The 72,089-nt window shown below is 32.8% G+C and overlaps 4 protein-coding genes and 1 long non-coding RNA gene across 8 annotated transcripts; 3 read left to right on the top strand and 2 right to left on the bottom strand.

The window, feature by feature from the left end:
- The first annotated feature begins 21,246 nt into the window (after positions 1 to 21,246).
- LOC107942781 (12S seed storage protein CRD) lies at positions 21,247 to 24,553 on the top strand. 3 transcript variants are annotated; one of them, XM_016876501.2, is made up of 4 exons: positions 21,247 to 21,472; positions 21,766 to 21,989; positions 22,834 to 23,566; positions 24,258 to 24,553. In XM_016876501.2, the coding sequence occupies exons 2-4, from the start codon at positions 21,794 to 21,796 to the stop codon at positions 24,412 to 24,414; spliced, it is 1,086 nt and encodes a 361-aa protein (XP_016731990.1). In that variant the 5' UTR covers positions 21,247 to 21,472; positions 21,766 to 21,793; the 3' UTR covers positions 24,415 to 24,553. The 3 variants fall into 3 exon arrangements, with proteins under 3 accessions (XP_016731990.1, XP_040946910.1, XP_040946909.1); XM_041090976.1 differs by having other exon boundaries at positions 21,441 to 21,574; XM_041090975.1 differs by lacking the exon at positions 21,247 to 21,472 and having other exon boundaries at positions 21,605 to 21,989.
- Positions 24,554 to 39,112: 14,559 nt separating this feature from the next.
- On the top strand, positions 39,113 to 47,028 carry LOC107942785 (membralin-like protein At1g60995). 2 transcript variants are annotated; one of them, XM_041090974.1, is made up of 14 exons: positions 39,113 to 39,532; positions 40,173 to 40,235; positions 40,353 to 40,790; positions 40,865 to 40,946; positions 41,371 to 41,432; positions 41,533 to 41,627; positions 41,784 to 41,863; positions 42,809 to 42,892; positions 43,267 to 43,383; positions 43,744 to 43,829; positions 43,963 to 44,069; positions 44,577 to 44,668; positions 44,783 to 44,826; positions 46,320 to 47,028. In XM_041090974.1, the coding sequence occupies exons 5-14, from the start codon at positions 41,424 to 41,426 to the stop codon at positions 46,803 to 46,805; spliced, it is 1,200 nt and encodes a 399-aa protein (XP_040946908.1). In that variant the 5' UTR covers positions 39,113 to 39,532; positions 40,173 to 40,235; positions 40,353 to 40,790; positions 40,865 to 40,946; positions 41,371 to 41,423; the 3' UTR covers positions 46,806 to 47,028. The 2 variants fall into 2 exon arrangements, with proteins under 2 accessions (XP_040946908.1, XP_040946907.1); XM_041090973.1 differs by having other exon boundaries at positions 44,750 to 44,826.
- Positions 47,029 to 49,760: 2,732 nt separating this feature from the next.
- On the top strand, positions 49,761 to 65,248 carry LOC107942784 (UDP-glucose:glycoprotein glucosyltransferase). The gene is made up of 37 exons (XM_016876503.2): positions 49,761 to 50,096; positions 50,261 to 50,704; positions 50,822 to 50,975; positions 51,429 to 51,600; positions 52,188 to 52,261; positions 52,476 to 52,572; positions 52,653 to 52,765; positions 52,888 to 53,003; positions 53,585 to 53,642; positions 54,281 to 54,433; positions 54,542 to 54,640; positions 54,752 to 54,910; positions 55,093 to 55,161; positions 55,926 to 56,014; positions 56,142 to 56,304; positions 56,726 to 56,860; positions 56,957 to 57,062; positions 57,155 to 57,249; positions 57,367 to 57,479; positions 57,596 to 57,806; positions 58,012 to 58,080; positions 58,230 to 58,372; positions 58,709 to 58,810; positions 59,712 to 59,859; positions 61,248 to 61,304; positions 61,381 to 61,511; positions 61,649 to 61,737; positions 61,851 to 62,200; positions 62,293 to 62,385; positions 62,957 to 63,021; positions 63,512 to 63,614; positions 63,731 to 63,889; positions 63,986 to 64,126; positions 64,259 to 64,302; positions 64,393 to 64,507; positions 64,601 to 64,753; positions 64,843 to 65,248. The coding sequence occupies exons 1-37, from the start codon at positions 49,936 to 49,938 to the stop codon at positions 65,023 to 65,025; spliced, it is 4,926 nt and encodes a 1,641-aa protein (XP_016731992.1). The 5' UTR covers positions 49,761 to 49,935; the 3' UTR covers positions 65,026 to 65,248.
- On the bottom strand, positions 65,034 to 65,739 carry LOC121215978 (uncharacterized). The gene is made up of 2 exons (XR_005911945.1): positions 65,101 to 65,739; positions 65,034 to 65,070 (listed from the first exon to the last, which is right to left on the bottom strand). It is a non-coding gene; the product is annotated as an uncharacterized lncRNA (long non-coding RNA).
- A 2,047-nt stretch (positions 65,740 to 67,786) lies between these two features.
- LOC107942782 (serine hydroxymethyltransferase 7) lies at positions 67,787 to 70,825 on the bottom strand. Its single transcript, XM_016876502.2, has 4 exons — positions 69,384 to 70,825; positions 68,742 to 69,144; positions 68,494 to 68,596; positions 67,787 to 68,400 (listed from the first exon to the last, which is right to left on the bottom strand). Exons 1-3 carry the CDS (start codon positions 70,446 to 70,448, stop codon positions 68,586 to 68,588), a joined length of 1,479 nt encoding a protein of 492 aa, XP_016731991.2. The 5' UTR covers positions 70,449 to 70,825; the 3' UTR covers positions 67,787 to 68,400; positions 68,494 to 68,585.
- Positions 70,826 to 72,089: the final 1,264 nt, after the last annotated feature.

Below are 72,089 nucleotides of genomic sequence, written 5' to 3'. Positions count from 1 at the left end.
ATACCGAACGTACTCATCGATAATGGGTCAGCGATAAATGTTATGCCATTGGCTACACTTTCCAGAATACCGATGGATTTGTCCTACTTAAAGCCCTGTCATTCCATGGTAAGGGCATTCGACGGGACGAAGCGCGAAGTCATGGGAAAGATAGAAATCCCTTTGGAAGTGGGCCCCTACATCTATGAGGTCGAATTCCAAGTCATGGACATTACACCCTCTTATAACTGCCTTTTGGGAAGACCTTGGATTCATTCTGCTGGAGCAGTCCCATCATCCCTCCATCAAAAGGTGAAATTCATCATGGATGGCTGTTTGGTCACAGTCGAGGGCGAAGAAGACATCGTCGCATCTATCTCTGCTGATGCGCCATACCTGGAAGTAAGCAAGGACGCAGTGGAATGTTCCTTTCGATCCCTTGAATTCATCAATGCCACTTTCGTCGCTGAGGGAAATATAATTCCGACGCCAAAACTGTCGAGAAATACCAGAATGGGTGTCAAGTTGACCGTAGGAAGGGGAGCTCGTGCGAGAAGAGGTTTAGGGAGACATCTGCAAGGAATAGTGAGGGCTTTAAAGCCAGTGCACCACAAGGCCCGATATGGTTTGGGGTTCCAGCCTGACATGCGCCAAAGAAGAAGACAGTGGAAGAAGGATCAAGAGAGAAGAATTGTAAGAACTTTGGGCCGAGAACCAGAATGGGAACCAATAGAGTACCATCCTTTGTCAAAAACATTTACATCTGCGGGAATGATGTACCCTGGACAAGATGATCCACGAAACATGCTGGGATTAATTGAAAGGGATTTTCAGAATGTCAGTATAAATGTCATTGGCAAAGAAGCTGGTGCAAGTAAAGATGCCTCGAGGATACGCCCTTGCCCTCCTGGTTTCATGTTGAACAATTGGATTGCTGAGGAGCTTCTTGTAGTTTATAAGCCTTCAGAGTAATGCTAAACATCAACCTTCTATTGTGTCCTTAGATATAATAGAATTCTTTTGTAAGAGTTTGCATTCGCTCTTTATCGTTTAAATGAATATCAATGAAGATGCATTTTGTCACGATTTTTCGCATTATCACTAATTTCATAATCATGTTCCCATCCTTACATTTGCCTCATTACCATGACATAACATTTGTTTATTGTTTCCAATACTTGGATGTCCCCCTATAGCTTCCTTTTCCATTCAACTTTCAGGTGCTCAGATATTGACGACATGAATAAGCCCGTTACGAATCTTGAAATTGATTTTGAGAAGGCTGTTTGCTTAGGAGAATTTGAAGCCGAAGAAAATGCTGAAGATTATGTCTCGTCTCCTGAATTGTTAAGGATGGTGGAACAAGAGGATAAACAGGTTCTGCCTCATGAAGAATCTGTGGAAACAATAAATTTGGGCACTGAAGAGAGGAAACAAGAAGTGAAGATTGGGACTTCTATTTCAGAAAGTACCAGGCATAGTTTGATCACTTTACTCCGCGAATACAAAGATGTTTTCGCGTGGTCATACCAGGACATGCCAGGGCTAGATGAAGATTTAGTGGTCCATAAGCTCCCATTAAAGCCAGAATGCAAGCCCATCCAACAAAAATTAAGACGGATGAGGCCCGAAATGCTGTTGAAAATAAAAGAGGAAGTCAAGAAGCAATTTGACGCTGGCTTCCTACAAGCCTCCAAATATCCAGAATGGGTGGCTAACATAGTCCCGGTACCAAAGAAAGATGGAAAAGTACGAATGTGCGTGGATTACCGTGACCTGAATCGAGCAAGCCCAAAAGATAATTTTCCCTTGCCACATATTGACACGTTGGTGGACAACACAGCAAAACATTCATTGTTTTCTTTCATGGATGGATTCTCGGGGTATAATCAGATCAAGATGGCCCCTGAGGATATGGAGAAAACTACCTTCATAACAATGTGGGGAACGTTCTGCTACAAGGTGATGCCATTCGGGTTAAAGAATGCTGGGGCAACATATCAGAGGGCTATGGTGACATTATTCCATGACATGATGCATAAGGAAATAGAGGTCTACGTCGATGATATGATTGCTAAATCTCGAGGAGAAGGAGAGCATGTAATGAACCTCAAGAAGTTGTTCGAAAGGCTGAGAAAGTTTCAGCTAAAGCTTAATCCCGCCAAATGTACATTCGGGGCTACCTCGGGAAAGTTGCTAGGCTTCATTGTCAGTGAAAGAGGTATCGAAGTTGATCCAGATAAAATAAAAGCCATCCAAGAATTACCACCTCCGAGCACGCAAAAGGAAGTTAGAGGATTTTTAGGGAGATTAAATTACATCGCCCGATTTATCGCTCAACTTACCAACCAATGCGACCCAATTTTTTGACTCCTTCAAAAACATAACCCGGGAGAATGGAACGAGGAGTGCCAAGTGGCCTTCGATAAGATAAAACGATATCTGTCTAATCCTCCTGTGCTAGTACCACCGACCCCTGGAAAACCCTTAATTTTGTACCTGACCGTGTTTGAAAACTCAATGGGTTGCGTACTGGGGCAACATGATGAGTCAGGGAGAAAAGAAAAGGTGATCTACTACCTCAGCAAAAAGTTCACTGAATATGAGGCAAAATATTCGTCCATTGAGAAATATTGTTGCGCTCTGGTTTGGGTAGCTCGGAGACTCAGACAATATATGTTGTATCACACGACATGGCTAATTTCAAAGCTGGACCCAATAAAATACATGATGGAATCGCCGGCACTGTCAGGAAGAATGGCACGATGGCAGATCCTCCTTTCGGAATATGACATTGCCTATGTAAGTCAGAAGTCAATAAAAGGGAGCGCAATAGCTGACTTCTTAGCAACTCGAACGACAGAGGAATATGAGCCTTTAAGATTTGATTTCCCAGACGAAGACTTAATGTGCATCACAGAAATAGAATCCGAGTCATCAAAAGAGAAGTCATGGAAGATGTGCTTTGATGGTGCGTCAAATGCTTTAGGGCATGGAATTGGAGCAATCCTGGTATCACCAGACGGGAATCATTATCCGTTCACTGCAAGACTGAACTTCTTCTGTACCAATAATATCGCAGAATATGAGGCCTGTATCATGGGGCTTCGTGCAGCTATCGAACGAAACATCGAGATCTTGGAGGTGTACGGGGACTCAGCCCTAGTGATTTACCAAATCCGTGGAGAATGGGAAGTGAGGGACTCAAAATTGATTAAGTACAGCGATTTAGTGGCTGGATTGATCAAGGAATTCAAAGAAATAACTTTTCATTACTTCCCACGAGAAGAGAACCAACTGGCTGATGCCCTAGCCACTTTGGCTTCAATGTTCAAAGCAAGTAGAGAAGCAGAAATGATGCCCCTCAAAATGAGCATATACGAGGTCCCTGCACACTGTTGTAGCATTGAGAAAGAAGTAGACGGACGGCCTTGGTTCCATGATATCTTAGAATATATCAAGAATCAAAGGTATCCCGAACAAGCGAATGAGAACGATAAAAGAACAATTAGAAGAATGGCAGCGGGATTTGTTCTTGATGGGGATATCCTGTATAAAAGAGGAAAGGATCAGATGCTTTTGAGATGTGTGGATGATGTTGAAGCCAGAAAAATACTTGAAGAGGTCCATGAGGGAATTTGCGGAACGCATGCCAATGGTTTCAATATGGCCAGAAAGATCATGAGACTCGGTTATTATTGGCTGACAATGGAAAGTGACTGCATCAATTTTGCCAGAAAATGCCACAAATGTCAAATCTACGGCGATAAAATTCATGTAGCCCCTTCACCCCTTCATGTCATGACTTCTCCGTGGCCTTTTTCTATGTGGGGCATGGATGTCATAGGGCCAATTTCTCCAAAAGCTTCAAATGGACATCGATTCATTTTTATGGTTATCGATTACTTCACAAAATGGATTGAAGCCGCTTCGTTTGCCAACGTGACGAAGACTGCAGTGTGCAAGTTTTTGAAAAAGGAAATCATTTACCGATATGGTTTGCCTGAAAGAATCATCTCAGATAATGCCACGAATCTGAACAATAAGATGATGAAAGAAGTGTGCGAGCAGTTCCAAATAAAGCATCATAATTCCTCACCCTATCGCCCAAAGATGAACGGGGCTGTTGAAGCAGCTAACAAGAACATTAAGAGGATCATTGGAAAAATGACTGAAACATATAAAGATTGGCACGAGAAACTTCCATTTGCTTTGTTTGCATATCGTACATCTGTGCGAACATCTACGGGAGCAACTCCTTTCTCTCTAGTCTATGGAATGGAAGCTGTGCTACCTATCGAGGTTGAGATCCCCTCTCTGCGAGTATTGATGGAATCAAAGTTAGAAGAAGCAGAATGGTTTCGAGCTCGATATGATCAGTTGAACCTCATTGAAGAAAAACGTCTAAGGGCAATTTGTCATGGGCAAATGTACCAAAAGAGAATGATCACAGCCCATGACAAGAAGGTACGACCAAGAGAGTTCCATGAAGGAGAACTCGTTCTGAGAAAGATTCTCCTAATACAAAAAGACCTGCGAGGAAAATGGGCACCAAATTGGGAAGGACCATACGTTGTAAAAAATGCATTCTCGGGAGGAGCTTTAATCCTTACCGAGATGGACAGGAAGGAGTTACCGAATTCGGTGAATTCAGATGCGGTGAAGAAATATTATGCTTAAGATGAAAACCCGAAAATGGCATCTAAAAAAAAAGGGATCAGGGCGAAAACCCGAAAAGGGCGTCTTGATTAGTACAAAAAGATTAGGATGAAAACCTGAGAGGGCGTCCTAATGAAACAAACCTGGCAGTCGAACGATAGGTCAAGTAGTGAGACTACAGTATTTGAAGCATTTCTGAAAGCTCGAAATTTTCTACGCAAGAAGCCATGCTCGAAAAGATTATTGATTGAGGAACGTAGAAGAGTTCATGTGTTGAATATTTAGAGCATTTGTATCCGTTGAATACGACCTTTTCTTTCTTTTTTACATTTTTACTCTCATTGGTTAACTTTCTTTGTTTGCCACACTTGAAATAAAGGAATATGAGATATCCTTTGTGTCCCTACCTGACCATTTTCATGCATCTCATTATGTGTTTATTTAATGATAAATAGTGAAATGACATACTCTAAACAAAAGAAATATCAAGCATTACCCGGATAAGAATTTGATAAGTGCAAGATCTTCAAAGTAAGAACAAAGTTTAACCAAGGGCAAAAAGGGTGATATCTGAGAAACGTCGATTACTCGTAAAGCTCGAAGACAGGTATGAGGCCTGAAGAGAAGGTCGAGAATCAAAGCAATGAACGCAGATCCTCAACAATCATGGCGAAAATGACATACGACCAATATGCTTAAGGAACACTGCATAATCATGTAGGCATAAAGGCATTTAAGACAAACATGTGCATATCATGATGACATCATGCATGGCATATATAGGTAATCCAGAAAAGCAAGAAATCTTGAATGAGAGTCGCACTGAATCAAAGGAAAAGATACCCGAGTTCTACCAAAGGACTGGTTTTGGTATTTTGACGTTTTTAATTCATGCTTTCCAAGGAAAATTGACTCATATTGCGAGAGGTGAGTCAAGCCTCAGGTCACGCTGAGGTATTTTAATTCATGTTTTCAAAACTTAACTCATATTGTGAGAAATGAGTTGAGCCTCAGGTCACACGCTGAGGTATTTTTAGTTTATGTTTCAAAAATTGACTCATATTGCGAGAGGTGAGTCAAGCCTCAGGTCACGCTGAGGTATTTTAATTCCTTTTGTTTCAAAAATCAGCTCATATTGCGAGGGGTGAGTTGAGCCTCGGGGCACGCCGAGGTATTTTTAGTTTATGTTTTAAATTGACTCATATTGCGAGAAGTGAGTTAAGCCTTTTAATTTTTGTTTTTCAAAATCAACTCATATTGCTAGAGGTGAGTTGAGCCTCAGGACACGCTGAGGTAATTTCAATTTTTGTTTTCCAAATTTCAACTCATATTGCGAGAAATGAGTTGAGCCTCAGGACACGCTGAGGTAATTTCAATTTCTGTTGTCAAAAAAATCAACTCATATTGCGAGAGGTGAGTTGAGCCTCAAGACACATTGAGGTATTTTCAATTTCTGCTTTTCAAGAAAATCAACTCATATTGCGAGAGGTGAGTTGAGCCTCAAGACACGTTGAGGTATTTTCAATTCCTGTTCAATTTATGTTTTTCAAAAACCAACTCATACTGCGAGAGGTGAGTTGAGCCTCAGGACATGCTGAGGTATTTTCCATTTCTGTTTTTCAATTTATGTTTTCAAAATCAATTCATATTGCTAGAGGTGAATGGAGCCTCAGGACACACGCCGAGGTATTTTCAATTTTTGTGTTTTAATTTCAACTCATATTGCGAGAGGTGAGTTGAGCCTTAGGTCACACCGAGGTATTTTCCATTTCTGTTTTCATTATTATGTTTTTGAAAGAATCAACTCATATTGCGAGAAATGAGTTGAGCCTCAAGACACATTGAGGTAATTTCGATTTCTGTTTTCAAAAATTCAACTCATATTGCGAGAAATGAGTTGAGCCTCAAGACACGCTGAGGTAATTTCAATTTCTGTTGTCCAAACAATCAACTCATATTGCGAAAAGTGAGTTGAGCCTCAGTTCACATGTTGAGGTATCTTTAGTTTTTGTTTTTAAAGAGTCAATTCATATTGCGAGAAATGAGTTGGGCTCAAGATCACATGCCAAGTAAGAATAAAGAATTGAAGTTGATGAAAGACACCAGACTTGGTCTCCCTGAAGCTATAGTGGAACCGGTCAAAAATTGCAAGTCTTGTCTCCCTGAGGTCGCAGTGGAATTGATCGAGGATATCAAGTCTTGTCTCGCTAGAGTTACAAAAGAGAAGATCACGAATCTCATCTCACTGAAGTGATGAAAGAGCAGATTGAAGCTGCAGATCTTATCTTTATGAAGCTACATGGAAGCAGATCAAAGCCACAAATCACATATCTTTGAAGTTACATTGGAATAGATCGAAGCTACAAGGCATATGTCAGAGGATGTAGTGGATTGAATCTAAAGCTACAAGATGCAGTGGACCGGAAGAAGATTATCTGAACTAGAAGAGCACCAATGAAGTCAAGACCCAGCAAGACCAGGCAAAATTGGCCTTTCATTATGTCTTTGCTCCATTCCCGTTACACGACAATGAGCAAAGAGGGGCAGCTGTACAGGCCAATTTTGGGCCACCCCCAAAACCCAACTAACCTAGCCCAATACCCTAAACCAACCTAGCCCAATCCTAAAACTACCTGAGCCCAATTTACAAACCCTAACAACCCAAGCCCACTATCTAAAATTTTCAGCAGCAAACCCTAGCCACCAAAGTCTTTAGCCGCTCTCCCCTCTTCAGCCTCCTCTACTCCTCTGACACCAGCACCATCCCTGGTCACCCCATACCTAGCCATCGCCCATGCTTCTGCCCCATACACTGCTCCACTATAGCAGCCCATACCCCCACGCGTTTGACACCATCTGTCGCTGCATGCTCCTCCTCCACCACCAGCACCCCCATACCCTGCAAGATCAAGACAAAAAAACAGGACAGAATAATAGAAAAAGGATGTAAAAAGGGGTTATAAAACCCGAAATGAAGGACTGAAATAACGGGGGCTGGCCTTTCTTTCTCTTTACTGGGCAGTTTAAAATTCGAAAAATCTCAACAAAACCAGATTTCAACAACAAATATACAAAAGCAAAAGCATCATAAGTAGCCTAGATCAAACATCAAAAAGGAGAGATTTAAACACCCTAAAATCGGAAACGTTACTAGCAAAAAGGGAAAGAAGAAGAGAACAACAGCAAAGACAAATCAAGGTTTCTAATATTTTCTCATTTTTCTTTATTTTCAGATTTACATTCACCTATATATGCATATATATTAAAATACAAAAAAATAAAAAAGAAGAAAAAATTTTACCTAAGGCGATTTCCGGCCACCGTGTACGGTGGCCGGCGCGGTGGAGCTGCGACGGCTTGCGGTGGCTTTCCTGGCCGGTTTCTGGGCTTCCCCAGAGAGAAAAATCCCTTTCTCCTTTTTTTTTCTAAGACTCAGCTGAAATGAAAATAAGAAAGGAAACTTAGCTTTTATACTGTTAATAGAACGGCGTCGTTTTGCATAAATGACCCAGGGCATAAAACGACGTCGTTTTGCCCTGGGTCGGACCGACCCGACCTGACCCACGAGGGGATCCGCGCGTTTTTTAAGGGAGGGGCTATTTGCGCAGTTGGCCCCTCCGCTTTTTCAACGTTTTATAATCACGTTTTTTTATATTTTAAATTTGGCCCCGCTATTTTGCCCCGAATTCATTCTGGTCCCCCACGCTGCGCAGCGTTTTAATACCTGGGTTTATTCGCTTTTGACCCTCCAAGTTGCACGTGTGTTACAATTAAGTCCCTTTTCTTTGTTTTTATTTTAAATTGGCCCCATAACTTCGATTTTATTTTAATTTTAGTCCTTTTTCTTACCTTTTCTCATTTTTAATGTTATTGTGTTTATTATTACCTATTACTTTATTCTTATTTTATTTTATATCATTATATTTTATCTACTTTTATATTATTATTATATATATTTTAGTCTTACTTGTCATATTTTCTTTTACACTATTATATACATGTTTCTAATATTATATTATATATTCTTAATACTATTGTTTATATATCTATATATATATATGTGTGTATGTATTTGTGTAGTGTACAAAATAGTTTTATTATTATTATCATTTCTAAGGTAGGTACGTATTGTATATGTTCTATATATGTTATATATATTTTTAATATTACTAGTTATATATAGTTCTTATACATTTCCATGTACATATTTTTATATCATCTTATGTATATATTCATTGTTTCTATTTCGTGTTTAATTCTAGTATTGCGTTAAATGTCGTATAGATCTTTATCATTTTAATATTATTGTCACATTGGTTATTTGTTTCAATATATGCCTAGCCCTATCATTTATTTATTTTTATTTCATATCAATTTACTTTGCATTATTTCGAAAATCATATACTTGTTTTGCTAATTAATTTCAATAAACAAAGAAATATACCGATTTAACATTAAGTCATCGAGTTCATCGCTATGTTGGGTGAACGTCAATTGACTCGTGTTAAAACGGCATATCCTTCTCAAAAAACCGGAATAAACTAAAATCTCTCGTCCTCTTTTAATTGGATCACGACTAAATTTTAACATTGAACTCGTATTTTTAAAAGTCAAGACAACACGTGTTTAGGAGATACCAATTTTTGGGCGTCGCGAGGGTGCTAATACCTTCCTCGCGCGTAACCGACTCCCGAACCCTAATTTTTCTCTGACTTTTAACGTAGACCTTAACTCGGCCTTCTCCTCGTTTTTAAAGAAAAATCTAATAAGGTGTCCGATCACACCTAGAAAAAGGATCGGTGGCGACTCCCGGTTTATTTTAAAACCAAATTTCAATTTCCAATTTCCTAATAAATCGCCACAATTTAGCGACCCTAAACCAAAATTTTTACGTCGCTACAACATGCGTAGCGGAACTCTCACGATGGAATTTGACGGAAAGATCGTAAAGTTTAATGTTTACGAACCTATTAGCCACCCAAATGAAATCTTGAACGTAAATCGTGTCAACATAATTGACTCATTAGTAGAAGAAACTTTTGATTTGACTTATGAAGATAAACCTGAAATGATATTTGATGATTTTGAATCTGTTAATGAATTATTGTCTCCAACGAACACTAAACCTTTACCTTCTATTATGCAGGCTCCAGATTTGAAATTGAAACCGCTTCTCGAGCATCTTAAATATGCATTTCTAGGGAAAGATAATACCTTACTGATCATAGTCTCAAATAGACTCTCCAAGCTCAAAGAGGAAAGTTTGATACAGGTACTGAAAAACTATAAGGAGGCGTTTGGCTGGACCATTGCTGACTTAAAAGGGATAAGCCTTTTGACAGGCATACACAAGATTTATTTGGAGGAAAACATGAAACCAATTTGAAAGGCACAAAGACGGTTGAACCCGAATATAATGGATGTGGTAAAAAAGAAAATAATTAAGCTACTAGATGTTGACATAATCTACCCCATTTCTGACAGCATATGGGTAAGTCCGGTGCAAGTCGTACCCAAAAAAATAGGCTAATTACTATTAAAATTAAACTAAGCTAATTAATGATATTTTATTAAATTAAAACAATGAAAATTTCTAAATTTCTCTATTAATTTTAAAGACTTGTAACTCTAACTTCACCTAATCGAGTTAATCAACTATCACTCATTCCATTGTTAGTTGATGTAATTACTAATCCAAGATTCAACGGCAATAACAAGACCCTTTCAGTATCTAGATTTGGTTATACGTTATAGATGAATTGTTAAAAATATTAAAATTTTGTTGAAAATATTAGTATTCCCAAAATTGTTATTGTGTAAACGATAAGAAGAAATTGATACCCGATTAATATATTGATATTTACTCATAAATTTAGTTAAACGTGAGGAATTTGGCTATGTGAGAATTTCAGTGATTCCTGGGTAATGGGCAAAGACAGAAAATTTTTTTAAGGGGTCGAAATAAAATTTTAATTTTTAATAGTTTATATTTTTTAATTTTTAAAAAATTAAATCAAATTTTTATAATTTTAAAATAAACAAAAGTGTAATTTCAATTTTATTAATTTAAAATTTTAAAGATTTCTAAATAACTTAAATAATAATTTTGCAGGAAATAATTGCTTTCATAGCATTATTAATTCTTGAAATAGAAAGGCATTCTTAATCGAATAGACAAGAGATTGTGACATAACCGATTGACTAATCAAACAAAATTACTCTTGGAAATGATTTTTTGAAATCTGAGACAATTGAATTAAGCTCGAAACTTTATAAAAAGGGATTTAGGCATTGTCTTTATAAATGTTTTGAAACAGAGTCAAGGATAAGGTTGAATTTGAGGGACAGAGCTTTGCCACAAAAAATTACAATTTAATTTATTCAAAAATAATAAAATTATAAATTAATATACTCTGAAGTTACATTTTATCTTAAAAATATTTTTTTTAATTCTATAAAAAATTAAATAATAAAATTATATTTTAAACCTCATAAAAGTTTATAATTCAATTTTGTTCCACTCTAAAAAAATAGATTCTCCCTTGGTTAAGGATGATTTCATCTATAAATTTTTTTGTGTAAAGACAATTAATTCGTTAAGGAGGAAACAATAATCCCTGACCGATGGGAACATTTAGGTCTAAAGGATCAAAAACTCCTTGACAAATTGCATTGTCGAAATTTTCCAGTTTATCGGCGAACTATCTAGGAAACAAATCAGCTCCGCCATGCTGACGATCGGAACCCAATGATCCAGCTTGTCCTGACCGAAGATTGAAGGGGAAATTCTTGTTTGGGTGAGCCATTTCTACTCTGAAACTGAAGAAATCTGATGATCGGAAGTCTGTCCACGCTCACCACACCAATTGTTGAGTAATTTTATCTCGTATCTTATTAAGGAAAACATCCGAATATTTATATATACTATTACTGTTCATGACATGACCCTACTATTCATTGACTTACCTCACTATTCCTAGGACTGACATTCTGAGCGGACTTCAGGCATGCTGGACTTGTGTTTTACTCCAAGTTGCCTGCCAAACCACACGATCTCCCTTCTGCAAGCTTCTTGAATTTATGCGAACTGAGACTGCGACCTTCTCTTGGTTCGTGCACGCTCTTATTGCGAGCTAGGTCCACAAACTCCCCTCGTTGTCCTCTCATAATTTGCCTCACACTCAATCGTCTAGTGAGATCCACGATCTGAGTCCTACTTAGGATTTGAGCTGATAATCACTGATGTATAACAATGAGGTAAATGTTATTTTCAAGGGCTAATTTTGTATATTCATTATTATGTAAATGCTATTTTGTAGGGGTAACTTTGCATCTTTATTGTTACGTTACAGCGACACTATTTTTAATATTAGAAATTTAAAAATATATTTGCTCGTTAAATGGATTATATGGAATAGGGGACAACTTAAATGGACCTCAATGTTTCAAATCAGGTGATAAGAACCATGCACGACAAATATGCATCATATTGCATTAGATTTTTTTTGTTAGATGTTAGAATTGTGACATTATAATAGAAAATTGTGATAAGAACCCTGTATGTGGCAAGCATATTTGGTCCCAATTACACATATATAGCTTTCTCTATAATTAGTGACATTACCCCACTACAATAATCCACAAATCTTATCCATTTCATCCTTATTATTCTTTTAGGCTTTGACACAAGATAGAGAATAGATAGGAATAGTACATGACCTAGATCTAATTAGTGTAAGGATTCCCTTGTGACAATAACATAGACTTTTGGTGTACGTGAATTTGATAAATGCTAAAAGTAATATGTGTTAATCTCATTCTTAATTTTTTTTCCAGTGATTATTCAATGTTAATTGTGAATTTTATATTCTTAATCCTTTAAATTCATGTCTTAGTGTTTAATAAAGCACTTGGGAGCAAAAGAATGAAAAACGAGTGAAAACTAGAGCGTCGAAACAAGCTACAGAAGCCACACGGGCTAAACCATTCCACACAGCCAAACCACACGGCCGTGTGATCCACACAAGCGTGTAGTAAGCCATGTTGATTTCACGGAATTGCGCATCGGACTGTGAAAAATCATGATTTTTAGGTTTTTTGGGCATTCTAAAACGTATAGATGACAAAAATAAGAAGATAGGAGTGAGCCGCCATAGAATACTCAAGAAAACAACTCGAAAAATACCATTGAATCTGACTCTGAAGCAAATTTCCGTCAATATTTAATATTCCCAAATGATTTCTTAAGAACTTATCATGAGTTTCTTTATTTCTTTTAGTTATACTGTCTCTTGGATATTTTTATTTTTAAGTATAAATTAATCTTCTAAATACCTAGGGAGATGAACCCTATGATGAATTCTGTCGTTTGATTTTTATTTTACGCAATAAATACTCAATTCTTGTTCTCGGTTATGTGTGCTTAATTCTTGGTTTGCTATTTCTAGATTATTGATCCATGTTTGATGTGCTTAAATCTTAGATTGAATAGACCATGTTTAAGAGTAGATCTTGCGTAATTGATTGGAGTTGTATGCAATCCTAAAAATGGGATAACATAAATCTACTGAATTAGAGTCAAATCTAATAGGGGAATCCATAGCACGAATTAATACAATAATAGGGGTTTTAATTAGAAAGAAATTTCAATTAATCAACCCACATAATTTATGGATATCTACAAATCAAGATGCTAAGTAAAGAAACTACATAATTTAGATTAATAGTGACAGATGAAATTTAGACAGATTTTTTCCTATGTATTGTTTCGCTTCTTAGTTGTTAATCGGTTATTTTCATGATTTATTCTTTGTCATGTTTGTTATTTAATTAATTTAGTTAATTTTAGTTTTTAATCAATTACTCGAATTATTTGGTTAAATAATAGAAAGACGGTAATTACTAGTACTTTTAATCTTCATGGGAACGATATATTTATTTACCGTAACTATACTATTAATTGATAGGTGCACTTGACTTAGTTAAATTTTTAGTTAGTTTTGTAGACATCAGAATTTATCAGATCACTTACTCAAATTCTTTAAAGAATTTTTTTTAAGTCAAAATTTAATGAAAATATATATAAATAATAAAAATCCACCTCTTAAAATTTTTAAGTAAAAAATAAAATAAAAATAAAGACACATGGGACGTACGTGTAATTTTGTTTTGATATAATCTTATTTAATTATTTAACTATTAGCCAAAAAAACAATCTTAACTTAATAAATATATCTTAAAGGGGAGAAAAAATTGTATGAAACTATAATTTCACGTCATCTTTATCCCTTTTCAATGAGAGAATAACAAATCAGATTTTTCCTTCTAATTTTTAACTTTTTTCTCTTGAAAAAATTCAAATCAAACTAAAAATACTAAAAATTAGGAAGAAAAATTTGCATACAAATTATATTCCCTTAGAATGTTTGAAAGTTTCATAGTGCGAGTGTCAATTATGTTTATTATTATTCACACACTTCGAAGTCTCCTTTAGATAAATGGTATGAGTATGTATATTATGTGGAAGATTCCATGATAGAGAGCTATCACCACTCAATCATTGCCTACATAATCTCCTTTACATACCTACGTCGCTTAAAAATATCTTTAAAAAAATAATAAATCAAAATTTTTTTTTCTGATTTTCAACTTTTTCTTCTCGAAAAAATTTAAATTCAACTAAAAATGTTAAAAATCATGAGGAAAAATCTAATTTGTCATTCTCCTATTAAAATGGGATAGGGATAACGTGAAATTACAGTTTCATACAATCCATTCTCTAAATATTAATGAGTTGGATTGAATGAGACTAAGAGATTGGGATTTGGTAGGATGATATTGAAGAACCTAATTTAACGTATCAAATTACGACAAATCACTATCAAATTACGTCATCTTTATCCCTTCTTAATGAGAGGATGACAAATCAAATCTTTTCTCCTAAATTTTAGTACTTTTAGCTGGATTTGAATTTTTTTGGAGGAAAAAGCTGAAAATCAGAAAAGAAAATCTGATTTGTCATTCTCCCATTGAAAAGGATAAAGATAACGTAATTTGATAGTGGTTTGTCGTAACTTGATACGTTAAATTAGGTTTTTCAATATATTTAAGGAGCTTATTCTCTAGCACTTTAAGTGTGTTTTATATGTTTTTGTTAATTTTTAGTTTTAAGCATTAATAATTTTTTTTTTAGTTTTACACTCTTTTTGAGACTCAAATTGGCAAAACGTGTCATGAGAAACCAACAATGTGATTGAGTTGGTGTAGAAAGACGATAATGGCTCAAACTCAAGAACATCATTCAAAGTGAGTATCACAAAACCGATACCATGGAAGTCGTGATATCCCTGCAGGTGTTGAAGTGAAGAAATTGACTCCAAGTCTAGTGGTATCACGACACCGAGTGGGTATCGCGACACCAAGACCCCAATTTCGCTATTGTTTTGGGTATCACGATATCGAGGAGTGGGTAACACGACATCAAGACCCCCCAAGATCCCAATTTAGCTACTATTTTGGGTATTGCGACATTAAAGTCTAGGTGTTGTAACACCACTGCCTGACGGGGGAGAGAATTTACTACAATGGTAGTTTTTATCCAACACCAACCCCAATCAAAATATAGCGTCTAGGAGTATTTTGGTTCAAATTTTGGGTTGTAATAAGATGTTAAAAGCCACTTTTGGCTGAGAACAAGAGAAGACTATTAACTTTACTTTCATTTCATCTTTTTAGGTTTCTAATTTCCCATCATCCATTTTTCAATTAAAATTTGGAAATATAATATTAAATAATATTTTAATTTAATTTTTGTTCAATTTTGAAATATAAAAAATTAAAAAATGTTTTTAGTCCTTTATAACTCATTACTTAACTCGTATAAAAAATCTAGTTTAAAAATCAAATTCTGAATTTTTCTTGATCGAATGGATTATTTGATTTGCAATCAGAATTCCATCAAAGATTTGCCTCTCTTGTATAAATGCGCATCGAGTATCACTCACAATATCCCCCATAACTTCTCTGATTCTTCGGGACAGCACCTTGCCACCATTTTGTACACAGATCGGTCTAAAATCTGAAATATCATTCGAATTTTCGAAGAATTTATGCTTTTTTTGAGCTTCCCAGTTCTAAAGAATTCTATCATCATATTAAATAGGTCTTCTCTTACTAATTGCCAGCAACCTTTGAAAAAACACATGTTAAACCCATCCAGCCCAGTAGCTTTTGACTCATCATAATTCCATACTCCTTCCTTAATCTCCTCCAATGTGAAAGGTAACTCTAATTTCGATGTGGCTTCCTCGGATAACTTCTTGAAATTCAACTTCATATCCACATGTTAAACTGTTAAAATTTTAACAACATTGATGTGGTAACTTGTAACACCTCTATACTTGACCCGACCTTCAAAATCCGGTATCAGACTATTATATTTGATATCAAAGCACTTTTATCAATCGAGAAATGAATGAAAAATATATGTATCACAAGTAATTTATCAATTGAGAAGATTTTTTGAAAAACATTAATGTTAATGTTATCATTAATGATTTACATCTCGAAATGCTCGTAGAACTCCGTTTGTATAATTTTTAATGTTTTTATAATTGATGACATGAGAATAAATTGAATGAAAAATATATAATCTGATTTTTTGAATTGCAGAGCTGTGACGGGAGAAATGGGGTCTTGTCAAATTTGAAATAATTTGATGAGAAAATTGTATTGTTATGTGAAATATATTAAATTAATGAAATATTTTATATATTTATTATAACACGTGAATCTTGATAAACATTTTTTTTTAAAATTACAACTTTTAAAACCATATCATCAATAATTAGAATTATTTGAATCGAATCAAATGGATTAGTTAGATTAGTCGGATCATAAATTGATTTGTATATTAATTTTGATATAGGGTTGAACCAATTTCTAAGCGAACTATTTAAAACCAATAAAAAATTCAAAATCGAAAAAAAAATAAAGATTGAACCGATTTATAATTTTTAAATTTTTAAATTTTTAATTAATTAATTATTGAATCGTTAGTCAATCTGATTGAACTAAAAATAGATGGCCTAACCTATTTGACTACCAATCGAATTATTAAAACATGGGGAAAAATCCACTTATCCTGATGTAAAACTTAAGTGGTTTTACAACCTTCTGTAACTTTTTATACCATTAATATTTTAACAATTCAACCATTAAATTTATCAATATATTTGTATAACTTTTAAATCGATATGATATCTCTATCATATATATCTAAAATATTGTCTATATTGCTGATTGTATCTTAGCTCGATTGGCATGAGTATTGTTACCAATGCAGAAGGACTTGAGTTCAAGTGCGCTGAAATGCACATTATCCTCTTATTTATAGATTGAGAAAGGACTATGTATAATTTTAAATATTATGTCAAAAAAATAGATACGATCAAAATAAGATGATTTGACGATTGATCTAATTATTAAACATAATCATCACTAATCTATCTTTCCATCATTTAATAAATTGGACAAAATCTGTCAAAAATGTTGATTTCTTTCAACATATGTAGTGAGAAATATGTATTTTAATCCCCTGGATTTGACCCAACTATATAATTATTGCAATTATGGAAATTGGATAAGTGTAGTCAGTGTTTTACCAAGAAAATTATTTTTAGTTTTGATATTAGTTGTACTGATATCAATGTGTTTTGATGCATCAACGAATAAGATCCAAGTACAAAAGGAGGCTTATTTGTTCTCACTATTTGCACGACAGAGATTAGATTGGCGTGGCAACTTGGAAAACTTTTGTATGAATCTATCAAACATGAAATCTTTACAGCAAACATTCCAAATACACAACTAAAAATGAATGTGAAATCGGGATTTTGTATTAGAGATTGTGGATGGTGGTTTTTTTTTTTTGTTAGACCTTGGTGGGAATAACTACACATTTTGCCCACTACTTTTATTTTGTGTGTTAGTGGGGCTTGTGATGGGTGATTTTTTTATGGTGGACGATCACTATAAATGCCTCCTAAGCTTAAGATTCCTAGGAATAGGGGAATTTAGGGGGCGGGGATGAAAATTTATTATTTAAGTCTTTAAAAATTTTTAAAATTTTAAATCAGTAAAGGTAAATTTGTATTTTGGCTATCCTAAAATTATAAAAGTTTAATTTAATCATTTAAAAATTATAAAAATATAGACTATTAAAAATTAAAATTTCATTTCGACCCCTCCTAAAAAATATTTTTGGCTTCACCCCTGTCCCCATGCACCAAAAACATTTTCTGAAAACAATTACATCTAATGAGGTTTTTGAGTGCTTAGAAGGCTTTGGTAATTTTTGGTGTTTTCCAAATTTTATGTTTTCGTATAGCTAAATACAACGTCTTTGTCCGTTGTTTGACACGCTCAATAAGTGATGCTACAACGTCTCGATTTTGACATTTTAGTTTGGACAATTGCTGAAGATATTTCTGTTTGATTTTTTCGCTGCTTAAATTTTTGTTTAAACCGTGATTTTTGCTTACATGTTTTTGTTAGTGATTGTTGAATCAATAATAATTTCGAGAAATGTCATTCTTTGCATGAATACTTTTGGAGACAATTTTATAGCGTTAACAACTATTTCGGAATTAGGAACAACTATTTTTGCGAATAGCCTTAGAATGTTGCAGGATTTGTAGATTGTTTCACTTTTGATATGTCTTAAAAAGCATGAATTGTGCAATATTTATATTCATTATACAATCAATAATTATTTTATTTCAATATTTGATTGCTTGTGCATGACTTCATGGATATTTAATATATAGATAGATAGATAGATAAAGAATAGGTCTTTGTAGCTGCATTGTGCATGAAGTGCTTATTTTTAAATATGGCTTGCAAGTTATGTGCTACATATGAATGTTTTGAAATTGCATTATGTGTATGTCACAGATTGGGTCATATGGTAATATATGCATGTGTGTGGAGGTGTTGTGTTGTATTTCCATAGTGTTGTGATGTAAATTTTTAGTTTGTTAATTTCTGATTTCGTATTTGAATTTAATTTCTTATTATCATTGATGTATATTTGTTTATGCAAACATAAATTTTGAATGAAATTTATTGATAACTTTAAATGAAATGTTTTGAAATTGCATTATGTATGTTAGGGATCGACCCGATTAAGCAACAAACAAGTAAAAATAGAAGAAGAAATTGAGAAGATGAACACACAAATTTAACGTGGAAAAACCCCTCCAAAGAGGATAAAAAACCACGGACAAAGATAATTTTACTATAATGGCAAAAAAACGAAGAGTACAAAAGGTGGAGATAAAACTAAACCCCGAAAACCCGAAAAACAAAGAACCCTCAAAACGTAAACATTTTCTTCTGCTATTTTTACTTGTTTGTTGCTTAATCGGGCCGATCCCTAACAAGCAACAATGTATATGTCACAAATTGGGTCATATGACAATATATGTATGTGTGTGTGGAGGTGTTGTGTTGTATTTCCGTAGTGTTGTGATGTAAATTTCTAGTTTGTTTATTTGTGATCTCGTATTTGAGCTTAATTTCATGTTATCATTGATGTGTGTTTGTTCATATACGCATAAATTTTGAGTCGAAAGTTTACTTAAAATTTTGGAATAAAATTTATTGATAACTTTGAAAGAAAAGTTATAATCTTTGAAAATTTCTTGAATACAATCTTGGAAAATATGGACATCACATATATAATAATAGTAATTACATGTTATTATTTACCATTATAAAGATTAGTTCAAATTAAAAGTGATCTAATTTGGTTAAGATTTATTGGGCTTTAGTTATTAAATAAAGTATAAGCCAAATATGTGTAAATACTCTGGTAACTAATTTCTAATTGATGATGGGCTGGTTAAGAATTAGAGTTGCAAAAGCTTTATATTCGGGTTATGGTCCCCAAATTACACATACGTAAATATAAGTTTTAAATTTATTAATTAGGCATGTTCAAAAAATAGAATTATTAATTAAGTCTTATAATTTAATTTAATAACTATTTATTTAAAATTAAAATGGATAAGATAAATTTTTAAAATTAAGTTTAAAATACCAAAATTTTATACCAACCGGTACAAGTCGGTCTTAACCAAAATGGATTGAAATACATTGAAATAGCCGAAACGCACTATCAAAACAAAACATAGACTAGTTGATACAAGTTTAGGACCAAAACAATACATATTAACCGATACTGATACAATATCGACTATCATAATCACTAGAAGTTGTATTGTTATATCCTTGCTTGGTGTATCTCACATTTTTTTAAATAATTTTTTTGGCTGAAAAAATAAAGAAAACAATTTTTTAAATATTTTTAATTTATTCAAATCTCAATATATATTATTAACTAAATAGGACATTAAAAATGAGATTGAATTATTAAAATACAAGTCACATAAAAATTATAAGGATATGTTATTTTTAACAAAATATTAATATTAATGGGAACCATGAGCAATAATAATATAAAGACATAACACAGAATACAAACGGTAAATAAATCACTATAAATTAATATAAAAATAAACCAGAAATACATTAATTTGATCAAATCGCTAAAATTTACATTTCAACCTCGTCATCATCAAATTTATTTGACAATAAATATCGATTAACCAAAAAGAACGGTCAAAAACTCTAAAAAAATCCACTGCATCACCGACAACCTAAAGATAAAGATGTAGAAAAAATGAGGGGATAATGTTTTTATGCGAAAAGAAGAGAAAAGGAAAGGTATAAATCTTCTATTTTGTGATCGTAAATAGTAATATGATATCCGACACCCACACCGACCACATCCACAAAATTATCATCATGAGGTGACTGTCACATTCCCATCACGTTGTTCTTTGTTGTTCTCCATCATTGAGAATAGATTTGTTGACAGCTAATTAAATTGGTGTAAGAACTCCAAAAATGTTGTATAAAAATTTTAGATTAAAATACGTTATTAGTCCCTAAAGTTTAACAAAATTTGAGATTTAATCCATATATTTAAAAAGTTAAAAAATTAAATTCCCTAAAACTGTAAATTTTTTTCATCAATATTTATCAATTTGACATGTTAAATTAACAAATTTTAACTGAGACTACTAATAAAATTTAAAACAAACAATAAAATTTTAGTTTTAATTTTTTACTGAAAATTTACATCAAAATAAAACATTTCGATTGATTCAAGCGATATCGAGACCGATGTAACTACTATATTGACTCTCCGGATTGAGAAACAAATAGGTTGTCGGCCTATCCGCCACGGCCATTTCTATATATACCTAGAGGTGATCATGAGTCGGGCCGGGTTTGGGCCGAGCCCAGATAAAATTTTAGGCCCATTTTCCAGGTCCGAGCCCGGCCCAAAATATGGGCCTAACAATTTATCCAAGCCCGACCTGAAAGAAAATTGCTAAGCCCGATCCCGACCCTGCCCATATTAAATTTTACAACACCAAAAAAAATATATTTAATATATATATTTGATTAAAAAGTATATTTGATTAAAAATAAGAAATATATATTTAATATATAATTCGGGCCAGGTCGTGTCAAGCCTAGGCTAAAAAAGTTTTACTTGAGGCCCGGCCCGGCCTATTTTCTAAACGGGCCTCATTTTTTTCCCAAACTCATATTTCGGACCTATATTTTTATCCGAACTCTCACATTTTTTAGGCGGACTGTCGGGCCGAACCGGGTAACCCAACCCATGATCACCTCTATTAATATACCATATCAAGGAAGTTCTTGTTTTCATCAACAAAAATATTTCTTTCAACATTAATAGGTATTAATACAAATTGCTCTTTTTTATAATTATAATTACTACTTATAGCTACTACATGTACAGATTTTGAAGAAAGGAGTACTGCTTTTCTACGACAAATAGGTTAACGTGTTCTTCTCCAACGCTACTAACATCCATTTTTCAACTCCCATATGGTTATAAACAGTACACGTAGAGACGACTTTTTTGCAAACTTTTCACCGCATTGAAAACAGCTAAAGCTGCCTAACTTTTCTATATATGTATATATATATTGTGTTTGTAATATACATAGTAATACCATTTATTTGCAGGAGTAAGGAGAAGGTACAAGTCAAGAAAATGGATATGGACTTATCTCCCAAGTTTCCGGCGACGTTCGTGGAGACAGAAGATGGCGGATACTATAATTGGGCAGCTGCCGATTCTCCGGTGCTCCGCGAGGCCAAAGTTGCAGCTGGTAAGCTTGTGTTGAAGCCTCGAGGCTTTGCTCTTCCACACTATGCGGATTGCTCCAAAGTAGGTTATGTTCTTGAAGGTTAGTGATCTGCAAGAGTTTCTCTTTTTAACTTGGTATAATGCCAAATTTACTCATTGAAAATTGGGGAGGGAAATAAGGTTGTTGCTGAGATCTAACTCAAGTTTTAATGCCTACATCATCATGCTCGTCTGGGTTAGGAGGTTGCTAGCAAAACTTAAATATAATATTAATACATTTTATATTTTAAAAATATATTCTTATTATTTTTAATTTAATATTTAAAAATAAAATTTAATAGATAGTATTTTTAATTTTTCAATATTTACATTATAATATTATATATTATTAGAGATTTATTCTTTATGTCTTATAAATTATATAATATATCTATATATAAATAATATATTATATTATAAACATAGAACATATGTTTAATTTTTTGTCCAAGTCAATTTTTTAATCTTATATTTTTATCTAAATCTAATTTTTACCCGAATCCTCTCATATTTCGGGCAGGCCACCCGGCCCATGATCACCTCTACTTTGGACTAGGGCCAGCAGCCTAGCTCATGAAGAGTCTAGTGGCAACCCACGTGACCGTCTAATTGTACTTCACGATAACATGACTGTTAATTTTATATACTATATCAATAAATAATTTAAATTTTGTAAAAGTATTCAAAAAATTTTAAAAATTAATTAGCATGAAGTACATGTAAATTGTCCTGCAGGTTACTATGTTTAAAAAATTAATGTTTTAGTTTGTATTTCTATTAAAAAATAACAATTCGATTCTTTTTAAAATGTTGAGGGTAAAATTTAGTTAAAATAATAATAAAAGTTGAGTTGACAAAAGATATAAAACGTTGAGAGTTAAATTTGATATTATGCATTTCGTTAGGTAAATGTGGAGTTGGATTGACAACAACAGCTTCCAACACAAAAGAAAAAATGGCATTCATAGGTATTAAAAAAGGGGACATAATACCAGTCCCTTGTGCATCAGTTTCATGTTGGTACAATTATGGTGATTCAGACGTGGTCATAGTGTTCTTGGCCGATGCAACCAATGCCTATGTTGCTGGCGAAATCACCTATTTCTTGTTAACAGGACCTCTGGGTCATTTACATGCTTTCTCACTTGAATCCATTGCCAAAACTTACCAAATCTCTCCACAAAAAGCTCAAAAACTTACAAGTAACCAAAAGGGCCTTCTGCTCATCAAGCTTAACCAAGAACAAGCCGAAACCATCCCAAAACCTAACGAGGAGTTACTAAATATTTACACCCAAAACATCAATGGTTCATTACCTGATGTTGAAGTTAACAATGGTGGCAATTTTACTACTTTAAAACCCAGTAAATTTCCCTTTCTTGAACAAGTGGGGCTTAATGTTAGTCGCTTGGTACTTGAAACTAATGCCACTAGGGCACCATGGTATGCATCGGATCCACAAGTAGTGTATGTTGTGAAAGGAAGTGGTGAAGTACAAATTGTGGGTCTTCAAGGCAAGCTTGTGTTGAACACTAAAGTTGAGACCGGCCAATTGTTTGTGGTGCCAAAATTGTTCATGGTTGCCATTTCTGCTGATGAAAATGGCTTGGAACTGATCTCAATCGTAACATCTACTAGGTAACCAATTATTTAATTTCTTCACACATATATATATACATACATGGGTAAGTATATATTTTGGTACCTGAATTTAGTTTCAAGATTCAAATTGATACCTAACAGACGAGCCAAAGGGGACATTCGGCTAAATAAGTAAATTGCCTTTTAGGCTCTCTCAAAATTTAAAAAAAAAAATCAATTTTAGGTACATTTTAACTTTTGATTAAATGAAAAATTATATTAGCCTTTTTGAAAAATTGATAATTTAATTTAAGTATTTTTAATACAAAATTTTTAATCCTGCCCTCTCCTCAAATTTTATAATCTTATCTTGGTCCCCTAAATAAAATTTCTAACTTCACTCTAAGTACCTAATGTTTTTTGTCCGAGTAGATCCTAAACTTGGCCTCAAGTTTCAAGGTACGTCAACTTTTTTTGTTCAAATTAGTATACTTGAACTTGGATTCATAGCTCAAATTGGTTCAATCATTTACCGTAATTAAGTACTAATTTGGACAAAAAACCCAAAGTTCATGTACCAAATTAAACCTTAAATCCAAGTTCAAGTACCTAATTGGACCAAAACAAAAACCCTTAGATACCAATTTGAACTTTAAAATCAAATTCAAGTACCAAAATATATATTTACCCTATATATAACTAGCTGCATGTACGTGTATATATAATCTGCTTTTGAATTGAATTGCAGAGCTATAATGGGAGAAATGGGGAGTAAAAATTCGGTTTTCAATACAAGTCCTTCAATTCTGCAAGTGAGCCTTAATGTGAGCTCAGAGCTAAATCAACAATTCATTGAGATTATGGAAACTGGCACCATTATTGTTACCCCAGTGAACTTGTACTAGGTCCTATGATTGTGTCATTTTAGGGTTTCAATAAAAATGGACTGTATGTTCCATTACTATGGTTTATGAGTTGTCAAATTTGAATTATAAAAACTTTGGTTCGATTTGAATTATAAAAGTTGAAATTTTTATTGTGTTATGTAAAATATATTAAAATAATGAAATATTTTGAATCTTGATAAAGATTTTTTTTTTAAATTATATCAATAATTCGGATTAATTTAGTATTTTTTCTTTTCACTAAAAAAAATTATATCAATAATCACCGTTAGAATTATTTGAATCGAATCGAATCGAATCAGTCAATTTGACCGGTTGAATTGAAAACTGACTAGTATATTGATCTTGATACAAGGATTGAACTAACCTTTGAACAAATTATTTAGAATATGTAAAAAGAGATAAGGAAAAAAAAATAACGATTGAACTGATATTATAATTTTATAATTGCCATCAATCTGGTTAAACAAGAAATTGATGGCCTGATTGGTTCGGTCACTAATCCAATTATTAAAACATTAATCATCATAATCAATAGTTAAAAGCACTAAATCATATAATATTAAAAAATAAACAAAGCCTATATGGCACAGTTTATATGTTATCATGTGGTGTACTAATATGATCACAATTGTAGTGAATAGGTTTTATTAAAAAAATTATAAGTTACCATAAACACAGATTTCCATAATAAAATAGAAAGATTCAATCAAAGGTAATCAAAGATTATAAATTTTATTAAAATAAAAATTTTAAAACATTAAACCTAAGATAATCTAAAGTAATCAAAGATTTCACAGATTTCATATAGATTATAATTTTATTCTACAATGCTTACTGTACCTTCATTGAATAACTATTTCAGATTAAATTAACTCACCCACAAATTTATACGAAGAAAATTTGAGCGTGTTGAAGCATATTTATTGTAACACCCCTTAACCCCGAACCGTCGCCGGAACAGAATTACGAGGCATTACCGGACGTATCGAACGATTTACAACAATTCTTAAATAAATAACCAATATATTAAAATAATTCATAAAATTTATTAGTTTGTTTACCAAATGACTTCATTTTTTTTATAAAAATTTCGGCAGCATTTCTGCTTATTTTTACATAAAACCCCCTGCAAATTAAAACCATATAGTTCCCAAATATCACTAATTCAACCAATTCATTTCACATTCACATTTTCTATTCTAAATACTTCTAATCAAACTCAATCTACACAATATCAATTTAAAATTTAACAATGTACTAATTAGATAAAATAGATAGACTTCTTTCATTAAAATCCATAAACTTTTAATACTAACATTTTTAACCATTATATATTAAAACATAATAACCTTTATACACAATCTATGTACATGCCACCTTTACCAAAGGAAAATACATCACCAAGTTTTGCCGAAGCCGGGATTAATCTGGATGCTGAACCGGGACCTTTGACTTCTATCGACCTACGCACGGAAACAACCATACGCTGAGTAATTCATACTCAGTGGTATTACCATAATTCAAATTATAACAATAATGTACATGTAATGCATAAATCGTATATACAATTTAAATTCAATATTTCAACAATAGCAAATCATCAACCAATATCGTATATCCACAATTTGAGTTTGAATAAATCACGAACCTTAGGTTCATTTCTCAATCTCATTTCAACATTTCAATTCACAATTCAACTTTTTCATATCATTTCAATAGCTCGTTTGACCAACTCGTTCGGTTTATCATTTCATCATTTACCCTATTAACAAAACTCGGACTTTGACGGATACACGGATCCAACCAAACACACCAGAATGGCACCCAGTGCCTCATCGGATAGTTCAAAGCAATAGTTGACACCCAGTGTCTCATCGGCAAAGCCGAAGAAAGTTGGTACCCAGTACCTCATCGAATCTATCCGAAGAAATATAGTGACACCCAGTGTCTCATCGACTCGAGGTCGAAGTATCCTTGAACTCTTCCAATCCTATGGCATGCCAACTATATCCGACTCAGCCCGACTAGTTAATAGGGTATTTAAATCACATATATTCTCAATTCAATCACAATTTCTCACACTTTCAATTCAATCATTTTTCCACCTTCAATCAATAATTATTTCACAAATTCACACATTTTCACAACTCAATACATTTCCATACAATTTAATACCATTCACAATTCGATTCAAATTCATTTCCCGCTTTCAATCAACAAACAATTCAAATATTAATTCATATAAACTATTCAATTTAATTCCCACTCATAATAATAATAATAATACTAATAATAAATTAATACTAATTTTATACTTACCTCACATTTCATTTACTAGACACATAAATTAAAATTTAGCATTTAATAATAAATAACTTGAATTATAGTAATACAAACCGTTATTCTCCCGTTTTAGTCCTCGATAACTTTCTCCTTTCCTTTTGACGCCGATGCCTCGGGTTCTTTGTTAGCTACGAAAATAATAATTTGTAATATTAATTACAGCACTAATTATAATAAATAATTGAATTTCTATTCAATTTCTTCCTAATTCTCAATTTAATCCTAACTAAATTCACTTACTTTCCTAATTCAATTCACACTCTATTTCTATTCAAATTTCATCCAAACTAAAATTTAACTATCAAAATTTCAGCATATTTTGCTAATTTCGAATTTCCCTCAATTTAGTTCCTAAAACATAAAACTTATAGTTTCTTTTACAATTTAATCCCTTTTTCAATTCTAACTTAAAATTCCTTCAAGTTAATCCCTAATTCATCTCTTTTGTTCAACATAAACTATACTTGAAAACCTATGAACTTACAAAATATCAACTTAATTCCATCAAAATTTTGTTTTAAAACTTTTAAAACATTAGAATTAAGAGAAAAGGGCTAATTTAACTTACCAATCAAAGCTTTAAACCTTAAACCTTCAATTTTTCCTTTTTCTTTCTTTTTTCTTCTTTCTCCCCTGTTTCTTCTCTGTTTCGTCTTTGGCTATTCTGTTTCTTTCTTCTTTTGTTTCTTTTATTCTTTTATTTTAACTTACTTTACTTTATTTCCTTTATTTTATTTCTTTTGTTTTTTTATTTAATTACTTTAATATAATAATTAAAACAAATATCTATTTAGTAAGTAAATATAAGTATTACAAATGTATGTATTTTATTAATACACTTGTATCAAATATTACCATACATTTGTCTTTATTTAATTTATTTCATAATATAATATTTTTAATATAATTAATTTAATAATATCCTTTATAATTAATTTATATATTTATATAAATAAATAATATAAAAATCTAAGATTTTTACAATGTTATGCCGCCTCAACTTCCAAATGTGGCTTAATTGCCCATTTGGTCCCTCTTATTTTCTTTTGATCTATAATTAAACATTTACCCTTTATTCAATTTAATCCTTTTTCCTAATTATTCTTAATTAGATTAAATTCATCTATCTAAAACTTAATTAAACACACAACTAGTCTCGTAAATATTTCTAATAATTATTTTCGGACTCAATTTACTAAGACGGAGGCCCGATATTATACTTTTTCGATGCCCGTGAATTTTGGGTCATTACATTTATCCTCCTATTTAAGGGTTGAGAGAAATTTTAAATAGCTCAAAGTAGACCTGATCATGGGTCGGGCCACCCGCCTAGACCCGAAGGCCTGCCCAAAAAGTGGGAGTATTTAGGTAAAAATATAGGTTCGAAAAATGGGCTTGGACAAGAAATAATGCTCATTCTCTAAATAATTAAGGCCTCAGGAAAAAAATTTTACTCGAGGCCCAAATTGGCCCGAATTTGTCTAAAATTTTTTCACTACTACTTTGTTGTTGTTTGCTACTAGAGGTGTGCATGGGTCGGGCCGGGCCGGGCCCAAAAAAATTTTAGCCCGCTTACTAGGCCCGGGCCTGGCCCGGCCCGAAATATGGGCTTAATATGTTGCCCAAGCCCGGCCCGTGTAAAGAATATGAAGCCCGGGCCCGACCCGGCCCGGCCCGTTTATTTTATTATTATTATTTTTGCTTAAAACTATTATTAAAATTAATTGTTATTAAAATTATATCAAATATCAAAAAAAATTTTTGTATATAATGAAAAAAAATTAAAATAAGATTACTTATTTAAAGAACAAAATGCATAGCTTTCATGTTATCTATAAATTTTATGTTAGAATTGATGTAGTATTATATTCTAAGTTTTGATTCTTAATAAATAATGAACCTCATGTCCACTAGAGTTGTTTTAAAAATTACCAACTAATTGAATTTAAATGTTATTTATTTGTATATAATTACACATTTGTGACATTTAGGTAACAATCAATTCTTAAAAAAAGAGAATAAAAATAAAAATGATTATACAAGTAATTAGGACTAGCAACATATTATCATTGGGCAATAAGTAGCATATTATCTATGCATAATAACATAATTAAATTAAATATTCTGTTATTGCTTTTAAGCTGCAAAAAAGTTCAGAAATTGAATGGAGAAGCAAAGCATACAAATATTTGCTCAACAAACTTTTTTCTCTTTGCGAATTAGATAGCAAACTCAAAACTTTCCCTTCAAATCACATATACATATAGATAGCACATCCATAAGCATATTAAATCATATTAAATCAATTTGAGCTTTATCATTCACTAATTCTAGTCATTATATAAATCCCAATCTCTAATTTTGCTTCAAACTATCTTTGAGATAAGAACATAAGTTAAACCCCACAAGTACACATACCTCCAAAGTCCAAAATGACTTTGGAAAATTAAGCAACAAACCATAATAATATTCATACATTAATCCACCAACATATTTAGATTCATAACAAAATATAAATTGTAAGCTAAATTAAATTTTAAACATTTAGAAAGAAAGTATCTTAAAAAACTACCGAAGAAACATCATCATCCTCATCGTCGTCATCATCCTTTTTGCAACCAATTTCTAACATTAAATAAGAATAAATAATTAGATAATCAAATTGATGAAAAAATAATATAAAATTCGAACAATAAAATGAGAATAATAATTACCTGCTGAAAATCCCTTAGCTCGCATCCAATCATCCAAGCAAACAACGACTTGAACCGTTTTTGGCTTAAGTGAACTCCTCAAAGGTGTGATAACTTTCTTACCCATGCTAAAAGCTTATTCGGAAGCTACAGTCGATATTGGAATTGCCAAAAGATCACGAGCCAATAACGAAAGCTCATTGTATCGAACTGAACTTTTTCCCCAATAATCTAAAACATCTATTTGACTATTCAACTCAAGCTCCGGTTCTTCCAAATAAATGTCCAACTGTGACTTCTCACTTCTAGTGCTAGATTCATTTAAATACAGTTTATAATCGTCACTCTCATCAAAATATCCCCAAAATCAGCACTACTATCATTGTGTTCATCCAAACCAGAATCAATAGGATTTTTATCCGAAACATTAGAACTCCCAGCCAAAGAGGAAGACGTGGATTTGGATTTCTTAACATACTCATCAAACAAGAGTCTAAGATTGCTAAGAATGGTCTCAACAAAATCTGAAGCATGGTCACCATAGAATGTAGTAAAGCAATACTGCACATAATTCAACTTGTAACGAGGATCTAAAATTGTAGCACATGACAATATCAACGAATACTCAGCCCAATACTTATTAAATTTCTCTTGCATTTGCTTAACCATTGGAGTTAAAAACGAATAAGGACATTTAACTGTGTCAAGCAAGACCTTGTGAACCTTCCAAACTCCTCTAAAATAAAGATTAGCCGTTGGATAATTAGAACTAGAAAAAACACAAGTCACATCATAAAAGACTTTCAAAAATTTGCAAAGAATAGCAACATTTCTCCACTCCTCGTTAGAAAGTGCAAAGATTTGATAATCTTTATCCCGTTGGCCCCAATAATCTAGCACATCTTTATAGTAAAGAGAAGATTCAAGCATCAAATAAGTAGAATTCCATCTCACACACACATCTTGACGCAACTTTTTGGTCACATTCAAATGAAAACTTTTGTCGGCCACATCATAAAATCTTTTCCTACGAATTCCCGACTTTCTTATGTACCTAATTCCATTTCGAATCTTACCAACAACATCATCAGCAAGTTTCAAACCAGCTTTAACTATAAGATTCAATATATGTGCACAACATCTAACTTGAAAAAAAGCACCATCACACAAAATAGCTCGGTTTGCACGAAAACGATTTTTAAGACAAGAAACCATAACATCATTATAAGAAGCATTATCTAAAGTGATGCTAAAAATTTTCTTATCTATGCCCCATTGAGATAAACATAAAACAAGTTCATCCGCTATGTTCAAACCATCATACGGAGGAAATAAAGCTCTAAACCTTATGATTCTCTTTTGTAGCTTCCAATCTTTGTCAACCCAATAAGCAGTAACGCAAATATATTCATCATTAGTATGCTCCGAATTCCAATTATCAGAAGTTAGACAAATTAAACCAGGTGCTTTAGCCAACTCTTCTTTAACACGATCTCTCTCTTTTGCATAATACATTAGGACATCCCTAGCAGCTGTATATCTACTTATATTTTTAAAATTAGGACTAGCAATTCTCATCATGTATCTAAATCCCGGTTCTTCAACTGTCCTAAATGAATGCTTGCCACAAACAAGAAAAGTAGAAATAGCTTTACGACACTCATCAGCATCAAACTTGTAGTTTTTTATAGATGGAACACCTTCGGGTGATGGCTGAGTGGCTATGGTGTATTGAGTGATGTCCTTATTAACTTTTTTCAAACAACTATTTAGATGACGTCTTAAATGAGAGGTTCCACTAGAAGACTTAGCAGAGAAGATAGTCTTACAGTGATTACATTGTGCCTTCAATTCATTTTTGTTCTCGCATTCAAGCTTTGTCATTTCATCCCACACCTTTGAAGTGGTAGACTTTTGACGTTTGACAGCACTTTCGTACTCATTAAACCCATCGTCCACAGGTATAGGAGTGTTCGAACTAGCCATAGTCATAAAAATTGAAGTCCTGAAATCCAAAAATAATCTTATTTATAAATCGGTTACTGAATATATATACAAATATTTTATTAAATATACAAATAGGTTAAAACAAATAGGATGATGTAGCTTAGATGCATACTTTGAAGTTTGAACTCTTTAAATGCTTACTTTTATAATAGAATTTTAAATTAATAACTCTTTAAACTACTAATTAACTTGATGTTATAGTAACCAAAAAAAAACTACTCATCCACTTAGATTAGATGCATACTTTTATAATATATAGAATTTTAATTTAGTAACTGTTTAAACTACTAAATACTAATTAACTTGCTGTTATATTAACAAAAAAACACTTTGAACTCTTTAATTAACTTGCTGTTATATTAACTTATTGTTATATTAATTTGTTATAAATATATAGAATTTTAAATTAATAACTCTTTAATTTGTTATAAATAATAAAAATTGTACTTTGAAGTTTGAACTCTTTAAAATAATAAAAAATAATTTAATCTTTTAAAAATTATAAATATATAATTTGTTATTAAATATTTTTTTAATAAAATTCATCTAACATTTGAAACAATTTTAAGCTACAATCAGTTATCTTTAAAATTAACTTGTATAAAGAAATTTTGAAATGATTTTAAAAAATATCATGGTCTACAAATGAAAACTAGATAAAATAGTTTAACTTTGAAAGTTCGTTACCGTTATGTAGAGGAAAACGCAAACAAAATTAAAATGCAAATAAAAAAGGAATAAGAATAGAATGGAACAAAAACATTTATTAGATTTCAAATTTATATATAAACAACAGGCAAATTATTAAATATATAATATAAACCTAAACTAGAAAACATCCTTTGCGTTTAAACAATTGAGATAGTCATACTTATTCTATAAGCTAAATTACATATGTACCAAAAAAGAAATTAATGAAATTCAAACTGCATAAATCCAATCCAAAATCTTAAATAGAAGTATCTGTATTTCTCAATCCCATTATTTTCCTACTAGTAGATACTAGATAAGCAAGTTTAGCTTATGGGGAAATCTGCTAATCTGCAAAATGTTGTACAAAGTAAAATAAAGGAAAATCAAATTAAACTAAATTGTAAAAAGAAAATGTAAATGAAAGCTTACGGGAAAGGAAGCTAAGGTAAGCCAAATTCTATTTCAATATCGATTGTTTCTGCAATAAAACAAAGCAAAAAAAAAAAAAAAGAATTAGACATGTACTCTCAGAGAAGATTAGTCATTTGGTTCTTATAAAAGCAAATAAATTAGACATAAAACAAAATATCACAAAACGTGAAACTAATTTTTTCATAGAAAGAAATTAGAATTCTGCCCAAAGATTAGGTGTTACAGGAACCAAAGTAGTGTACTTTTCACAATTTAGTTGTGCCTATCGTCATCATACTTTTTGTTCTGTCTGTACCATTTTCCTAATTTAGTTTCCCAAAACTGAACTAATCTTTTAATATGATCAAAAGGGAAAAAATAAAAAGGATATCAAATCATATTTTCCTTTTGCAACAATTTACGGTGGATCCTTGAATTAGAGCTGTAATATTTAATATGGATATCATCTTCTTTTGTTCACCAAATAATCCTACAGGTCATGCAGCTACAAGGAAGCAATTACAGCAGCTTGTAGAGTTTGCAAGGGATAATGGATCAATTATTATTTTTTATTCCGCTTATGCAACCTATAACTGAGAGCTAACCAACGACATTTGACCCTTTTGCCTTTCAATAGATTAAGCTCTAATGAAGTAGAACTAAATCCTAAACACCAGTAAACATTTGTTCGAGTACGGTTACTTGCAAGACTTTGGCTAATGATTAGTTATTTACGAATGGTATATAGAAAGCATTTGAAGAAGACTCTCTTCATTTTGGGATTGTTAAATAGACTTGATAAATCTGCTTATGGCAGCTTGTAAAAACTGATTCTCACCATTTTAACAAGGATTTGCATTTTCAAAAGTCTAATTGCAGAAGAATCGAAGTGAAGAGAAACTAAAACTTAAAACTTTGGGGCTTCATAATAACAAAAAGATAACATTTTTCAACAGTTCATAACACAAAAAAATACATTCGAAGTTTGAACAGTACATAACATTTAAAAAGAAAACAAAAACAAATCTTTGGACAGCATAAAACATAAAGCATAAAAAATAATACCTTCATAAGTTGCAGAAGAATCGAAGTGAAGAGAAGTAGAGAACAACAACAACGCTAGCGTCGTGGAACTGGAGCCTGGAGGTGGAGTCATCGAGGACCGTACGCCGGAGGTGGGATGGTTGATCGGTGGAGGTGGAGGTGGGGTTTTTTATTTGGGGAAAAAAAAAAGGAGGGAAGGGAAGGGGTTAGGGATTCTGAAGTTTGAACGGGTGGGGGAAATGGGAAAGGTAAGCAGGTAAGGTAACTAAAATTGTAAATGAAATAAAAAAAATATTAATTATAACCGGGCCGGGCCGGGCCCGGGCCAAAAAAGTGGTGCCCGAGGCCCGGCCCATATTTTAAACGGGCCTATTTTTTTGCCCAAGCCCATATTTCGGGCCTATATTTTTACCCAAACCCTCACATATTTCGGGCGGGCCGTCGGGCCGGGCCGAGCCGCCCGGCCCATGAACACCTCTATTTGCTACCACTTTAATGTTGTTTTGTTGTCATTTTGCTATTATATTGCTACTATTTTGTTGTTACTATTTGAATATTGTATAACTCTTATTTTATTATTAATTTTGATACTACTTTAGAGGTACTTATTTGCTAAGTTGCAACTATCTCCATGTTAAGTATAAAGATTTTTTTAATATATTTTCATTTTGTTGAGAAACATTAATTTTATTATTTTTAGTGTATTTGATATATTATATTTTTTAATTTATTTTTATATAAAAAAATTAATAATGCAGGCTGAGTTCGAATTTAGCATTTTTTTATTCGAAGTGAGTTTGGACAGAATTTTAATTCTATTTTTTAGATGGGACCAAACTCAAATTTACAAAACGAACCTAAAAATTTAAATTGACCCGGCTCAAACCCGATCCAACCCAATATAATATCTTAAAATTTTTGGTCTTTTTCTCCACAATGCACACAAGTGCTTAAGGGTGTGACACTCACAATATGGTGGGTCCATCTCTATATTATTTTATCCATTGCTTCTTCTAGCTTAGCTAAAAGATGAGACCCGACCATTGTCAAATATAGATTAATGCTCAGCAACAGAGATGAATATGCATATCATATACTATTTGGAACCTACAATGGAGGCTATGAAATGAGAAAACACAAACCTTGCAATCTTTTTTCTACTTCTTCCACATCTCAAACTCAATTAACAATTTACACACCAATGAATTTTATTCATCTTCAAATAAATTTACAAATATGATATAAGGTAAATCTATTCACGGATCGATTCCGCTCAAAATTGAAGAGATTTTGGGTAAAAATACTATACCAAAAAACTAGACCTGGACACAAAAAATAGGCTCGTTTAAAATATGGGCCAGGCTTGGACTTGAATAATTAAAGGCCTAAGCCCAACCTAGTCCGATTTGTTTTTAAGTTTATAATACTTTATATTATGTTATTTTTATATATATTATGTAATTTAGAACACATTAAAAAATTAACTTTTATTAAATATATAATACTACTTTGATGTAAATATTAAAATAATATAATGTAAATATTTTTTAAAAAAAATAATATGGGCGGGCCTAAAATGGTTTTGGGTTTATCTTTTGTAAATATGGACGAATTTGTGTAAAATTTTAAGCCTATATTTTGGATTAAGTCGAGCTTAGACAAACATAAAATAAATTAATATTATGCTTAGACCTGATGCAACCCAACCCATAAACACTTTTAATATAAATTATTGATTCAACTGATTTAATATATTTTTATAAACATATAATTTATTTAATCCAACTTAAACCCATTTCCACTCAACCATTAATCAACCCAAGTTATTACCCAACCCAAAGTAAAATTAAAACCCAACCCAATTAAAAATGAAAATAAAACAACAAATTGGATTAATTTGAATAACCCTAAACTTAACCTAAGAACATTTTTATCTTCTTCTATATTCTTCTCCAATTCACGACAGCACCTCCATCACCTATCTTTTATTTCCCCTTTTGGTACAAAGCTTCACCAATTCAGTGTCTCACGCTGACGCCTCCTTTAGTCCCTCTTTCATCATCTCACAATCCTTCACCAATTCAATAGATGACAGCTTTGTATTTGGATTAATAAGTTAATTTATATTGGGATTGATTGTTGTTGAATTTTAATTTTAATTTGTATTATGAATTTTTCTTTCAAAATTAAAAAAAATCAATATAAGTTGGTTAACCGATCGAAGCTAAATCGTTTTAGTTAGGTCAATTATGATAATCTAAGTCAGTTGATTCAGTTATTGTAAATTATTGTCGGTTAAATATAAATAGCTAACCGAAATAACAGAATGCTAATCCCTACCGGTTTGAGTACAAGGGTTAAATAATGGGTTTGAACTAGAAGTGTTTAGAGGTTGGATTGCGTTTAAGTCGAGTTTAAGCATTCTATTAATATACTTTATTTTTGCCCAAGCTTAGCCTGAAATATACGTCTAAAATTTTATTCAAGTCTATTCATGTTTGTAAATAGATAACCCAAGTCCATTTTAAGCTTCCATATATTGTTTTTAACTTTTTAAATATTTATATTATTTTTAATTTAATATTTAATAATTTTATATATTCTTTCACTTATTAAAATTTTATATATACAGTTTAACGTAATTTTTTGTATATATTATAAATAACATGATATAATATATTAGAAAAATAGATACGAATCAGTTCAAGTTTGGACTTTTACCGTTTGAGCTCAAGCCTAATCTATATTTTAAACGAACTTGATTTGTTTTGCTCAATCTTAATTTTTAGGCTTAATAATTTTTGCTCGAACCAATCGAAATTTTTAGACAAGACTTCGAGCTTATTTAAAAGGGGCTTAAATTGAATACTTCATAATTGAAAGGGGCTAAAGTTGATACTAAATTGAATACTTCATAACTGAGAGGGGCTAAAGTTGATACTATACCACCCAACTAAGGCCACTGCATGCCCCTCTAGTAAACCCTTATATTTAACTAAATTCCATACTATTTATTTTAAATTGTTTATATTGATTTTAACTAAATTACATAATATTTATTATTAATTGTTGATACTTGGTCAATCAATCAACGTGATTGTATTGTAACCCTTCAAAAAACTTATTTATACTTTGCCAACGACCAATCGATGATGACAAAGAGTGTATGTTTAATGTTAAAGAAGGAATAGCCTAACAAATATGAAATACTAGAGTAATTAGATAAAATTGTATGAGATACTTATTTTTCTTGTTAACTTTATTAGTTATAGTATTGTCGAATATTTTCTTGGCCTAACATACTACATACAATAGTTTAGTTTTAGGTTTTGTTACTTGTTTACAGAAATTTTTATTCTGAAGTATTATGTATAATTTTTATAATAATTAATATTTTTTTAAGATTTAAAATTATGTAGTTCAGTAATTACAATTTATAAGATCAAATAGATGGACGTCTAGAGAATTAAAAACCCTTGTAATTGCAAGAGGATGTAATTATTACCCTAATAATTATACTTTCATCTAATTACTTTGTACTGTCCAAACACACCCTAAATATATGTATTCTTTAATATTTGTATTGGGTATGCAATTATTTCTTATTCTTTTTTTTTAAGTATATGCGAGGAATTTGAACTAGTCTTAAATCAAGATGAGCTGCTATAGATACAAAAATCCAATGTTGTTTGAATCGAATCAGAGCGTTTGGTCGGACTAGTTGGAATGAGAATTAGTTGGAAAATCGTCCGGCAGATGACTTTGAATTGATTAGACCGAAAATCTACTGAATCGACTAAAAAACCGATTGAAACGAAAGTTAAACTTGCTGAAAAAAATTTGAAGGATTAGTTGTTTTTCTCTCCAATTCAATAGCTTGTCAAACATGATTTTTCTTTAAAAAAACATTAAACCAGCCATTTAATCTACATGCCATCCATGTGTAAAAGAACAATTGAATTTAACGTATTACATCAGCGAATTAACAGCTGAGTAACCATAATATGATAAATTGATAATGTTAGCGATAATATAATAATTTTTTAAAGTTTAGTGATTAAAATGTAAACGTATTTAAACATAAGTGACCAGTTTTATAATTTGATTAAACATATATCTTAAAAGAGGTTAGTTGTACCAACGTCCTAAACTATGGTTTAGATTCTAAATTAGGCTCAAATTACAATTAGAGGCGAATCTAGTGGGTTGGCAGCCCCAGCCCCCTTAAAATAAAAAATTACTAATTAAGCCTTTTAAATTTTTTAAAAATTTAAATTAGTAAATGTAAAATTGCATTTTAGCGCTCCCTAAAATTATAAAATTTTGATTTAATCATTTAATAATTATAAAGATATAGACTATAAAAATTAAAATTTTATTCGCCCCTAAAAAATTGTTTTGGCTTCGCCAATACTCTAATTGAGGAATTATCGGTGTTACGCCAATCAGATCATTTTGTCAACTTAACCACCAACTTGAATATTAAATTTAACTCAAACCAAATGTTGAAAATATATTTAAAATATGTGTACCAACATTTAAACGCATTTGTGCTTATCACTTTGATTGCATGAATGTAATGTATCAGGGAAAATGAAATAACTTTCTTAAATTTTAATCACACTGTCTCTTTTTTAAAATTTATCATCCTAATTGTCCATACAGTAGTATATATGTGATTAGAATTTTATCCACATATTTTAAATGCACTCCACGACCACGTTAAAATCGAGCAGATATTTTACGCCTGACGTTAGGCTAATGAAAATACCTAATTGATAAAATATCACTACTTTAAAGACTCAACTAGAATATTTTGCGGCTTAAGACCAATTTAAATTATGAAGCATGGTTAGGGGACTTGTGAGTAAATTAACCCAAACTGCATATAATCGCTTTTAATAGTTATTTAGGTTAGATTCTAGTTCTTTGCTGAAGTTGTAGATTTAGTCCCTATACTTTAATTAGACCAATTCTAGTCCCTGTACTTTTCAAATTAGTCAGTTTTAGTCCATTTACTTTTTTGAGTTCTAAAATTTTAGTCTTTACCCAAACAATGATAATTAAATTTGTTTGGTTAAATTCAATTACTAGTCCTATACTATGCGAACAGTTGTAGATTTGGTATATGTTCTTCAATACTTTTTGAATTTCGAGATTTCATTCTTTACGGAAATGACATTCGGTAATCCATAACTAGATTTTTAGTGAGTAATATGTGAAAATAACAAGCTGACATGACATTACACATATAATAATTTTGGTGCATCAAATTTTGGAAATAGTAGAACTTAATGAATTTAATAGTCATCATTTGGTGATAACTGAAATTTTAAAAGTACAAGGACTAAACATGACCAAATTAAAATACAATATTTAAATTCATGACTTTTGCAAAGTACAGGGACTAATATCAGAATTTAACCTTTTATTTACACCAGACTTCTCATCTGGTACGACACTTTTATGCTCCAATTTGATCTTAGCTCCAAGCCCAACCAGCAATACCCATATGTGCCAGTGTTGTCGTTTTCTAATGTTCATCCTTAGTTGTTGGTCCATTTCATCAAGAAATTCCAAAAAGGAAATGATTAAAAAAATGGGATTGCCAGTCAAAGTCATGAGCCCAGAAAAACATTTTCAATACCCGACAACCAGTTTGAGATGAACAACACCCAGAAAAAGGAAATTCTTCAAGAAAAAAAAAAGCAAAACAATGATAGCTCGATTCATCTGAAAATTGTGGAATAGAGGAAAAGAAAGAGAGAGATATGGATCCAGAGCAAACGTTTATAAGGGTTCAAGAGAGATTTTCTCAGATATTAACACCAAGAGTGAGAGTAGCTTTGGAGTATATCTATCTCTTTATTGCCATTACTTCCTTTTGTATTCTTGTTGTTATGCACGCTAATTATGTTCAACAGGTATTTCAACTCTCACCCGCTTTTTTTTTTATTTTTTTTATTTTGTGTTGATTTGGGGTTGGGGTTTCTGATTTTAGGTTTCCTTGGAAATTGTTTAATTGGATTGTAATTGCTTAGTTGATGTACGTTTCATCAAATCCTTTTTGGGTTTTTTATAGTATTGAAACTGGTTTAGCTTTGATCGACTTTTCTTATATATATATATATATATATATATTTGTTAATAGTTTCATCCTGGTTTAGTATTGTTCACAATTTCAATTCATGAGACGTCGTTTCTATGTTCAACTTGAGTAGCAGATTTACTTTCTTCCATAATCAAAGTTTGAGAAATTGCTTTGCATTATTGATGGTTGCCATGATTAAAACACCCTTTAAAGTTTTTTTTTTTTTTAATAATGGAAATAGTTAGAGATGGTTCATTGTTTGTGACAATAACTTGGCAGAACTGTTTAATTGTTGATATCACAGTGCAGCATATTGTTATTTACTTAAGAATTGAACTTAGGATGTCAATGGAATAGGATGGCAGAATGTGATTTTGTTTTTTCTTCTTCTATTCAGTTCCTCTTCTTTAAACTGCTTTTCTAAACATTTATGGAAGACTTGAATGATTATGTTGCTTTTTTTGCATATGAAGCCTGGATGTTCGAGTGAGCTTTCTGGAGTTGAATCAAATGAAGTCCAACTTTTTCAGATTAAGGTAGGCAATTCGATTTTGTTTTTATCGTACTAATGCTACATAAGGTTTTAAGATAATGAGATTTTGTTTAATAGCAAACTATTATGCCTTAGACTTCAAATTTGTCCTTTGTTGTAGATAACCAGTGCTGGCTTGTGGTCACAAAATGAGTCTGAACCCCCTGTTGTAAATAATCTTGACATGGAAACTGTAACTGAAAACATAGAAGTTGCAAATGCTGATGATGATGGGTTGATGTTCTTGGATGCCGAGTTTTGGTTGAACTGGTTTGGTTCTGGTGCTAGGAAGGGAAAATTGGCATTGAAGTTCTGGAAGACTGATGATGAATTTATTGAGAAGCAAGCAGAATGCTCTACCAATGGTGAAAGTTCTAAGCCAACTATTGAAGACGCAGCTCTTAAAATCGAGAAAGAGGAGACACGTAATGGTTTCTATTTATCAGCAAAACAGACATTTAAAGCAGCTTTTGTGCACTTTGGTAAAAAGTGGTACAGACGTTTATAATTTGTTTGGAGACATGGCATTCGGATCTTTGGAAGTTTCCAGAAGTTGTGGGTGAGTGAATAAGGAAATGACCATGTCCTCATTACGTGACTTCTCTTTGCTGAGTTTGAACTTCTTAAGTGCAGAATATAACAGGTTTACATTTAAATCTTGATGTTCCTAAATGGTTGCGTATACTTCACTTGGATAGGCTCAACTCATATGCAGGTAAATCACATCCTTCTGTCTGATCATCTTTGTTCTCCTGCTGCAAATTAGGGTTATTCAAAGATATTTAATAATGAATCCATGGGTTTCTTAATGTGGAAAGAGTTTGGTTCTTTCTTGTAAATGGTTCTGTTTCTTGCTTCATTGAGCGTGAGTATCAAAATCACAATAGCTGCTGCCATGTATGCAATTCTAGATTAATTTGGTACTCATTATATAACAATCTTCTTTGCCTGTGTGCTGCCAATAATTAGTAAGCCTATGTTCTGAGTGCAAGCTGAACTGAATAATATTTTACTTAATTGCTTTCCCACAGCGCACAGACACACACAATATGTTATATCTAAGTTGGTATTTTTTGGGTGTCTTAGGATGTGCAATACTTCCTTATAATTTTTATAAAATTTTGTCCTGTTGATTGCAGTGCATTGGCTTGAGAGAAGAAGTAAAGCATTTGAACCGACTTATCTCTATACTATGGAAAAGGTATTTTCTCTCTTGCTTATTTTTCAGCTACTGTCTTGGTGAATCTTTGCTGCATTCAAAGCTTTGTATCTTTTGTTTATAAAAAGTGCTACTGTTGCAGGGTTACTTCTTGCTGCCTGACGCGGCTAAGTCACGGCACAACATACGTACTGTTAATATTAGCATATCAGCCCGACATCCTTGTTTTGGGAACAGGTTATATTTACTGAATGTTACCATGTGCTTCTCCCATCTTCATCTTTTCTTAAGAGTGTATCATCTCATCAGCTTTATCAACTTGTTCTTGATCTGAATGCTGTGACCAAACAAAATAAAGAAGCCATATACCAATGAATGCTGTCATATTTGCAGGTGGCAGCAACTTCTAATCAATAGATTTGTTGGGTATGACACTATTTTGATGAATAGTTTATTGCATCAGCCTGGTAAAGGTAATACTTTGTTTTACAACATTTGATATAGTTCCTTGGATGTCTTTGCTGATTTCATTTTATGATTGTATTACCTTTTCATGCACAGTTATCATTTTATTAGTCACTTAACATGGCAAATTATACTTCTTCCTGTTTGCCAAATAACACAGTGATCTAATTCAAATTTTGTTGATGAAAAGCCAAGTACTATGTCCTGCTCCAGTTTTAACTTCTATATGAATACAATCTTTAGTGGAAATCATTTTAATATATTCACTAATTTAGTATCTCTTGTGTAAGTGAATATTAGTGCTGAAAGTGGTCATCTTGTGATGATAAGCCAAAATCTCCGCAGATCCTTCTTAATGTTGGCTTTTGTTGTACCTTAATACTTTCAGTCACCTTCTACTTAAATTGAGCTTTGGCTGATTTTGGCGTATCTTGTATGTAGCCTATTCTATTTTTGGAAAGAAGCGGTGAATGATTGTCACCAACTTTAAATGATGATCAACATTCAACATCAAAATAGGAGAGACTGTAAATCAATAATCAGAACTATTGATAAGAATTCAAGGAATGCCGGTTCACAATAATTAAATAATGCTAGTTTCCAAGTATTTCGAGATTTGATGAGCTAGCAATGGAACAAACATCATGGTAGGACTTCAGTTCGGCTAAACTGATCCGCTTCACAGGCTAAACTATGCAGTATGCCTATTTTTCCCTAAATTTTTGTTAGCCTGCAATATAATTCTCAGCGAAAAACGAACCTTCTGATAACCACAATCTGATTCTCACAAGTCTACAAAAACAAAGGCTAAATTTGGAATATGCATTATGATGGTTGGTTTTGTGCATTAATTGGATCATATTGATGCATTTTGGTTGATCTTTTTTGCATTGTGAGTTTTGGGCTTATTTGTTGCTCTTTATTCTGTACACATGTTTGGAACTGTATTTCAGGTTATCTTTATAATTTTCAGACAAAGGAGTTCTATAATCTCACTTATGCACGAGAATTACCAGATGGTTCTGCTAGAGTTGGAGGTTTATAGTTTTAACTTCTTTTATTACATTATAATCTTTTATTACACAAGTTTGGCCATACCACGCTACAATATCACTTGTGCATGTAATTTGACCCTATTTATTTTGCAGTTAGTTACTACTCCATCTCCAATGGGTGTGGTTTTTAAGTATTTTCCCATCTGCACTTAAAGATGCTAACATAATTTAGAGCATATACTTGAAAAAACACAAAAATAAAGATAGAAATAACAAGAATAAGAAAGAAAGAGATATAAATGGTGAGAAAAATGATAATATATATGATTGTCCTATTTCATTTCTTTATCTTGTGTTGACACAAGTTTATGAAATTTTCCTGTGAGTTATGTATTTTTTATCTGGTTTCATTGCAGAGTATCTTGTCACCAAATGTGGTGTGCTCATGATGTCTTTGTTCGTATTTTTCACAACCACCATGTCAGTATCATTTACATTGAGGGAAACTCAGACTCGCATGTTGAAGTTCACAGGTTTGTTAAATTCCATTTTCTTGGTAGGATATGTGACATGGTGCAAGCATCTTGAAATTTGTCTATCTATAGAATTGTGTCTATTGCATATATTTTTGAAGAAATTCATGATTAAAAAATGGATGCTAATTTCTCACCCTTATCAAAATCCTTTAAGATGAAACTTCAATTGTGGTTAGACTCTCTAGAATATTTTTTGCTTTTTTGCCTAGAGTTCAATGAAGGAATCTCTCAATCAGATTTTATTGATGGATGAATCCTGCAACTATAGGAGTGGCAGTACTTTCTTATTGCTGTAATGCACCATTATTCCTACAATCTACAAATATGATTGGATATCCTTTTCTCAAATTATTGCAGTGCAGCTTCAACACCATGCTCGACATAGGCTTCCAACATTTCAGTTGATATTCGTGCATGTGATTGAATCACTTGTATTTGTACCGGTAGGCATAAATCATATCTCAAAATAAGTACTCTTAAAAGCCTTTTCTGATCATAAAACATATCTTAAATTTTCATTTGAATTTCCAAGAGTTGCCACTAGCCTCTTACAGAACATGCCATTGTTTTTTGCAGATTATGATTGGCATCCTATTTTTTCTGTTCGAGTTCTATGATGATCAGCTATTGGCTTTCATGGTTCTAATTCTGGTCTGGTTATGTGAATTATTTATACTAATCAGGTCTCTCTCTCTCTCTCTCTCTCTCTCTCTCTCTCTCTCTCTCTCGATTAGTAAAATTTGGGTAGGCATGTAGGTAGATAGGTGCTATGTTGCTACAACTCTTCATTTTTCTTGAAGTACTCATGTCCGACGCATTTTCGTAAATGAGTATAACCCTCTAAAGACCTTCCAAATATGCAGAAAAGCTTTAGAGAAGTTAAACATATCCATGTACCAAAACATACTCATATCCAACATTCACACCCGAGTCTGAGTAACATAGGATAGGTGGTGGGTACAGGCAAGCATAAACTTGAGCAAAATGGCATGCTCAATCTTTCTACCATATGTTGGGAGTCACCTCACCTAGATGAGATGATCGTGGTGTCTTTTTATTTTTATATTTTGCTTTTTGATTGGGTTTGGGTTAATATGTACAATGTAAGCCTATGCATCAAAACACATTTACTTTTTTACTTTCTAATGCAATAACTATTTAATATGATTGCTTCTGTCTCTAAATTGCAGTGTTAGGACTCCAATATCAATGAAGTTTTTTCCTCGCTTCTTTTTGCTCTACTTTCTGGTCTTTCACATTTATTTCTTCTGCTATGCTTATGGTATCATCCAATACTTTTCAAAATATCGCTTTACTGGAATTTATTTTATTTGTCTCTAGTCTATATTTCTAAATTCTCCAGGGTTTTCGTATTTGGCTCTCTCGACTACTGCAGCATTTATGCAGCACCTTATTCTTTACTTCTGGAATCGTTTTGAGGTAATGATTATCGAACAGCCTGACAATTTCATTTACTGTACAATGATTTGGATCTCTTGTTATGCTACTAATATTCACAGCCTTATCTTTTAACCTCTTATTCACATAGGTTTCGAATTATAAAATAAAATTCCAGTTAATTAAATTTCTTTTGTCATTTCATGTGGATTTATAATTTAGTAATTGTTGACCTATTTGTTTTAACTTTTAAATAATTTTAAAGTTCACTTTAATAAATTTATTAACATAAGAAGGAAAGATAAACAAGGAAACTGAGAAACACACATAAAAGGCTCAAACCCTTTATCACCTATAAAATAATGTGAAAAAGTATAGAACCTTAAATATTGTGTTTAATTAATGCATGTAATATAATTATATGTTTAAGAAAATCACATAAGGTGTCATTATACTGGCAGAAAACTAGATTTTGATTAAGATGGAACAACCAAGAAGTACAAATTTCACATTCCGGCATCGTGAAAATGGTTATGATTAGGAGTGATTGTAACCTATCTTACTTAAACTTGGGGAGTGAGTGTCAGACACAGACATGTATGACATGGGTGTACTCAGTTTTTGTAAATTTTTCATGTACTTTGAGAATTACACACCCATATCCATATCTGAATGTATCTTGGACATGGATATTTTAGAAAAAATGAAGAGTCGGAGCAACATAGGTTATAGCATTCTCTCTAATATCATTTAATTGACTGATGAATAACAAATATGGATTGAAACCATAAATGAACATTTTAACAAATAGTTCATGAAAGGAAACAACAGTTTGATGCAACAAATGCGAAACAGCCTCTCCAATAAATGCACAACCCGAGACACCAAATAGAACCCTATTTCACCCACAAAGAATCCACACCAAAAACCTAAAAAAACAATTTCAGCAAATCATAGAAAAACAAAGCGGCTCTCTAGGTTGTGTACTGTGCTTGTGTGAATGAAACCAGTAAGTTTGAGAGAGTTAAGAGGGTGGTATATGAAAGAGAAACACTGGTGGTCGTAAAGAGATCATTGGTAGTGAGGTGAGTGTGGTGAAATAGAATGAAGAGGAGTTAGAAAGCTTGGATTTGAGTCTTGAGGGTGTAGCAGCTAACGAAAAGACTAAAGAGGGAGAGGAAGAGCGAAGGAAATAAACAATGTATCTTTTGCATTTGCAGAGCCACAACATGCATTTATATTTGTTCGGAAAATTCATGTTTTGGTTTTCTGAATAGAGTTCTTTTTCCTTTTGTTTTGGAGTTTAATGAGTTTGAACGAATATCGGGAAAATATGTTTGTAATTAATTTAGTTTTACAATTTTAAGTTCAAAAAATTAATGACATGACAAATACCGCATGCCGAAAATGAAACTGTCCATAATGTATAGGTTATAACACTGTTATTACTATCTAAGATCATGTTCGATATAAGTATGATAATGTTACACAATTCTAAAATGTTACATTTGTTGGCACTTATACGATGCTTCTAGGTACCCACCCTTCAAAGGTTTATGCAAAACCGGCGGTCTCAGCTTCAGCAACATCCGGATTTCCATATCACATCTTCAACTATACTTGCATCTACTTTACACATTACAAGACTAAACACCAGGAATCCTGGCCCAGTTCGACCCGATCCGACCTCTATGCCAGGTTTTAGACCTGGATCTGACCAAGAAGTACCAGCCAATGGAGCTGGAGAAGCTGCTGGGCCTCGAAGACAGTCGGAAAATGAAAACATAAGCCAGAACGGAAACCCGATGCAGATTCCAGCACAACCCGATCTACAGCAAGCTGAAGCTGGACCTAATCCCAGAACTATGAGTTCATTCAGTTCATTATTATTATGGATCTTGGGAGGTGCTTCGTCTGAAGGTCTTAGTTCGTTTCTTTCCATGTTTAGAGATGTGAGAGAGCAAGGACAGGTTTATGCTGACCCACCGCACGAAAACCGCGCAATGCAGAACGTGCAGTAGCCCCAGGTGCCGTTACGAAAGAGATGAAGGTTGGTAGAGTTTAGTGTTTTAGATGTATGTTGTATAGCTAATGTTCTAATCATATATAAAGCATAACTTGCATTAATACATGGCACAAAACCAATGAACAATTCCAACTTAAAAGTAGGAAATTGTATTAAAAAAAACATAACTGTTAAGACTTTTTTGAAGTTTTATGTTATGTTATTAACTATTTGGCAAATGATGAACTTTAATATTACAAGATTAATATTCAATTTCTAAAAAAAGTATTACAATGCAGAAGGATTGGATTATGATGATAATGGTTTAATTTTGAAAAAATAACAATGGTCATATTTTGATTTTTTTAAAAAATTGAATTAAATATTATTAAATTAAATAATATTTACTATGATGGTGAAAATAACTTATAAAATATATTTTTAAAATAAAATGGAGTTCTTGAACAATAATGGAAAACGTTTTTAATGAAACTAATTAATTATTTTTAAAATAAATGGTAAGTTTTTAATAAAAGTAATTTTTTAAATATTTTTTAAACAGTAGGGGGATTGCAATTAAAGTATATTTTTTTTAGAGGTTAAAATATAATTTTATCATGTATTAATTTATGATTTTATCATTTTTAAAGAGATTAGATATAATTTTTTAGGGGTTAAAATATAATTTTATCATATATTAATTTTTATTTTAATTTGAATTTGAATTTTTCTATTTTTATTGTAATTTAGATCACATTAAAAAAATAAACTTATACTAAATATATAGTGGTACTCTAATGTAAATATTAAAATAATGTTAAGATAACTATATAAAAAATTTCAATAAATAACAGATGAATAAAATTATTAAATATTAAAATAAAATAAAATATTTTCTAATTTAAAAAATAATATGGGCGGGTCTTAAATGGGCTTAAGTTAATCTTTTGTAAAAATGGACAGGTTTAAGCAAAATTTTAGGCCCAGATTTCGGGTTGGGCCGAACTTGAACAAATATAAAGTATGTTAATATCATGCTTAGAATCGACTCAAACCTAACCCAATCCGGCCCATAAGCACCTCTATTGACTCCCTTATATTTCGCTTTTATATAATAGATTTGTACACTACAATTTATGCTGTATTAATTTGGAAAGAATATGAGTTTTTGTCCCAATTAAGTTGGTATCACTTTGTTTTGCGTTTCCAATTTTAATTAATTATTTAAGAGGAAAATTTCAATTCATCAATTTTTTAAAAAAAATAACTTTTTAAAATATTTAAAGATTTTCAACTATTTTTATTAAATGAAAAATAAAACAAATTAAATATAAAGAATTAATTAAACATCTTAATTCTAGAGAAAACAATATTATTAGAGTTTGTTTTGAGTTTAAAGTTCGATCCGACTTAACTTTATATTTAATTGGAGCTTAACGTAGTTGGGGTTAAAGTTAAAAAAAAAGGCTTAATGCATAAGTTAGATGCTTTTTTTTTTCTAATGTGATACTTGTATTTGACAAAAATTATACATTTTAGTACCTAAAGATAATATTTCAGTATCTAATTCAGATTTTAAAGTTGATTTGATGAAAATTTATAATTACCTAATAATATTAGCAATTAACTTTCATCAAATCAATCTTAAAATCGGAATTAAATCACATCTATTGGATTGTATTGAACAAATTAATCGCAAAATTAAACAAATTCAGAATTAACACTAAAATTATTCTATTAACAGAATCATGAAAATTAAAACCTAATAATATTAGTAATTAACTTTCATCAAATCAAGTATTAACATTCAAATATTACTTTTGGGTACGAATATATATAACTTTTATAAATACATATATTAAATTAGACTAAAAAATAACAAAAATTACCACAACAGATAAAAGCGTTAAACTCGAGTAACAAAGGATGAGAAAAAAATAGAGATATTCATGGGCCGGGTTAGGCGGGGTTTGGTTGGACCTAAGCATGATATTAACATACTTTATAATTGCCCAAGCTCGCCAGAAATCTGGGCTTAGAATTTTGCCCAAACTTGTCAATATTTGCAAAAGACTAACCCAAACCCATTTTAGGCCCTACCCATTTTATTTTTAAAAATATTTATATTATATTATTTTAATATTTTTTATTTTTTATTTATTAATTTTTTATATAGTCATCTTAACATTATTTTAATGTTTACATTAAAAGAGTATTATATATTTAATATAGATTTATTTTTTAATGTATTATAAATTATAAAGTATTATAAATATAAAAAGGATTGGGTTAGGCTAAGCTCAGGCCTTAAATGTTCAAGCCCGAGTCCGACTCATATTTTAAATGAGTTTAATTTTTTTTGTCTAAGTTCATTTTTTAGGCCTAATATTTCGAGTGAGCCTTCCATCATTAATAGATAACCTGATTCATGAAAATATCTAAGAGAAAATCCACTTATTAACAATCTTCCATCACAAATTACATGCTTTAAATTTAATGTAAAATGATGTGATTCTAACTAATAAAATGGTAAAAGTAATTGGGAGATCCCTATATTATAGAGATTGTATCTAATTAATCTCTTTATTATTAAATGGATCAATTTAGTTTTTATATTATTAGAGAAAATAAAATAATGTCAAATTAGAATAGACTTAACATTTATTGTTTTAAAAAATATTATTTACTATTTAATAGAGTTAATAATTTAATGTTTTTATGATTTTATAAATAGAATATTTTGTTTGGAATTAAAATAATTAAATTTTAAGATATTTTTTACATAGACAACGTTAAGTCTCATACCGTTTGGACTTAATTTGATTATTTTTAATAGTATATGAACTAAATTTATTTATTTAATAATAGAGGGACTAATTTGATACAATTAACCCAAATAAAATACTTCATTTCAAAGTTCTAGATTTCCGAAAATGCCCTTCATTTTTCTATACAAAGACGATAAAGCCGCCAATAAACGCCCTGCCTTTGCTTTTTTTCTTCGAAGTCTTCTCAGATAGTCGTCCCTCTGTCACTTACTACTCGTCGAAGTCTCGATCTCTAATTGCTCACCATAAATGTTGGATCCATTTTCTATATGAAACCATATAGAATCCAATAGGAAAATCTCCTTTGATTTTACCCCAATGGATACCTGTTTCAGATCTCGGTTTTGCATTTTGATCCTCCTCACTTGCTTGTTAATTTCTGGTTTCACTTTTGTTGGAGCTCAAAATCGCAGACCAAAGAACGTTCAAGTTGCGATTCGCGCTAAATGGTCCGGTACTCCACTGCTTTTGGAAGCCGGGTCTGTTCCCTTTTCTTCTTATTGTCCTTACTTGGTTTATGATTCCCTTGTTGTGGAATTCGTATCTGTTGGTATTTGATTATTTGTTTATGTTAGATGTTATTCTCGTAGCGTAATTTTGGGAATGGATTATTTATTTGTCTTTTTTTCCCTAATTGTTACAGCGAATTACTTTCAAAAGAGTCGAAGAATCTGTTTTGGGAGTTCATTGATGATTGGCTACTTGTTGGAAAAACTGATGATGATTCTCATTCAGCTAAAGATTGCCTTGTGAAAATTTTGAAACATGGCAGCTCTCTTTTGAGTGAACAATTGGCATCGTTATTTGAATTTTCCTTGACTTTGAGATCAGCATCTCCTAGATTGGTGCTTTACCGTCAGTTAGCCGAGGAGTCTCTTTCTTCTTTTCCGTTGTCTGATGATAGTTATTCGCACAATGCGAGTGGGGTTGATGATAGTGAAGCTGTGGTAACTAAAAAATTGGATCCCTTGCTTGTCGGTGTAAACCCGAAAAGCCCTCGTGGGAAATGTTGTTGGGTGGACGTTGGTGAGGAGTTGTTCTTTGAGGTTGCAGAACTTCAGTCGTGGCTTCTGGGACCTAATGAAGTGTAATGTTGCTGTTTGTGTATATATGTTTTATTTCCCAAAACTATCTTTTTCAGTTTGGAACGCCTAAAAGTTACTTATAATTTGATTAGTTGTTACTTTCATTTGTTGGTTTCCAGCAATGGAGACTCCTTTCAGCAGCCTGAATTATATGAATTTGATCACATTCATTTTGATTCGAATATTGCGAGCCCTGTTGCTATTCTGTATGGTGCTCTTGGAACAGAATGTTTTAGGGAGTTCCATGTTACCCTAGTTCAAGCTGCCAAAGAGGTTGCCTTCTCATTCTTTGATTTAGATTTTCTTTTACTCATAAGCCAGATGACACATTTGATTTTTGCTATATTGATAGTTCCTGTTAGTTTTATTGTTTTATGAACAATATTTATTCACATATTAACTGATAAGCATAATCTGAAATAAAACTACCTATTGCAATCAAAATATTCTAGACCTGTTGTTTGAATTAATAACTTATTTGAGATTCATCTGGTGCTTAGTGGCAACCTTCATCATTTGTTTTAAGCTGACTCAGCGTGATCTAATTGATTCATTTATATGCTTTGTTTGAATTACTGCATGCTACTGATCTGACAGAATACTATTTGCATACAGTTTTTTCCCCTTACTAGGCTTCCCTTCATCTCTTTTATAAGGATTATGATATCACACTTTTTGGTGCAATGGCTGTTATAAATTCTCTGATTTACCTCATTTTATGTCCAGGGAAAAGTTAAGTATGTTGTCAGACCAGTATTACCTTCTGGTTGTGAAGGAGAAGTTGGCCAATGTGGGGCTGTTGGTGCAAGAGATTCCTTAAACTTGGGTGGCTATGGTGTAGAGCTTGCATTGAAGAATATGGAGTATAAGGCCATGGATGACAGCACCGTAAAGAAAGGTTAGCACTCTTGGTGGAGCAATTGCAAATTTAAAAGCCAGCACTTCTGCATGACCTCTGTATTATTAATTTAGTCAATAGGTTTTTTTTCCACGTATTATTATTTTTCCAGTGCTTCTATGTAGTACGTGGTTATTGTATATTTCCTTTTGTCAATTGCCACTATTGATCTTTGCACTTGGATTCTACTGTGATATTCCCTCGGCAGATGTAGCAGGATTTTTGTGGTTGATGTTTTGGTTTATTTATAGCTCTTCTTTGCTTCTATTGTGCTCTCTAATACAAACACTCCTGTCTTGGAACTGTTCTAAGTTGTTTGCTCTATGGCTTTCAGAAACTTTCAACCTTGATTAGTCCTTTCTTTTAAAGGATTTGTTCTATATGAATACACCTTATCTTCTTTATGGTTCTCAATTGTAATACAATAACTTGTTGGGAATGCCTATTGGTGTTTTATCATAAATGTGAGTATCTCAAATAGATGCTCTACGTTCATGGATTTTTTTTTTGGTTAGCTTGCATGCTTCATAATTGCTTGCTTTATTGCGTTGATTGAGGTATCTAAGGACTTGAGGTTTGAATTGCAGGTGTAACACTAGAAGATCCTCGGACTGAAGATCTTAGTCAAGAAGTCAGAGGGTTTATATTTTCAAAAATTCTGGTTGGCCATAATCAACCTTCCCTCTTTTTTTCCTCTTATTTTTTTCCAATACAAGTTGCAACTGTTTCAGGGAACATTAGTTTCTCAAATATTAACTTAAAGGAGTGGACCTTTCTCCTTGGATAGGAGTCAACTCTGGTCATAATGATTTCTAACATAAAACTTGCACCTATGTTGTCCTGAAGTTAACATTTTCTTCTATTTCCTTTTGCAGGAGCGCAAACCTGACCTTACCTCAGAGATAATGGCATTCAGGGATTATCTATTGTCATCAACAATATCGGACACACTTGATGTTTGGGAGCTGAAAGGTACTTTTTACTTAAGGTTTTCTTTTTCTTTCTAGTTATGCATGTCTAATCTTGAAAATGCAAAATTTCCCTTAAAACAGATTTAGGACATCAAACTGCACAGAGAATAGTACAAGCCTCTGATCCTTTGCAGTCAATGCAAGAAATCAACCAAAATTTTCCTAGTGTAGTGTCTTCCTTATCTCGGATGAAGGTAACTTCTTGGTGACTCTCTCAATGTTTTAGCAGCTGTAATGTTTTTTAATATAGACTCCAACAATAAAGTGCCCAAATTTGTTTTTCTAATCAATTTATACAAATTTATGCATTTTTCAGCTCAATGGTTCAGTTAAAGATGAGATAATTGCAAACCAGAGAATGATCCCTCCTGGCAAGTCCTTAATGGCTCTGAATGGTGCTTTAATCAATATCGAAGATATTGACCTTTATCTGTAATGCTTTTTCTCCCTTCTTTCTTTTGCTTCTCACTGAAGATTTTCTGTTTAGAATTCATGACATTTTTAAATATTTATCTTTGGCCCCTCTATACCTGAAGATTTTGGCAATTGTTGCCAAAAAACTTTTAACCAAATTTATTTGTTAAAATTTAAAATAAAACAGAATAGCTTTTATCATGTAAATTTAGTACTTTCTGGATTAAAGTCAATTATCATCTGCTGTGATTTTCAGTCCTTAAATTTTGAATTCTATCACAAACCCTATCATGAAATTTGGAATTAATTTAAAGAAGACTTTCTTAGAAGTAAAAACAATTTATGCAGCTGCATTAGGATTTTCCTGATTAAAACCTGATGTTTGATATTGTGATGTATTCTTTGCAAGCATTATACTGTTGAATTTTTTAATGTAATCAAGGGATATTATCACTGTGGAATTTCTTATTTCTATATTAATGCTTTTCACCCTTTCAAGGGTTTATATGCTTTACTTGAATTCCTTTATGCAACTTGATCGATATAGTATTACTTCTGAATCTCTGATATTATATTTCTTGCAATCAATTTTTTCTTAGATTGATTGACCTGGTCCATCAGGAGCTATCCTTGGCTGATCAGTTTTCAAAGTTGAAGGTTAGTAATTCTAAGTTTCATTTTGTTTGATTGATTAGTTAAAGCTGCTAAAAAGTGTTCCTTTATATCATATCCACTTTACTCGAAATATATGACTTTATTAATGAAATATCTAAATTAGTAACTTTTTTTTCCTTTCATTCCCCTTCTGCCTTTAGTTGAACAAAGATACACGTTTCGTAACTTGTTCAAATAAGTTTGAAAATGCAGTATTTGAGAACAGGGGATAGTAGTGTAAATATTGAAGCAGAATGCCTAGATGTTTGTTTTATAGCTCCCTGGAAAATATATCTAATGTTTCTTTCAATCAGGATTTGGATAATTAATTTCATGTGAAGAATGCAAGAATGTAATATATAAGAGCCATTTGTTGTGGTAATTAACCTATTATGAATCTGTTCTACGTTGCGTGTTTAATTTATTGTTAACAGTTAAAATCAAATTGATTCTGCTATTGCTTACCCTGTTCTGCTATTTCTGACCAATTAACATGCTTAATGATCATATGTATTTGATGAATCTCTTTCTTTCTAGTTTTTAGAAGACCTTCTATTATACATGAGCTTCTTATTGGGTAATTTTGGGATATATCTCACGCATCATCCTCTATATTAACCTGTTGATTCTATTATTTTCAGCTCCCCCGTAGCACTATAAGGAAACTTCTATCAACTATGACTCCTCCTGAGTCTGATGCATTCCGAGTTGATTTTCGTTCTGACCATGTTCATTATCTCAATAACTTGGAGGAGGATGCTATGTATAGGCGTTGGAGGAGTAATATAAATGATGTATGTTAACTTATCCTAGAATCTCTCTAAAGAATATGAAGGTTCTGCTTGTTTGAGCTTCTGTTAATGGTTGCTGGAAAGCATGTCTTCTGATAACATTTTGTGCAGATCTTAATGCCAGTCTTTCCCGGCCAGCTACGTTATATTCGTAAGAATCTGTTCCATGCAGTTTATGTTCTTGATCCATCAACAGTTTCTGGTCTTCAGGCATGTTTTCTTCCATCTTCTGGATGATTCCATCTCCCTCCCTCCCTCTCTCATTTCATTCTCTTTCTCAGATAAGTTTTCTTATCATAATTTCCAACTGGAACCTTGCAGTCTATCGATATGATTACATCTTTCTATGAGAATAGTTTCCCAATGAGATTTGGGGTGATACTGTATTCTACACAATTCATCAAAAAGATTGAACAGAGTGGTGGCGAACTTCATTCATCTGAGCATGATGGTGAACTTGAGGATGATAAATCCAGTTTGGTAGTTGCTTAACTTAGTCTAATGTTCTCTGTTTTAACTTCTGTGCAATTTGATATTGTTATGCTGAACCATGGTTTCTCCTTAGTTATTTCAATACTTCATTCTGCTGTCAAGTATCATTGAGGTTTCTGGTTTGCAACTTATGGTGCTTATGCACATTGTTTATTGCAATTTCTTTGCAGATTATACGACTTTTCATCTATATTAAGGAAAACCACGGGATTCAATCAGCTTTCCAATTTTTGAGCAATGTATGGGTTTGATTAGCCACTTTTTATGCTTGTAGCTTCTATTGTTGATTGGATGTAAATTTTATTTCTCTTTAGTTTTTGCTATATTGTATTCCAGTGTTTCTGTGTTGTTTATCTGCAATACTTTCTGAAATTTATATGCTTGGGAGAAAAAGATGTTTGAGGTTAGCCTTGACTAACTTAAAACTTGTTATGGTACTTATTTTCATCCTACAAAATCATCTTTCTCTTTCAGCTATTGATATACCCATCGCATGTATAAGCTTTTGGCATGTATTTTGCAAATCATAATAGGATTTAAACAAGTAGACTTTGTACTTGAAATTTTAATGTGACGAGTCTATCCACAAATTTTTGTTTATTTATTTATTTTGCTAATGACATGTACTCAACATAATACTTTTTTGTTTTTTGTTCCTGCTGCTGCTGCTCTTATTGTTATTTTTATTATCTCTAAAAATGCCATGTTATGCCCTAGAATAGGAAATAACTTGTTTCTATACTTTGTAGGCATAAATGGATCCTTTAAGTGGGGGAGGGAGAGTGAGGGGAAATCTGAAACCTTCTCTATATTAGGCTGAGATTACTATCTTTTCTACTAGGAAGGAGGATTGCAAAACTATGGATGATTTTAAGAACTATAATGGATGTATGACACACCTTGCATGATTCCTTTATTCCCTTGGCTGAATCTGCTGTATCACAATTTACTAACATGATGCATTTGACAGTGTTAACTAAAACTTTGACGTACTTTGTGATAGATAAATCGATTACGAACAGAATCTGCTGACTCTACAGATGAGGCTCTTGAAATGCACCATATTGAAGGGGCATTTGTGGAAACATTATTGTAAGTTTTGAAAATATTTGTTGACTTATACTGCTTATACATGCTGGTCATATTTTGTCCTTTGATGCTCCTCTAATTTTGGGAGATTTATATTTGCTTGGTTAATCAATATGTGTTGTTTCTGTAGACCGAAAGCTAAATCTCCACCACAAGAAATACTGTTAAAGCTGGAAAAGGAACAGAGTTTTAAGGAATTGTCTCAAGAGAGCTCATTGTTTGTTTTTAAGCTGGGTGTCAGCAAGTTGCAGTGTTGCCTCTTGATGAATGGTCTTGTCTTTGATTCTAGTGAGGTACCTATAACACTCATATATCCAATTGTGCCATACTTTCCTAACTTGTAGCTTTTTTATTATTTGGTGTCCCTTTATGTGTTTGGGCTTATTAACTTTTTGGGAAAGTTCTTAATTGGCACCTATATTTGATGAGTCCGTTTTACCAGCCTGTATTTTATTTCTTTTAAATGTGGTTTCCCTTATAGAAAATTATAATGGTATGCTAGTTTCTTTTACGTTTAGATTTTGCAGATTACTTCTATGTCTTAGTTCCTTTGATGATTTACCATATCTAGTACTTAATTATTTATATGTATCTTTCTTCTTCCTTTTTTTTTTCTATTATTGACTTCTATCATGATGATTTTATAGCCATTCATCATAAAGTTTTTTAAAATTTCAGTTCAAATAAATAGCCTTTTTGTGTTTATTTTGGCAGGATGCTCTTATAAATGCCATGAATGATGAGCTTCCCAGGATACAAGAACAAGTTTACTATGGGAAAATAAATTCTCACACTAATGTACTGGACAAATTCCTATCTGAAAATGGTGTCAGTCGCTATAACCCCCAGGTAAAGTGTCATTTAGGTTTTATGTAACAATGCCATCTAAATTTAGATATTGTTACTATGATATGTTTGTACTAATATGATATTGCTTGGATGTAGATTATTGCTGGTGGCAAAGTCAAGCCAAGGTTTGTATCTCTAGCTTCACCAGTCCTTGGAGGGGAATCTGTACTGAATGAAATTAATTACTTACATTCTCCAGGAAGTAAGCAGACGTTATGTTAGTTATTAATTTCATTTTATTGTTTCCTCAAGTTATTTGAATTCTAAGATGTTTAATGACTTGATCAACTCCAGCTGTAGATGATGTGAAGCCTGTAACTCATCTTCTTGCTGTTGATGTCACATCTAGAAAAGGAATAAAGTTACTTCGTGAAGCAATTCGCTATCTGGTATTCATTATGCCATGACTTTTGCTTTCGTTCTTGTTTGATTGTTAACTTCTCATGGTATTATTCTTGTCATCACTATCATTATTAATGGTCTAGCAATCCTTGTACTATTACCAGATTCAAGGGTCCAAAAATGCTCGTGTCGGTGTGCTATTTACTGCTGGTCAGGATGCTAATTTGTCCAATATTCTACTTGTGAAGACCTTTGAGATTACTGCGGCTTCATATAGGTCTCATAAGTCTTAGTGTTTTTATATGCTTTTATTTCATGAAATTGAATCTTGTAAATATGCTTTACACTATTAACTCTGATCTGATATTACTTGCATTATTGATGCTTTTGCAGTCATAAGAAGAAAGTATTGGAGTTTTTAGATCAAGTATGCTCATTTTATGAGCATAAGTACATTCTTAGATCTCCTGCAGCAGCTGAAAGCACTCAAGCATTTATTAATAAGGTCTATGAACTTGCTGAGGCAAATGAACTGCCATCTAAGACTTATAAATCCTCTCTATCTGAAGCTTACAATCTGAAGTTGATCGAACATTTGAATAAGGTAATATTAGTTGATTTTTTGCTTTATAGGATGTTCAAGCTCTAACTGGATGCTTTTATTTTTCTGATTTGACATATTTTAATCCTGTTCCAATCTGAGTTTCTCCTATAAGGGGGTTGTTAGTGATTTAGTCTCTGGATCAATGTTCATTTCTGTTTCTAATTCTCATATAGATATTAATATGTTAAATTGCAATTTTATCCAGGTGGCACAATATTTATATAGACAGTTTGGTATAGCATCTGGTGTTAATGCAGTCATTACCAATGGAAGGGTTTGTCTCATTTCTCCTGTCATAAATTTTTAGGATTATTGTTGGACTGATTCATTGTTTTCTGTTCCCACTGACAATCCAGGTGTTCTAGCTGGTTATGATACTGATTTAGTTATGCTAAATATCATTCTTATTGTTCTATGTGGCAGATTACTTCTCTTGATGCTGGTGTATTTCTGGGTGATGATCTGCATCTTCTGGAGTCTGTTGAGTTTAATCATAGAATAAAACACATTGTAGAGATTGTTGAGGAAGTTAGCTGGCATGGCATTGACCCTGACATGCTAACAAGGTTGGTTTGTTTTCTGCTCTTTCTTGCTAGTCATCTTTTTCGTGATCTACATGCTCAAGCCAGCATATACTGTGTATGCCCACATAGGTATTTGGGGAATAATTTTATTAAGATTACTATGTACTTATCCCTTTGCATGTGGTTCTCTTGGCCCAATAACTTGCACAAGGTACTGATTGTGCTGATTTTGATACTTCTTCCTGATTGGCGATTGCCTTTTTAAGTTTGATTGGGGACCTAACTTTTGCTTTTATGGCAGATATAATGCTGTACTTTTCAACATTTTGTTTTTGGGCTAGACATACGGAGTTGTACTGATTTTATTCATGCTTGCAGTAAATATGTTAGTGATATTATTATGCTCATATCGTCTTCAATGGCTACGAGGGATCGAAGTGCTGAAAGTGCACGCTTTGAGATTTTGAATGCACAATATAGGTAAGTACTTCTAAAGCATTTTGATGCCAATGAGGTTCTGTTCTTTCTTTTCCTTGTATTCTTGGCAGAATTTTTTTTCTCTAAATCATGATACAGTTTGTCTTCTGGTTTTCTTTTTGAAAGTTTATATCTTCATGTATCATTTAATAATGTAGTTTCTTCTGATAAATCTCCATATTTCTGTGCTATATATGACTCCTGAGATATTTACAGAAGAATAGCATGGTGGCCATAAGATTTCTTCGAAAGTTTCATCTATAGTTCAAGACTCGATTCCATGATTATTTCTCTTTTTCCTACCAACCTGACAACCTCTCTAGTCCACCATATTCCTAATTTAGCAGACATCTTTTTCTATGCTTAATCAATTATCATTTGTCAACTGAATGGATTTGTGATCATCCCAATTGATTTTGAGGAAAGACATCAGGAGTCAGGACCAAAGTTATCATGCAAGTGGCCGATGTAGCTTACGTTACCTCCTTGCCTTTCATTTCATCCTCTGTCAACATTCAACAATGAGTTTCTTTTTTTAAATCTTTACATACTGCTTTAGTCCAATCCAGTTTGAGCCCTTTTGAGCTTCTACATGAAAAAAAATGTAACATTTATGTTCTTGTAAACAAAATTTTCTTAGGTAACAGTATAATAAGATTTAACTTTTAACCTCCTTACTTTCTGAAATCCTCAACTTATGTTCTTAAAGCTAGTGCATACTGGTTTCATTGTTATATTTTTAAATTACAGCTATCCCATTAGACTTCATATTTATTGATTACCCATGTTTGCTGTTGATTTAATATTGTATGTTTGATTCTTTGTGTTTTTAGTCCTCACTTCTTTGACTTGTCATCCTCAAATGTCTAACTCATGCCCTTTTACCTTTTGAAATGTTCCCCAGTGCTGTTATTCTCAACAATGAAAATTCCAGTATTCATATTGATGCGGTTGTTGATCCTTTAAGTCCATCAGGACAGAAACTATCGTCACTTCTTCGTGTTCTGGCTAAGTATGTTCATCCAAGCATGCGCATTGTACTAAATCCCATGGTGAGTTAATTTTATAAGCTTGGATGTAGTTGTTATCCCGTGTTCCTGGATAGAGAGATTATTCTAGAAATAGAACGTACAAAAGCATTGTTATTTAATCACATTGTACTAACACTCTTGGTGAGTCCATATTTTTGGTATTGGTTGTCTAGAATGTGGTGCTTGTGAAAAGAAAGTCTAATCGGGGAATGGGGCAAGGTACATGCTCATGCCAAGGGCAAAATAGCATTGGACCTTGGGCTCAGTCCCTGTACAGGATGAGGAAAGGTCATTCCATGAGATAAATTTTAAAAAGAATAATAAAAATAGAAGCAAAGAGTTTTGACTGCATGTAGCACAGGCAAATTATGTAATACAGTCAACCCTCTCTATAACAGCCCTATTTGTCTGCCCAGATTTTGCCTGTTATAGAGAAGTGGCTGTTATACACCTATAACAGCATGTTGTTATAGAGAGATAATCGTTGTAAGCTTACCATAGAATTTATATCGTGAATTTTCATCAAATAAAGATAGTGAGAATTATATTCAAAAAAGAAAGAAAGTGGAAATCAAATCAACAAAATTAAAAAAAAAAAAAAACATATAACAGGTTCATGAATTATTGCTTTTATGCATATTTTATGTTACATTCTTTCACATGATTAATTATAAAGTTTATAAATCTAACAAGTTCAATTAATGAGTGAGTTATCAAATTAAATTAATTAATTTATCATGAGTTACTAAATTCAAGTAATCTATTTATAAGTTTATGGTGTTCTAAACTCATAGTAGAATATTGAATTGATATCTTTAATTCCACTCATTGAAGATTATCTTCAATATGATTATTAGATTTCATATGGTTATTAGATTTCTTCATGTGAAATTTAATCATTTTATTCAAACAATATTTTAATTAAGATCATTTTCATTTAATAAATTATAATTAATAGGCTTACTTATATGAAATAGCTATAATTTTACTTAAAAATTTAGACCATAGAGAACTAATTTAATAAAGAACGTACTTCATAACTATGGATGTTGCTCTTATTAGTGAAAAGCTATTATAGAGGATTAAAATAAAACATAAAAAAATTGGTTCTTCTAGAAACTTGGCTGTTATAGCGAAATGCCGTTATAGCGGGTGGCTGTTATAGAGAGGGCTGACTATATGACTATTTCATTATGATGAGAATATTGTGAAAATATCAGTAAACGTCACACAATTTGGGGTTATTTACCTTGAAATTTTCAGTCTTTATAATAAGGGTGTGCATTCTTCTATCAAGTTTTTAATTGAAGCATGCTGCATGATCATTTTTGCTTTCATTCTGCTCCTTGCTTGAAGTCCTCTAATTGCAAAATTCATAGGAAAATGTTAAGCAATTACTTTTGTGGCAGAGTTCCCTGGTTGATCTTCCTCTGAAGAACTACTACAGATATGTGATCCCAACCATGGTATGCATCTCTCTTTAGAAACCACTCAAATTTGAACACTCAAGAATGGTGTCTTAGCTGTGTTAGAACCTTGCAGGAAGATTTTAGCAGTACTGATTACACGGTAAATGGTCCGAAAGCATTTTTTGCAAATATGCCATTGTCCAAGACGCTCACCATGAACCTGGATGTACCTGAGCCATGGCTTGTTGAGCCTGTTATTGCGGTGTATGCTTCTTTGTCATTATTTTCTTCCTTTGTCTATTACCTTTCCTACTTATTCCATATGCAATGTTGAATAGTTGCAACATTACGTACCTTACTGCATTGACTAATCTCTCTCTTCATATATATAAATACATCAGTCATGACATGGACAATATTTTGCTTGAGAACCTCGGTGACATAAGGACATTGCAGGCAGTTTTTGAACTTGAAGCTCTTGTTCTGACTGGTGAGTTTGTTTTTGTTTGGAAATAATGTGAAATTTATGAGCCTAACTGGAGTAGTGAATGAGTACTGTGTACATTTTCTGTTAAGACTTCAACTTTTGGGTGTGTAATTTAGGTCATTGTGCTGAGAAGGATCGTGACCCTCCCAGAGGTCTTCAACTAATTCTTGGAACAAAGAACACACCTCATTTGGTTGATACTATTGTGATGGCCAACTTGGGTTATTGGCAGATGAAAGTGTCTCCTGGAGTTTGGTACCTGCAACTTGCTCCAGGCAGAAGTTCTGAGCTGTATCTTTTTAGAGATGGTGGTGATTATGGAAATCAAGAGAAATCTTTGTCAAAGCGAATCACTATAAATGATTTAAGGGGCAAAGTTGTTCATCTTGAAGTAGTTAAGAAGAAGGGAAAAGAGCAAGAAAAATTGCTTATTTCATCTGATGATGACAAGCATTCAAAAGAAAAGGTTAGCTTTTTTGTTCGTAATGTTATTTTCCATCTTCATTTTAGTGCTCATGGATGACTGAGGAATCTTTGTGCATGTATGCTGCCTGGCAGGGTCATAATGGCTGGAATTCAAACCTTCTCAAATGGGCTTCTGGTTTTATTGGTGGCAGTGAGAAATCAAAAAAGAGTTCTGATAGTTCAGTGGTGAGCTCTCTCTCTCTCTCTCTCTCTCTCTCTCTCTCTGTGTGTGTGTGTGTGTTCATTTGTGCTGTTATACTTAACCGTAATTTATGATTAGTTGTTGCATGAAATGGATATAAATATTAACCTGTGAGAAGAGATCGGAATAATAAGAAAGATGATACAAGAAAGGGGAAAGAATGATTGGCCCCTGAACCAAGGTCAAAATAAGTCTACAACAGCCTTGTGAGAGGGAGCATATAAGCTGCTTAGTTTTTCTTTTCCCTTTGATATTAGTTTCTAGGTGCAGCTGGAGTACAGACTTTATTATGATTCAGGTCTAATGATATGGTGAGTGGATCAAAATTGTAAATATAGCAGTAGCATGTAAATGTGTTTGTTTTCATCACCATTCAGAACCCCCATTACAGTTGAAAGATGAGTGGCTTTTAGTTTTATTTTCTAAGACCTTTCCTCCTTCATTCTCCTTATGGTATGAGTTGTGGGCACATCTACTTGTGCTTTATTGTGTGATATTTGTATCTAGTTTTGTCCTCAAAAGTAGTGGAATCATTGATTTGTTTTCCTTCCACAGGATCATGGGAAGGGCGGTCGACATGGAAAAACGATTAACATATTTTCAATTGCTTCAGGACATTTGTAAGTTTTGAAGTCCATGCTCTTGGTTAGTAGAGTTTTCAGCATTTACATGTTTATATGTATAGATGTGAGCATGTGCGGCTGCTCATTCAAGTAGGTTTTTGCCCTTGATAACCTTCATCCTTGGTGTAATAAAACTGCTGATGTAGATTCTGTATTCATACTGTTACCTTGGTAAGTTCAACTTTGTCCGAAATATGTGAAACTTGGTTTTAAGTACATTTTACATTTTCCTCTAAGATACAAGAAACCAGACTTTCTTTTCGGGGAAACAGACTCTGGAAGGTAGATAATATACTTTTAAACCAGTTTGTATTAAAATAGGACTTCTGCTCTTGCTGAATTTAAAATACTGTAATCTATGAAGTTTCTAAGCTCTTTCACACATTCCCATGTTTGATGATCTGCCTGTGCGATGACAACATTTTTTGGTATATTAACATTACTAATCCACAATAATTTTTTACTTTTCTTTGATTGCTTTTTGCAGATATGAACGCTTCCTTAAAATTATGATTCTAAGTGTACTAAAGAATACCCACCGTCCAGTGAAATTCTGGTTTATAAAGAACTACTTGTCTCCTCAGTTCAAGGTTGCATATATCTTTTTGGCATTCGTTCCATCTTAGTATAGCACTTCTGTTTCACTTGTTAGTGCATAATGATTTAAAAAGCATGTCTAATGCACATATGCTTTCGGGTTATGCAGGATGTGATTCCGCATATGGCTCAGGAATATGGCTTTGATTATGAACTAGTTACCTACAAATGGCCTACATGGTTGCATAAGCAAACAGAAAAGCAGAGAATTATCTGGGCATATAAGATTTTGTTCCTCGATGTTATATTTCCCATTTCATTGGAAAAGGTTTTGTATCCTTTTTGTTTTCCTCAGTTCTTGTTAGACAACTGTACTCTTCTATTGCATTTGTTGCCAATTTATTGGATGAAAATGCACGTGCAGGTTATATTTGTTGATGCTGATCAAGTTGTGAGGGCAGATATGGGAGATCTCTATGACATGGATATAAAGGGAAGACCTCTTGCATATACTCCTTTTTGCGATAACAATAAGGACATGGATGGCTATCGGTTTTGGAGACAAGTAATGTGCTGCCACCTGCAAAATTGACTTTTTTTCCCTGGTTCTGTTTCATTTCTTTTATCACCTGGTAACGAGAACTGTTATATACCTGTTTAGTCTAATCATGTTCTCCTTATTCCTCTTTTGGTACAGGGGTTCTGGAGAGAGCATTTGCGGGGCAGACCATACCATATAAGGTTTGCAATTACTATAAAATTGTACAACTGTAAATTTCTCTCCTTAAGATGGCATAGGCAGATAGATTTTAACGTTTTGTACTTCTACAGTGCATTGTACGTGGTTGATTTGGTGAAGTTTCGTGAGACAGCAGCAGGGGATAATTTAAGAGTCTTTTATGAAAGTCTTAGCAAAGATCCAAACAGTCTAGCCAATCTGGATCAGGCAAGTTAAATTCATTACATCATCACTGACCATCTTGGCTTAATATACATCAACCAGTATACGATATTCAAATAACCATCATTACTATTTCAGGATCTTCCAAACTACGCTCAACACACAGTACCAATCTTTTCATTACCCCAAGAATGGCTATGGTGTGAATCATGGTGTGGTAATGCCACGAAATCCAGGGCTAAAACCATTGATCTCTGCAACAATCCAATGACAAAAGAACCAAAACTTCAGGTAATTGAATATTCTTCTATATATATACGCTGGTGATTCTTATTATCTTCTTACCACTTTTATATATGTTATTATATGTCAATGCTCAGGGTGCTAGAAGAATAGTTTCTGAGTGGACAGATCTTGACTTTGAGGCTAGAAAATTCACTGCCAAAATATTAGGTGATGAACTGGAAAACCCTGATCCACTACCATCACCATCATCATCATCACCTGAGACTTCCTCTAATGACCAATCATCGGACGATCTAGAATCAAAGGCAGAGTTATGAAACTTTTGGATTAGGAAAAAACTAGTTTTTGATACTCAATTTTGCCTCAGAAAATTGGTGACCGTTTTCTCAAACCAAAAAACCATGATAACATTTCCTGAGCTGAAACTAAAGCTTTTTACCATAGGGAAGAGAACTTCCAAGCTTTGCTAACTTTGGGCATTTTAATGGCAATTATTATATATGTAGACTGATACTTTTAAGATCTAGGAAGGAAAGAAGATTTTTTTTTTAATGATATTTTGATAGAATAGTTTCATACATGGGATTTTGTAATATTTTTATCTATATTTTGTGTATCTGTATTTGTATGCCTAGGATGAACAAAGGTTGTTTTTTTATTACCTTACTGGAGGGGCTATGGGTTTCCATGTATCCCCAATAAATTACTTTATTAGAAAAATTATTATTTGGATGGAAGGAAAAAATGAAAGAGCCTGTGCTAGTTCTAGGTCATGTACAATTTTGGACCATTTGATTTTACTCATCATTACTTGCCATATTATAATTAATTTAATCAGTGGATGAACAATATGGGAATTAACAAATATGCGAAAATTTGATCCATAAAATTAGAAAAAGAAAATTGGGGAATTTGCCAAAAAATAGATATATAGTCATAATATTTTAATAAACGCCACCAAATTGTAATTATTATACCAATTCATGAGAACATTTCTTTAAATAAATTATTATACCATTATCTAAGGTAGATCTGAGCTGTAGAAAAGATATATTTCAATCGAAATTAGTAACCTAATTTGATCATTTATTTCATTTTATTAAAATGAGTTTTCAATTAAAATTTAATTTGACTCCCCTACTATAGGTATGGGTAAGCGTTCGATCGAATCGAATAAAATAATTTTGAATTAATCAAGTTGATGAGTCTTATTTTATATCCTAATTCGTTTTTCTTTTTTTAAAATCGAATTGAGTGAAATTGTTTAAGTTAAATTAAAAAATTAAACATCAAATTAAAATCTTATTATAATATAACTAGTTTTATGTTAGAGTACATAAATTTGAAACTATATATATGAAAACTTATTTAAGTCTCCAAGATTATTATTCTAGAAATTTTTTAACTTTTTTATATATTTTTTAGAATTTTTTTGAAATTTTTATAATTTTTTAAAAAATATAAATTTTGAAAATTTTATAAATATTTTGAATTTTAAAAGTTATTTTGTAATTTTTGTTGAGGGAGATGAATTTGCTCATTTTTAAACTTGGTAGGAACCTAAAAGGATATTTACACTATTTGAATTATTCGAGTTATTCAAATTATAAAATTAAACTCGGTTCAAACTTGATAGGGACCTAAAAAGTATTTACACCATTTGAATTATTTGAGTTATTCAAATTATAAAATTAAACTCAGTTCAAACTTGAATAACTCGATTCCATTAATATGAAATTTAAATTTTTTTTTAATTTTTTCGAATCGAATGGAATTTTGCTCACTCACTACACTAATATAGAACCAAGGTTGGGTTGTTGAGGTGAATAGGTGAAGGAAAAAGCTTTTGTACATTTGCAGCCATAGGTAGATAAAAAAAATCATTTTTTAGGTGAAGGTAGAACAGTCTAATCCAAAGTCGAAGAATGTCTATAGGTTTATAGAGAATCACTCTATTCTTCGCCATCAATCATCTAGCTTGAACCTCTCTCGTTAGAACTCTTTTGTTGTGATCTTTCACTCAAGGACACTAGGGCTAACCCCTCAACTAACAAGTAGGTATTTCGCTTCATAAAATCCCTATAATCTGTCTATGCCGATTACTACCACATCAAGCAAGGTACACTCGGTCATTCTATTTGATCTATGGAGTTTATATGCATATCGTAGCATATCTTATTTAAACTAATTAAGACATGTCACTTATCTATTAGTGTTTCAGTCGTGTAATGACACATTGCACCTCAAGACAAAAGAAGACCCATGTATATAATCTGGGACCTCGTGAGCGCTCAAGTAACCCGAAATACTTTTCTCACCTATCTCCAGCCACTATATGACTCTCCACCCATCCTAGGGCATCACCATCTTATTTGTTTATCAGTAAATCATAAAGTTCAAACACATGTTTTATGAATCTTACTTATCAAATCTTTCATGGAAGAAAAAGCAAAACTACTATCCAGATAATAGTTGGATTGGGTGCAGGTGGTTAAAGACAGTTCAAGTGACGGTGTCGAGATTCTTTCATGATGCTTTTATGTGTTCGGAGAGAAATGGGAGGTTTTGTAGAAAGTTGGCATAATCTTTTTTAGGTAAAATGGTGCCTTGACCTTTTCAGAGTAGTGAAGAAGCCTTATACAGTTAATGGACTTGATGCGAGTAGTGGTTATCTAAAGAGATTGCCAAAATGATCAAGTGGTAGGGTCAAAGCTTCCTGTAATGAAACCTTCAAGTGGTAGAATCACGATGAGCTTCCTATAATGGAACCTTCAAGTGGCAATAAGAGAATAAAGGAAGCTCACAGTAAACTCTAATGAAATCTTCGAGTAGGTCTTGACGTGACTTAACATTGACCACGTAGTGAGCATGCAAAAGACAGGTTAAAGTCCAGCTGTTTGAAGTGATTATACATATATATTATACTAGCTTCAATAGAAAGCAAGGATCTTCAGAGGGCAGATTCTTCTGTGGCTGGTTTGTTTAAATTTTAGAATCTGATACTGTATTCAATATTACAGGGATATATGATCATATGAACATGAAGTTGGTGAGTAGTAATATTTATGATTCACTGTGTCAAACAACGAATTCTCGATCTTACACTACATTTACTGAATCATCATTGTCAACAAATCAATCCTGGGTTTAAATAAGAATATCCAAATTCACCAATCTGCAAACACAACTAAAACAAGTTCCAAGGAAGAGAAAAATGTCACTAAAGAGAACCGCCAAAATTGTTGCAATATTTTCAGCCATTCTGCCACCATTATGAAAACAAAACCTTTGGTTGCCAGGAAAATAACCCTTGAGCAACCACAATTCCTCTGCAGAGTTTGTGTTCCGGTTCACAAAGCTCGGCGACTGCAAAATCTGTAGCCAATAAAGTTACAGTAGCTACTTTGGGGCGGCTTCAAATTTTTGTTTAGATGGCAGAATGCAATCAATGGTGTGAGGTACACCTTCAAGAATCATTCAAATTTCAAATCCCGGCATTGCAAACTGAGAAGCAAAAGTCTCAACCTGTGTTCGTACCTCCAAAATATCCTTATTATCATGTAGACTTTTCACAGAGGCCTTCTGTAACTTCCCATGAATCATGCTGGCGACATGTGCAGCTCTTAGGACAATGTCCGCAATTGTCTCAAAATCAGACTCAACGCAACCTCTTGAAGTCATAGCAGGAGTACCTGCAGAATCAACAATAAAAGTCATTACGACGGCCTAAACCTCCCCCCATCAATGAATAAATGACTTCTAACTGAGTGAGAAACAAAACTCACCGATCCTTACACCTCCGGGAGTAATGGCACCATTATCACCACAAATAGCAATTTTATTCAGGGTAATATGACACATCTCGCAGACCTTCTCGCTAAATTTTACCTACAAACAAATACATCCAAGTTCCGAATCACTGTTTTCCACTTTGGGTCAAATTTTCTCAGCCGAGATCATTAGACCATCTATTGCAAGCAAAAAGGCAAAGAACATGTATGTAGGTTCAACTTCATATCATATGTTTATATACCTGTCAATCCAAAAGGTCTTAGATCCCAGAGTATCAAATGGTTGTCCGTGCCGCCTGTAATTAGCCTGCATTTTCTTCTTAACAAAGCAGATGCTAAGGCCTGAGCATTTCTCTTCACTTGCTGCATATAGGCCTTGTACTCCGGTGTAGCCACTTGCTTCAATGCTATAGCAAGAGCAGCAATATGATTATTATGTGGTCCGCCTTGCAAAGATGGAAAAACAGCAAAATTTATCTTTTCCTCGAAATCGTATTGCTCATTGTCATCTCCTTGGCTTTGAAGCTTCCCTCCCTTTCGCTTTGCACCCTTCCGGTAAAAAATTATACCTCCTCTGGGACCTCGGAGGCTTTTATGAGTTGTTGAGGTAACAATGTCGCAGTAATCAAAGGGATTCGCACATTCCTGTAAAAAAAACATCAAATAACATTTTAGCCGCTAAACTATAACCAGTTTTCTAATCTCAATGCCAGCCAATAAGAACATGAGCAAATCAATAATAATAGTTTAAGCACCAAAGTCAACAAAACATTTTCAGGATAAACAGGTATAGTTCAGAAGCTATAAATCATGAATAAAGCCTTAGTGCAACACATAAAGCAAATAACCTATCAAATAATTACAGTTCTTCACAGTTTTCAGACCTTAGCAGCAATAAGTCCACTGATTTGAGCCATATCACAAAGCAAAACAGCACCACACTTATCCGCAATCTGTCGAAACCTTCCGTAATCCCATTCCCTCGGATACGAACTACCACCACAAATCAATATCTTAGGCCTAAAATCAAGTGCCCTCTCTTCCAACTTCTCATAATCAATATACCCAGTTTCTGGATTCACTTTATATGGCAAACTCTCAAAGAAAATTGAAGCAGAAGATACTTTTCTACCATGTGGGGTATAATACCCATGACTGGTATTCCCTCCTGATGGAGTATCCAATCCCATGATCCTATCTCCGGGCAATAGCAACCCAGTATAGACTGCGAAATTCGCAGATGTACACGAATAAGGCTGTACATTCACACCCCAGTTCTCAGAATCTAGTCCAAAAGCTTGCAATGCACGTTTCCAGCAAAGGGTTTCGATTTCATCGATGTATTGATTCCCTCCATAGTACCTTGCTCCCGGCATCCCTTCGGAGTATTTGTTGGTTAAATGGCTTCCGAGTGCTTCCATGACGGCCCGGCAAACGAAATTTTCCGAAGCTATCAATTCGATTCCCATGAATTGCCTCTTTTTCTCATGTTCCATCATGTCGAACACGTCGGGATCCGCTACACTGAGTGGTTGATTGCCCCATGATTTCACGGCCGCTTTTCTCGTCTCGAGATCGGGCTCCGGCGTCATTCGCTTTGACAACGCAGAAGAAGAACAGCCGTCTCTTCGCCTTTTGAGGCACATAGTATGCCCTAATAAATGAAATTCTTCGATTTCTTTACTCTCTTCACCATCATCATCATCATCATCATCATCATCGTAACACTCACTTTCATTTCTATCCCCATTTCGGAGACACCTCCGGTTCTTCTCCGGCTCGAGTAGCTGAAAAGCGAAACGCGACAGTGGTTGCGCGGTGTCCCTTCCGTCCACCTCGAGACTAATAGAGTCATCAGCGATCTGGGTACGGTGAGATTGCGGCGAAGATGAAACTAACCCTAAAGAGAGCGTTGATGAAGTGTCAGCCGATTGAGATAACAAATCCATGGAACAAAAGCTTGCATTCAAACAAAACCCAAACCAAAAAAAAACCAATAATAACCACAGCAACTAAGGAATACAAAGCGAAATCCAAATGATAACTCTAGGTTTTGGTGTTTTCAGTGCGTATAAGAAACCGCCCCCAAGTCTTACCCCCACTAACCAATTATTAGCCGCTTCCTTCAGCTGAGTAAAGCCAAAGAAAGGGGATGTGAGTACCGACGGGGACCGGTAAAGATTCCAAGGGGATGCACCTAGACAAATGGCAGTGGCTTAGCCTTCCAAGGGTATGGCTTTGCCAGCTTGCTCACTGCAACTCTATTGGTTACAGCTAGGAGAGTGAGACTCGAAAAAGGTTAGTTTTTTCTTAAATTTTTCGAATTATACCCTTATTTTAGTCCCTTGTAGTTCTAAAAATGTACAATTTCATCACTTTCAAAAAAAAATTTAAAATCTTTAAAAATTCAAATTATTTATAAAATAAAAATTTATAGATATACTTTTAAAAAATTAAAGTTATTAAAAATCTTAAATATATAAAAATGTTAATTTATATTTTTTGATATATAAATTCAAAATTTTTAAATTTTTAAATTTTAAAAATATATAAAAATATTAATTTATATACATTTTAAAATCAAGATGATAAATTTAAGGAAAATAACTAAATTATCAATTATTAATTATCTTGTTTTTGGCATAATGACTTTGAGTCCTCAGCTTTATAAAAATAAATCATTTCAGCCTTAAATTTGTTTTATTGTTAAATCATTTCAAAATAGATAGGAAAGTTAATATTTGTTAATTTTACTGACATGATATACACGTGGACGTGGACGTCAGCGAAATTAACAAATATTAATTTTTCTTTCATTTTGGGTGATTTGACACTATAGGTGCTCATGGGCCGGGCGGCCTGGCCCGACGGCCCGCCCGAAATATGGGAGGGTTTGGGTAACAATATAGGCCCGAAATATGAGATTGGACAAAAAAATGAGGCCCGATTAAAAACGGGCCGGGCCTCGGGCACCACTTTTTTGGCTCGGGCCCGGCTCGGCCCGGCCCAAATATAATAAATATTTTTATTTTTTATTTTTTAAATTTTAAAATACTTTTTTTAAAAATTTTTTAATTTTAAAATATTTTTAAAATACTTTTTAAATTTTTTTAAATTTTAAAATATTTTTAAAATAAATTTTTAAAATTTTTAAAATAAATTTTTGGTATTTATTTAAAAAACGGGCCGGGTCGGGCCGGGCCGGGCCTCGGCTTATGAATTTTTTCCCGGGCCGGGCTTGGGCAAAACTCTAGGCCCATATTTTGGGTTAGGCTCGGGCCGAAATTTTTTTCTGGACCCGGCCCGGCCCATGAGCAGCTCTATTTGACACCAACTCAGTAAATTTTTTTATAAATATATGTTAAAATAAAAATGCATAATACAAATCAAAATGAAACTTTTATTAAGTGGTAAATTTACTGTTTTAACAATCAATTTGGCATGAGTTTAAATATCACTATTTTTTTTATTAAAAAAAAAAACTAAAGTACCCAATTAAAGCAATTTTCTTAATTGAGTTGAGACTTAGTACCTAATGAATGGGTGACACCAACTCAGTAAAGGGCGTTATAAATAATATATATATATTG

This window comes from Gossypium hirsutum, chromosome D04, assembly GCF_007990345.1.
Source record: "Gossypium hirsutum isolate 1008001.06 chromosome D04, Gossypium_hirsutum_v2.1, whole genome shotgun sequence".
Classification (NCBI taxonomy): domain Eukaryota; kingdom Viridiplantae; phylum Streptophyta; class Magnoliopsida; order Malvales; family Malvaceae; genus Gossypium; species Gossypium hirsutum.
This window is presented reverse-complemented; position numbering and strand designations above follow the sequence as displayed.

Bases quoted from the DNA above. Each gene is read 5' to 3' on its own strand.
- LOC107942782 (XM_016876502.2), bottom strand. From the start codon at position 70,448: ATGGATTTGTTATCTCAATCGGCTGACACTTCATCAACGCTCTCTTTA. The intron at 69,145-69,383 runs GTCTGAAAACTG...TTTTTTTTACAG, and splicing joins GTGGACTTATTGCTGCTAAG to GAATGTGCGAATCCCTTTGA.
- LOC107942785 (XM_041090973.1), top strand. The intron at 41,628-41,783 runs GTTATATTTACT...TCATATTTGCAG, and splicing joins CATCCTTGTTTTGGGAACAG to GTGGCAGCAACTTCTAATCA. The intron at 44,070-44,576 runs GTCTCTCTCTCT...TCTAAATTGCAG, and splicing joins GAATTATTTATACTAATCAG to TGTTAGGACTCCAATATCAA.
- LOC107942781 (XM_041090975.1), top strand. From the start codon at position 21,713: ATGTATATATATATTGTGTTTGTAATATACATAGTAATACCATTTATT. The intron at 21,990-22,833 runs GTTAGTGATCTG...GCATTTCGTTAG, and splicing joins AGTAGGTTATGTTCTTGAAG to GTAAATGTGGAGTTGGATTG. The intron at 23,567-24,257 runs GTAACCAATTAT...ATTGAATTGCAG, and splicing joins TCAATCGTAACATCTACTAG to AGCTATAATGGGAGAAATGG.
- LOC107942784 (XM_016876503.2), top strand. From the start codon at position 49,936: ATGGATACCTGTTTCAGATCTCGGTTTTGCATTTTGATCCTCCTCACT. The intron at 54,641-54,751 runs GCATGTTTTCTT...GGAACCTTGCAG, and splicing joins CAACAGTTTCTGGTCTTCAG to TCTATCGATATGATTACATC. The intron at 58,811-59,711 runs GTAAGTACTTCT...AATGTTCCCCAG, and splicing joins ATTTTGAATGCACAATATAG to TGCTGTTATTCTCAACAATG.